Below are 72,089 nucleotides of genomic sequence, written 5' to 3'. Positions count from 1 at the left end.
GCATTATAATATAATTTCATCCCTTCTCATTTAGGGGATCATTAGGCTAAACTCATAACATCACATAAGAATTGTGAAGCTTGTGCAGATCGGAATTAATCTAAATAGGTGTAAATTTGTATTGTATAAATTAATGGACACCTATTGGTGATGAGGTAAACATAAACTGCCCACATTGCTGCCCACCATGTCTTTCTGATATAATACTGGAGATATCAGGAGTGCTGAGGTAAGAAGAGGCTGCTCACACTGCTGTCCTACTGGAAATACCAGAGATGCTGAGGTAAGAAGAGGCTGCTCACTCTGCTGTCCTACTGGAAATATCAGGGATGCTGAGGTAAGAAGAGGTTGCTTACACTGCTGTCCACCCTGTCAATCTGATCTAATACTAGAGATACTGGAAGTGCTGATGCAAGAAGAGGCTGCTCACACTGCTGTCCACCCTGACTGTCTGATCTAATACTGGAGCTATCAGGAGTTCTGAGGTAAGAAGTGGCTGCTCACACTGCTGTCTACCCTGTCTGTCTGATCTAATACAAGAGATACCAGGAGTGCTAATGTAAGAAGAGGCTGCTCACACTGCTGTACACCCTGTCTGTCTGATCTAATACTGGAGCTATCAGGAGTTCTGAGGTAAGAAGAGGCTGCTCATACCGCTACCCACCCTGTCTGTCTGATCAAATGTAGGAGCTATCAGGAGTTCTGAGGTAAGAAGAGGCTGCTCACACTGCTGCCCATCCTGTCTTCCTGTTCACTGAGCAGCTGCTGGGAACATATAAATTCCTTGCAGATGTTGTCCTTGGTGGGATTGAATCGCGCTGTAAGGCAACAGTGCTAACCACTGAGCCACTGTGCTGCCCAAGATTGTTCAATTTCCCTTGCATTATAATATAATTCCAAATTCTATTCGTCTAGGCTTTTTCATCGCTTCTCATTTGGGGGATCATTAGGCTAAACTCATAAACATTGCATAATTACAATACCTTTTGATTAAGAATTGTGAAGCTTGTGCAGATCAGAATTAATCTAAATAGGTGTAAATTTGTATTGTGTAAATTAATAGACACCTATTTTCTGATACTCTAAATTCCATTTAGAAAAAGTTTTGGGTAACTACAATTTATAAACTGGTAAATAAAACGGTTTCAGGTTATGCAGTTTCTCAAAATGCTGTGGTGAGCGCCATCTGCTGGTCACTTGTGATATTTAGAGAGAGAATTCTGTAAACTTTGTTCAGCTGTAAGAAACTAACAGTCCCAACGTAGAATTTTTTAATGCTATGGTTATATATTTTTGTACAAGGATCATGTAGGGCAATTCTACTGATTTTGGTTTACCTAGTATCAAAGTCAAAATTTTTCGTCAACAATGTATGGCAGAATACATTTTCACTACTAGATATGCAAAAAGAACATAAAAAAATATTAATTTAAAAAGCAATTTTAATTTAAAACTATGTTGATTTTCTTTCACACAACTCTTATAATCAGTGGTTTACATTGACATGAGAATGTAAAAGTTACATAGGAATTGAGCTGAACAGCAGTAACATCTTGCTCTCTGGCTCCCTCTTCTGACTATTTAACAAATCAGATGAAATACACTTTTTCAAGAAGTAATAAACAGAAAATGGTGTAAGAAAATGTAATAAAATCAAGAATTAAAATAGTTGTATTAGCCTATGGTTAATTGCTCTTAATTTCCCTCTCCCTCAATGCTGTCACTCTTGTTTTTTATCTGTTTCTTTCTCTGTTTGATTTCTTATCACTTTTTCCTTGTCCTTTGTTCTGTTTTTTTCACCCTATGGCTTGCTTGGATTCTTTTCAAATGGAAGATAACGGATGGCTAATTAACAGATCCGTTGTCCATAGACTTCAATGTTAAAGAAATGGATCCAGCTAAAATCTGTTTTTTTACTTTTTTTGCCAAAGAATTTCTGCTGGATCCATTCTAAGAGATGATTACTGGACATGTGAACATAGCCTTACCCTTTCTCATTCGCTTATCACCCTCCCTTTTATTTTTCTTGCCTCTCCGTTATTTATCTCTTTCCCTTTCTCTCTCTCTCTCTCTCTCTCTCGTTATTTTCTTGTTTTGTACTGTTCTCTTTTATTCACTCTCTATTGATCTTTTTTTCTTTCTATTGATCTTTCTTTCTTTCTATTGATCTTTCTTTCTTTCTGTTGATCTTTCTTTCTATTGATCGTTCTTTCTTTCTATTGATATTTCTTTCTTTCTATTGATCTTTCTTTCTAATGATCTTTCTTTCCGTTGATATTTCTTTCTATTGATCTTTTTTTATATTGATCTTTCTTTCTTCCTAATGATCTTTCTTTCTATTGATCTTTCTATCTTTCTATCGATTTTTCTTTCTGTTGATCTTTCTCTCTATTGATCTTTCTATCTTTCTATTGATTTTTCTTTCTATTGATCTTTCTTTCTTTTTATTGATCTTTCTTTCTTTCTATTGATCTTTCTTTCTATTTATCGCTCTTTCTTTCTATTGATCTTTCTTTCTATTGATCTTTCTTTCTTTCTAATGATCTTTCTTTCTTTCCGTTGATATTTCTTTCTATTGATCTTTTTTTCTATTGATCTTTCTTTCTTTCTATTGATCTTTCTTTCTATTGATCTTTATATCTTTCTATTGATTTTTCTTTCTATTGATCTTTCTTTCTTTCTATTGATCTTTCTTTCTATTGATCTTTATATCTTTCTATTGATTTTTCTTTCTATTGATCTTTCTTTCTTTCTATTGATCTTTCTTTCTATTGATCTTTCTATATTTCTGTTGATCTTTCTTTCTATTGATCTTTCTTTCTATTGATCTTTCTATCTTTTTGTTGATCTTTCTTTCTTTCTATTGATCTTTCTTCCTTTCTATTGATCTTTCTTTTGTTTTATTGATCTTTCTTTCTTTTTATTGATCTTTCTTTCTGTTGATCGTTCTTTCTTTCTATTGATCTTTCTTTCTATTGATCTTTCTTTCTTTCTATTGAGCTTTCTTTCTTTCTTTTCTGTGTTTTCTATAAGAGAGTTGCCTCAGACAGAGATTAAAAGGATCGTTCATTAGAAATCCTGTATCCCTTATTCTTCTGTTCCCTGACATTATTTGTCGGGTGGAGAGTTGGGAGACCTCCATACATATTAGACTGTCAACTCATCCCACCGTTATTGGCGGGTTCAGCTGACGTTGGTCTCATGTGTATAGGGTCTTTGAATTTAAATAGTTCCGCCCAATGGACTCTTGAGTATAAAGTAGAATTGTTTTAAATAATCTAAAGACTTACTTATACTTAATCTGTGCCCAAAAACTTATATATGAATTTGCTTGGTTTCTTCTGTGCTATAACGTGCTGCCTACAGATAAAACTCCTTGTACAATGTGACAGGTTCCCTTTATGTTCAGCATCACCATCGAATGTTTACTTATCCTAGAGGGAGATTTTCATCATCAGCATTTAATTGTTTGTTATAATACCTTTATACACAGGGCAGAGTTGTTTTTTTTAAATTCATACATTCCTTCCTACCCTTACCATGTTGTCCTAGGCAGATGCTTTCTCTAGTTTATCATTTTCTCTTATTTTCTATCACTCTCTTTCTCTATCCCTCATCCTCTGCTTTGTTGTCTCTGTTTCTTCCTCCATATTCCTCTTTCTTTTACTATTTAGTACATTACTCCCTAGCTCCATCTACCTCCTTCTCTCTTTCACTCTCTATCACTTTCTTTCCCCTATTCGTCTCCTTCAATTCCTCTTTCCATCTTTCTCGCTGTTTTTAATTGCTCTTCCGTTTCTCCCTCCTGTTCTTTATCTCTCACTTTTCACATCTTCTTCTCTTATTCTTTCTTCAGCTCTCAGTTTTTCTTTCTCTCTCTTTCTTATTTTCTATGTCACTATCTCTCTTCATTTATCTCTTTTGTTTGTTATTTCTTTTAAACTTAAAAGGGTTGTCCACTATTAGGGCAACCCCTTCTCATTTTCCATATTTGGCCCTGTTAACATAATAACATCTATACTCACCTTGTGTGACAGCGCCAATCCAGCTATGTCGGCACTCGCTGCTTCACTATCTCCACCTTTTGACAAATTGAGCATCAAGAGGAAGTCTGTGCTGCGGCTGCTCTCCGACTTCTTGTTCATGTTTGATTTGTCCGAAGGGGGGGTCAGTGAAGCCGGTGCTGATTGGACGCAGGGCTCGTGTGACGTAACAACCTCACGTGAACCCCGAGACCACGAACGCTGATACTGCTGGAACGGCCATCATGGGAGGTGAGTATAGGCGTTTTTATTTTAATGGAGAATTAGAAGGGGTTGCCTTAGTAGTGGACAACCCCTTTAAACAGAACCTGTCATGACCCCAATTACTATTAACCTGCATATACAGGGTTAATCTGCAGGTTAATACATGGCTGCCAGGAGGAAATGAACTTTATTCCTCTCTGCAGCCTCCGGCTTTCAGTTATAGAGGCACGGCCGGCGCGGCTTCAGTCACCACACAGTACCAGAGTTGCCAACCGTCCAGAAATTCCAGGATAATCCGTAAAAATAGAGCACTTTTTTGCCCTGTCCATAAAAAAAAATTAAGCCTTCTGTGATTTTTTTAAAGCTGAAGAAAGTTCTACAGATTATTTTGACAGTAATTATCATTTTACAATTTACAGTGAATGCCGCTGATGTCTACATATCAGAATTATTGGTTGTAGACATGGATCACTTATAATCATAATGATTTATTATGGTTTTCCAATATGTTTATAAAAAATATTGTCTGTCTGTGATTTTTTCATAAGCCGTCCAGAAAAAGTAAAAAGTCAAGTTGGCAACCCTGCTCTGTACATAGTGAGCGGCAGCTGTAAACCATGCTTGGACACTGACTGAAGCAGACTCTGCAGTGCATTAGTACAGAGCCAGCTTTCAGTCAGTGCCAAGGTGTCACTAAGTATTGAGCGGTGACGGAAGCCACGCCTCGTTGCTCGGGTTGAGCAAATTGGAATGCTCAAGTGCTCGACCCGAGCAAAAAGCCCAATATAAGTCTATGGGAAACTCGAGCATTTTTCATGCGGCTCCCCCCGGCAGTCTGCAGAGGGCCTAAAAATTGCCCAAATTGACGGGAACAGTGCTCAAATGACATGGGAACAGCATGGGTAAGACCCCTGGAAGCATTTCTGACTCCCAGGTCACTGCTATCAACAACGTTGTCAGAGGTATTACTCCACTTTTACGGATTCACAATAAAACATGCAAAAATGAAACCAAAATGGATTTTCCTGGGAAATATGTTAAAGAACATCCTTTCCAGGATAATGACTAGTATATAAGGCAAAAAAAAATAACAAAAAATAAAACTGCTCCTCCACTCCTTATGTTCACACGTAGCGTTTTTGATACGTTTTTGAACTTTTGCATTGCTTTCAGCAAAGACAAATGCATTCACAGTGGAAACGTAATTTTAACATTTTACAACCTTATCTGGTCATGTGGTGTGTGACACATCATCAGACACATGCATACAGTGCTGAAAAGACATGGGAATAGCATGGAGAAGACCTCTGGAAGCATCTCTGACTCCCAGGTCACTGCCTAAAAGTGTGTCCATCATAAGTGATAATTGGTGCATGCGAAGATGCCTCCTGCCATGCACCTGTCGTTGCAGACTTGCAACAGTCACCATCCACGTCCTTGTCCCAGCGCAGCATTCAGTTGTCCCTACCCCATTCCTTGGAATGCAAGCGCAAGTATGCAGCCAGCCACCCACAGACTGCAATACTATACTGCCAAATTTTTGACAGCTGCTTGCACTTGAAATGTGGCCTTTTAGGCACGTGGAGGCGGAAGCTGTCCACAACCTCATGGCGGCAGCGGCCGGGTGTCCATACTCGGTCCCCAACTGCCACTATTTCTCCCGGTGTCGTCTCCACCTTCCATAAGCACGTGTCCCACAGCGTTACCTGTGCCCTCCCCAGTGCATTTACTGAGAAGGACCGCCTAACCACAGACTTGTGGTCAAGTGAATGTGACCAGGGACGGTACGGAGCCAGTCCACAGCTTTTTATCTGAGAGTTGTATTTCACCACAGCAATATTCTTTAGCTTGGTGAAAGGACTTGGGAAATCGTATCTACTTCAGTTGTCATTTCTCTCCCAGGTCACTGCCTAAAAGTGTGCCCATCATAAGTGATCCTTGGCGCATGCGAATATGCCTCCTGCCATGCACCTGTCAGACTTGCAACAATCACCGTCCACGTCCTTGTCCTAGCGTTGCGTTCAGTTGTCCCTACCCCATTCCTTGGAATGCAAGCGCAAGTATGTAGCCATCCACCCACAGGCTGCAATACTATACTATACTAATACTATATCCCAACATCTGCAATGTAGAGTTCCAACGCGTGGGGACATCACACACCAGTCAGTGAGCCGGAAGCTGCAAACGCTGCAGAAGCACGGCACGAGAGGTGGAAGCTGTAGCTGACTTCTAAAATGGGCACACAGGCGGCGTACTTTGACAAGCAGATCCGACAGATCCGGGTAAGTTTTGAGAAACTGCTGAACCACAAAGTTAAACACATGGGCCAGACATGGTACGTGTGTGAGATCGTCTCGCCTCAGAGCCGCCACCAGGTTCTGGCCATTGTCACACATGAACATGCCTGGCTGTAGATTCAGCAGTGTCAGCCACAGATATGCCTGCTCTTTCAGAGCTGTCCACAACTCTTCAGCGTTGTGTGGTTTGTCACCTAAGAATATTAGCTTCAGCACAGCCTGTTGCCGCTTGGCCGAGGCAGTGCTGCAGTACTTTCAGCTTGCGACTCATGTGGTCATTTCAGAGATGGACGCTGAAAAGGAGGAGGAGGTGCAGGAGCTGTAGAATGTGGCAACCCTAATTGACCCCGGGCCCGCAATCCTCGGCGTCGGGAGGACGTGTTCCGCCCCAAGGTCCGACTGGCTCCCGGCTTCCACTATGTTAACCCAGCGAGATGTACCGTCCCTGTCCACAAGCACTTGTCCACGGGTCCGCGGTTAGGTGGACTTGCCCAGTAACTGCATTGTTGAGGGCACGGCTAATGTTGTGGGACACGTGCTTGTGTAATGTGGGGACGGCACACCGGGAGAAATAGTCGTGGCTGGGGACTGAGTACCGAGGGACAGCCGCCGCCATCGGGTTGCGGAAAGCTTCTGTCTCCATGAGCCTAAAAGGCAACATTTCGAGCGCAAACATTCATGAAATGTGTGAATTTAGTAGTGTGGCCTGTGGGGCATTAGCTGCATATTTCCGCTTGCGTTCCAAGGACTGGGGTAGGGACAACTGAACACTGCGCTGGGACAATGAGGTGGACATGCTTGCTGATGGTGCTAGTTAAGAGTGTTCAACGACAGATGTAGGGCGGGAGACATCTTGGCATGCGCCATGGACAGGGGATTGGCGTGCACGCACAACAGCGGAACAAGCAGTGGTGTCACCCGCAGACACTGTTGCTGGACCCTGGGATTCGGCCCACTTAGTCGGGTGCTTTGCTGCCATATGTCTGATCATGCTGGTGGTGGTCAGGCTGCTAGTTTTGCTACCCCTGCTGATGCTGGCCTGGCATGTGGTGCAAATGGCCTTTTTGGGGTTATCGGCAGAGTCTTTAAAAAACAACCAGACTCGGGAAGACCTAACAGTTGTACTGGAAACTTCCGTCGTGTTGGTGTTACGGGGAACGGTTGCCCGCCTTCTGTCTGCGGCCACCACACTGCTTGTTCTTGCCTGTTGTGGTGCTACGCCTCCCTCCCCCTGTGTGCTGCTGTCCTCGCTCTGCATGTCACCTTGCCAGATTGGGTCAGTGACTTCATCGTCCACCACCTCATCTTCCACTTCCGCACCCTGGTCCTCCCCCTGACTTTCTGGCAATTGTGTCTCATCATCATCCACCTCTTGTGACAGTTTCCCACCATCACCTTCGTGTGACCGTGGCTGCTCAAATATTTGGGCATCGCTACATGTGATCTTCTCTTGCCCCGCTTCAAGTGGACTGGCCGAGAGGCCCGAATCTATAAATGGAAAAGTGAACAGCTCTTTTGAGTGTCCAAGTGTGGGATCACTTGTCTCCAGGCACTCAGCATGGTGGGAGGAAGGAGGATCAGGGTGAGGAATATGTAGTGCAGACTCATGGCTACTGAGACTTGACTGTGTGGAAGACAGGGTGGTGGTCTTGGTGGCTAAGTGACTGGAAGCATTATCTGCTATCCAACCAATAACCTTTTCACACTGCTCTGTGTTCAATAGTGGTGTTCTGCGGTCCCCTATTAATTGGGACAGGAAGGTCGAGCGACAAGATGTAGGTGTTTGTTGTGGCACAATTTCAGCTTGCCCACGGCCTCGGCCTCGTCTTCTGCATGCACCATCATCACCCTCACATCCACCTCCCCGTCCCTTGCCACGCGCCTTACCGATTTTAAATGGAGGACAATATTTTCCACGTTCACTACAAATAGCTGGATTTGAACCACAGTGATAGGTGATACGTGGAGGCCAGAAATGGCTGAATATGGAGCAAACTTATATGTGATACGTGTGACGGAAAACCACAGTTTTAAATAGCTGGTCTATAGGTTACTATTTTTCACAGTGACCTGGTGTCAATAACTTCACTGACACACTGCAACAAAATTTAAATGGAGGCCAATATTTTCCACGTTCACTACAAATTTCTGGATTTTTATCGCTGTGATATGGAAAGAATCTGGCTGTATTCTGCTGTGGCAACAAGCAAATGGAGCAGAAAAACGGTGTTCTCTCAATTGTTTTTTAACCAAATAATCAGGATTAAGATAAAAAAAATAATTTTCCCTGGCCCCTGGCTATTTGTAGAAATATCTGCAACAGCAGCAGCAGACAGAACTGGAATGGAGCCCCTTGTGTTGTATTATACACTGCAGTCAGCCACATACACTGCCTGTCTAGCTCTGATATATATATATATACTAGCTATTGAACCCGTTTTACGCCCAGGTGGCGAGCATTTTTATTGGTTTATGGACCTCCATCCTGTTATGTGCTGCCCCCAGCCTGGTATTTGTGGCCCCCCATCCTGGTATTTGTGCTATCCAATCCTTTTCCCCCATTCCGTTATGTGCTGCCCCCATCCCTATCCTGGTATGCATGGCACCCCCCATCCCAATCCTGGTATGCATGGCACCCCATCCCTCATCCTGGTATGCATGGCTCCCTCATCCACAATCCTGGTATGTATGGCCCCCCAGCCTTATCCTGGTATGGATGGGCCCCTCACCCCCATCCAGGTATGCATGGCACTCCTCATCCCCCAATCCTGGTATGTATGGTATCCCTCATCCCTATCCTGGTATGCACGGTACCCCATCCCTCATCCCTATCTTGGTATGTATGGTACCCCTCATCCTGGTATGCATGGCACCCCATCCCTCATCCTGGTATGCATGGTACCCCTCATCCCTATCCCGGTATGCATGGTACCCAATCCCTCATCCCTATCTTGGTATGTATGGTACTCCTCATCCTGGTATGCATGGCACCCCATCCCACATCCTGGTATGCATGGTACCCCTCATCCCTATCCTGGTATGCACGGTACCCCATCCCCCATCCCTATCTTGGTATGTATGGTACCCCTCATCCTGGTATGCATGGCATCCAATCCCTCATCCTGGTATGCATGGTACCCCTCATCCCTATCCCGGTATGCACGGTACCCCATCCCTCATCCCTATCTTGGTATGTATGGTACCCCTCATCCTGGTATGCATGGCACCCCTTATCCCTATTCTGGTATGCATGGTACCCCATCACCCATCCTGGTATGCATGGTACCCCCTCATCCCCAATCCTGATATGCATGGTACCCCATCCCTCATCCTGGTATGCATGGTACCCCCTCATCCCCAATCCTGGTATGCATGGTACCCCATCCCTCATCCTGGTATGCATGGTACCCCCTCATCCCCAATCCTGGTATGCATGGAACCCCATCCCTCATCCTGGTATGCATGGTACCCCCTCATCCCTATCCTGGTATGCATGGTACCCCTTCCCTCATCCTGAAATGCATGGTTCCCCCTCGTCCCTATCCTAGTATGCATGGCACACCATCCCTCATCCTGGTATGCTATCCCGGTATGCATGATACCCCATCCCTCATCCCTATCTTGGTATGTATGGTACCCCCTCATCCCTATCCTGGTAGGCATGGTACCCCCTTATCCCTATCCTGGTATGCATGGCACCCCTCATCCCTATCTTGGTATGCATGGCCCTTCATCCTGGTATGCATGGCACCCCTTATCCCTATTCTGGTATGCATGGTACCCCATTACTCATCCTGGTATGCATGGCACCCCTCATCCCCCAATCCTGGTATGCATGGTACCCCATCCCTCATCCTGGTATGCATGGTACCCCCTCATCCCGAATCCTGGTATGCATGGTACCCCATCACTCATCCTGGTATGCATGTAACCCCCTCATCCCCAATCCTGGTATGCATGGTACCCCATCCCTCATCCTGGTATGCATGGTACCCCCTCATCCCTATCCTGGTATGCATGGTACCCTTCCCTCATCCTGAAATGCATGGTACCCCCTCATCCCTCATCCTGGTATGCATGGCCCCTCATCCCCAAACCTAGTAAGTATGGTACCCCCTCATCCCTATCCTGGAATGCAAGGTATCCCATCCCTCATCCTGGTATGCATGGCCCCTCATCCCCAATCCTGGTATGTATGGCACCCATCATCCCTATCACGCTGCACACACACACAAAAATAAACACTTATACTTTCTTCCCTGTGCTCCAGCGCTGCGTCCCATTCTGCCGGAGGCCGGGGGAGGAGTGCAGCGCCGGAGTACGCGCGTGCCCATACTGCGCTGTCCGGCGCCATTTTGCTTAAGACACACTGCAAATGTGTCTTCAGTAAAATGGCGCCGGATAGCGCGCTATGTGCATGCGCCGTTTCCGACGCCACACTCCTGCCCAGGTCTCCGGCCAGAACAGAGGCGCAGCGGCAACGCTCCTCCCGGTCAGGTAAGTATGTAAGTATGGCGCCAGAGTTCGTAGTATGCGTACAGTGCCTACGCATACCACGATCTCCGGCACCCCTCACCCCCAATCCTGGTATGTATGGTACCCCTCATCCCCCAATCCTGGTATGCATGGCCCCCTCATCCCCCAATCCTGGTATGTATGGTCCCCTCATCCCCCAATCCTGGTATGTGTGGCCCCCTCACCCCCCAATCCTGGTATGCATGGCCCCCTCATCCCCCAATCCTGGTATGTATGGCACTCATCATCCCTTTCACGCTGCACACATACAAAAAAATAAACACTTATACTCACCTTTCTTCCCAGCGCTGCTGTGTCCTGTTCTGCCGGAGGCCAGGGGAGGAGTGCGGCGCCGGAGTACGCGCGTGCCCATACCGCACTGTCCGGCGCCATTTTGCTGAAGACACACTGCAAATGTGTCTTTAGTAAGATGGCGCCGAATAGCGCTATGCGCATGAGTCGATTCCGACACCTCACTCCTGCCTCGGTCTCCGGCGAAGAGAGGCGCCGCGGTAACGCTCCTCCCGGTTAGGTAAGTATGTAAGTATGGCGCAGGAGACTGCGGTATGCGTTCAGTGTCTATGCATACCGCGATCTCCGGAGCTATACACTTATCTTACCTGTAACGGCTCCATACGTTCTTCTGTCTGGAGCCAGACTGCGCAGGTGCGTCGCACTTGCGTAGTCTATAAAGGCTTCAGACAGAGGGATGCATCTCCAGTTATATTATAGATATATATATATGTTGTGGAATACCTAGACTAACAGGACACTTGCACTATATGCACTGCAATCTGCCACATACACTGCCTGTCTGCCTAATTCCTGCTATCACCACTGATTATATGCAGCTGGATTAGTTCTCAGAAGGACTGATAGTTCAGAAGGATATTATAGATATATATTGTGGAATACCTATACTAACTCTAAACAAGCAAACCTCTCCCTACTCTGCCTGATTCCGGGGTAGACTGTGAAGAGCATGGCGGCGCCCGGTCTTATATACACCTGATGACGCTGTGCGGCCAGCCAATCACTTTAATGCCACAACCAACATGGCTACAGCATTACAGTGTGTAGCAGGCAATCCCTGCATGTTGATTGGCTCTCTAAAGAGCGCCAAACATACATGGAGGGGACCCGAACTCCCGCCCTAGCAACCAGGAAATACTCGCAGAGCGCCGAGCATCTCGAGCAGTGAGATGCTCGGTCGAGTACCGAGCAGTGGCGAGCACGTTCGCTCATCTCTAATAATAATACATTGTCTCTATATACATCATGGATGAAAAAGACCCATCCATTGCCGATACATACAGAGAAACCACTGCCAGAGTACAGCATAACAATAAAAAGCACTTGACAGGCCGGGCCAAGACTTCATGGTCCTTGTAGAGCAACACAATAAATTGAGCACCTATTCGGTATGCTGGACTCTGGCTAGCTGCTTCCCTGCAGGTCTCTACAATTAAATCTACCGCTATTCATATCCATTTATTGTCCCTTTCCCCCTGTTGGGGTGCGGTAGAGCTGCCTTTAATCGATTGTTCTTTCACCTGTGGGAGGAATTTAATTAGAATCACTACCCTGGTTTTCCAAGCTGCGCTGCCCTAACCCCTCCGGAACGCTGCCGGGGGTGTTGGTGAAGCTGGGCGTCCATCTCGGCGTTACATGCAACTAACCTGACCACGTGATCCACCACCGAGAGATCAGGATCTGTGAACGCCGCTGGAAATAGATGACAGCCACCAACAGAGCGGAGCTTGTGGAGCTTTACACTGGGGTTGTGCAGAGGTGCACAACTTCATAAGGTTAGTAGCCATCCTCACACCCCTCTAACAATTGCAATACTGAGTCACCCATTGCGCCTTGTTCTCTCCTCTCTTTACTTATCTACAATTAAATCTGGCTCCCTGCCCAGACACCAATATGCTCTTATTGCTCTCTCTAGTGAGAACAGGGACCTGTAAGTATCCAATGAGTATAAACAGCTCACAATACCGTGTATAAATCAAAAAAGGTATCTATCTGTCACGGGTGTGTCAGGTGTAATAGACTGTCGCTCTGGATCTCGCGGTAGAAGGTCACTGCGCTTGACATTGCAGACACCTTCTTAATCCTTCTTCCTTTAAGACCCAGCGGCGACCTCCCTCCTGCTGCTGATTGACACACCCTTGCTTGGGAGTTAAAAACCCTCAGTTTGCTCCAGGCAATCGCCGGTGATACTTCTATGTACAGGCTTGGAGCACTAGCAGTTGTCTAGCGTCTTCTCTGGTGCCCTTGGAGGACTGTTGGCGTTACTCCTCTGGTGTCTGCTCAAGCTAAGTTAATCCCCTTTGTTTGTCTACCTTGTTGTCTTTAATTTGTAGTGGGGCCTGACCAGTGTTCACCCCTCCCTCTCCCTATCTAGGGCCAAGCTCTAGGGTCATCCAGGGTTTAGGGTCCTGCTCGGCGAGAGGTGTGGAACCTATATAGGGACAGTAGGGTAGGCAGGGTGATATTAGATCTGCCTAGGGGTCTCCACTCCTCCTTTCCCTAGTGTTTGGGCTTTCTCCCCCTCTTCCATTCGTGTTGCACTTAGTCTTTCCCACACCTTGCGTAACACTATCTATCTCACATCTATATATCTCATACTTACCAACTTTAAAAAAGGGACAACAGCATCATCATCCTGAAAGGCGCTATCCAGGTTTGTGATGAAAGTCTAGTTGGAATGTGACCGGAAGTATTTGCACTCACATTACCACTGGCTTGCATTGCCTGCACCGGAGAATCCTGACAGTGCGTGGTGTGCACAAAGTGAGGATCCAGATGCCTGCAGTCATATATAGTGACTGCAGACTTTCTTTATAAAGCTAAACAATCCCTTGAAGAGAGAAACAAAAACCAGCATGTAAAATACACAATGCAAAAGTGCCAGAGATCTCGATCTGCACATGTGTCGACTCCAGTACCATTTTATTGAAGAACCGAAGACCAGATGTGGAATCTCACACTAAGTACACGTTGTCCACCCAATGATGGAGACGGCACAAAATTTCAAAACAGAGGCTGGTCATGGTCACTAAATTATCAGCGATCTGTAGAAACACAGAAGACAGGCGGAGGGGCCGCAGCAAAAGAAGACCTAACCACCCCCAAGCCAGCCCCGATGCACAGAAGTGGTCATCAAAAGAAAACTTTAAACCATGATTAAAAAAGAACCTCTGATCATCCTCCAACAAAGGTATCAATTTAATCAGTGTAATAATGCCATTATGGCCATATCTTTACTTTATAGTGATAAATCCTGCTGGCAGGTTCTCTTTAATTCCTTAGATGCCACGTCAACTGTGACAGTATAATTTAAGAGGTTGGAAAAGGGGCACCAATGGGTTGTCGTGGATGAAAGCCTCTATCAATGCTATCTTTGTGTTCCTGTGAAGCCCAGCTGCTGATTGAGCTTCATACGAGATTGTGATTTGTACTATATACCGCAAAATTAAAAATTTTACAGTACATAGTACAGGTGATCAAACAATCACAAGTCCAAGTCCACTACAATTTTAAAAATACTTATAAAAATACATTAAAAAAAAAACTAAAAATTAAAATCCCTCTTTTCCCAATGTAATAAGAAATAAAGTACTGCCGCATCTGCAAGTTTGATTAAAATATAAAATTAATTAACCTATAAGGTAAAAAAAAAGTGAGACTGTTTAAAAAATGTAATAAAATGCGATCAAAACATCTTATGTACGTCAATATGTTACCATTAAGAACTACATCTTAGGCACACACAAAAATAAATCCTAATCCAGCTCCAGCAATGAAAAAATATATAGTTTATTTTAAGCCAAAATTAAAATAAAAACTGTAAAAGTTTGGTATCACCGTATCTGTACTGATCTAGAGAATCTTTTTGCTAGGTCATTTTATTGCACAATAAAAACAAAACCCAAAAAACAATCAAAAGCAGTATTGCATTTTTGTCACCATTTAATCCCATTTGGAATATATTTCCTATTTTTCAGAACATTATATGGTGAAGTAAATGGTGTTATTCCAAACTACAACTTACTCAGCAAAAATAATTATATTATAACCAGCAATCATCATGATAACGTTTAAGGGACTCTCGTTTTATAGGGTGCAGAGGTTGCAGTCGCACTTGTGCCGCGGAGCGTAATAGAGTCCCAAATCCCCGATGCCAGCAGTACCAAGGTGGCGCCTGATGTATCCTCTGGTAGACATATTACTGGAGTCAGGAAGAAGATCCCATCTCCACTCAGGTATCAGTGGAAAAAAGCAGCAAGGGAAGATGGATTCTATTACAGCGAGTGCGTCAAATTATTTTAGACAGCACAGATGGAAATATAGTTCAACGCTTCAACATCATTTGCCTTCAAGATGTTAAATTATTGATAAATTCTGCAAAAGATAATCCCCAAATGAAATGTGGAGAAGCAACTAGAGCGTGAGGGTTGCTGAAGTGAGATGAAGTAAAACATTTAACAAGCATAGATTATCCATAGCACATCACATTTCTATAACATGTATCTAAAATGTATGATATGAATACAGCTACAACTGTGTCAGGACAGATATGAGGCTCTGTGGTGAACCCTTTCCTCCCCTTATATTGTCTCTGACCTAAAATAAAATAAAGGGGTTTGATGATCTAGATATTACCTAGTTGTATGTATACTAAGATATGTATGACTAAGAGACAATGGACCCCCGTAGGGCTTCCCTTTTTATTCATGAAAGACAAGAGCCCATCGAACCTAATGTTTGGGCGACCATAGGTGACAATTAAAAATAATGATACCAATTTTTTTAATTCATGATAAAATAATTACACCGAACAGAGGCAAAAGCAATAAAATCCGCTTCCCCACATACAGTAACACAAACATCTAAGATGGGGTTGTTTCAGTGCATTTCCTTTAAACTATAGATGAATCAACCCTTGTGGAAAGTTTATTGGGGGCGATTTTAATAAAAAATACCTGACAGCAGGCAATATATTAACATAATAAAGCAACCATTCCAGTGCAACAGCTTTCAGGGTTACGGAAGGTGCTGCAGGGATGGCATCACAGACAGGAGCGGAAATAACATTGGTGCAACAGAGGCCCAGGAGGTACCGTAATGGGGCCACTATCACCTCCTAAAAAGCAAAAATGAATGGTGTAATTCAAACTATAAACTCTTCTCATGGAGATATCGATAGAAAAATAAAGTTTTGAAACTTGGAAGAAGGAGGGGAAAAAAACAAAGAACAAAATAGCAGAAATGAAAAGTGGCCATGGCAGGAAGGGAGTAAAGTAGACTTATCATCAGATTTAAAGTAAAAACTGCATATATTATTAAATGCAGCTTTTGCTACAGTCACATTATCGAGCGGCAAAGGGCACCTACAGTGGGTACGGAAAGTATTCAGACTCCTTTAAATTTTTCACTCTTTGTGTCATTGCAGCCATTTGGTAAATTCTAAAAAGTTCATTTTTTTCCTCATTAAAGTACACTCTGCACCCCATCTTGACTGAAAAAAACCCCAGAAATATAGAAATTTTTGCAAATTTATTAAAAAAGAAAAACTGAAATATCACATGGTCATAAGTATTCAGCCCCTTTGCGCAGACACTCATATTTAAGTCACATGCTCTCCATTTCCTTGTGATCCTCCATGAGATGGTTCTACTCCTTCATTGAAGTCCAGCTGTGTTTAATTAAACTGATAGGACTTGATTTGGAAAGGCACACACCTGTCTATATAAGACCTCACAGCTCACAGTGCATGTCAGACCAAATGAGAATCATGAGCTCAAAGGAACTGCCCAAGGAGCTCAGAGACAGAATTGTGGCAAGGCACAGATCTGGCCAAGGTTACAAAAGAATTTCTGCAGTACTCAAGGTTCCTAAGAGCACAGTGGCCTCCATAATCCTTAAATGGAAGAAGTTTGGGACCACCAGAAGTCTTCCTAGACTTGGCCGTCCAGTCAAACTGAGCAATCGTGGGAGAAGAGCCTTGGTGAGAGAGGTAAAGAAGAACCTCAAGATCACTGTGGCTGAGCTCCAGAGATGCAGCAGGGAGATGGGAGAAAGTTCCACAAAGTCAACAATCAATGCAGCCCTCCACCAGTCGGGCCTTTAGGGCAGAGTGGGCCGACGGAAGCCTCTCCTCAGCGCAAGACATATGAAATCCCCCAGTTTGCTCAAAAACACATGAAGGACTCCCAGACTATGAGAAATAAGATTATCTGGTCTGATGAGACAAAGATAGAACGTTTTGGTGATAATTCTAAGCGGTATGTGTGGAGAAAACCAGGTACTGCTCATCACCTGCCCAATACAATCCCAACAGTGAAACATGGTGGTGGCAGCATCATGCTATGGGGGTGTTTCTGAGCTGCAGGGAAAGGATAACTGATTGCAATTGAAGGAAACATGAATGCGGCCAAGTACAGAGATATCCAGGATGAAAACCTCTTCCAGACTGCTCTGGACCTCAAACTCGGCCGAAGGTTCACCTTCCAACAAGACAATGACACTAAGCACACAGCTAAAATAACAAAGGAGTGGCTTCAGAACAAATCTGTGACCATTCTTGACTGGCCCAGCCAGAGCCCTGACCTAAACCCAATTGAGCATCTCTGGAGAGACCTGAAAATGGCTGTCCACCAATGTTCACCATCCAGCCTGACGGAACTGGAGAGGATCTGCAAGGAAGAATGGCAGATGATCCCCAAATCCAGGTGTGAAAAACTTGTTGCATCATTCCCAAGAAGACTCATGGCTGTACTAGCTCAAAATGGTGCTTCTACTCAATACTGAGCAAAGAGTCTGAATACTTGTGATAGTTCAGTTTTTCTTTTTTAATAAATTTGCAAAAATTTCTACATTTCTGTTTTTTTCAGTCAAGATGGGGTGCAGAGTGTACTTTAATGAGAAAAAGGGGTTTGAATACTTTCCGTACCCATTGTATATTGTTTTTGCACAGGGAGATCCCTTGATCACAAACATAGTTCATGTGAACCCTGCAGCCAATCACTAGCCTTAATGGTCAAGCTGGCATATAAAGCATAAGACTATAGCAATGAGTAGTCATGCTACAGCGCAAAACTACTGTGTGATGTTGCAGTGCTGGAAGAAGGCTGGCCATACACATGAAGAATCCTTCAGCCGAAAGCCATCTCAGCCGTCATTCCCATATATAGGATTGCTCGTTCAACATTAGTTTAATGTGTATGGAGACCTTTATGCACTCAGTGGCGTCACAGTACCAAGATAATAAACAGTGATGTCAGAGTACAGAGATAATAAACACAGTGATGTCACCGTACAGAGATAATAAACACAGTGATGTCACAGTAAAGAGACAATAAACACAGTGATGTCACAGTACAACAGTACAGAGATGATAAACATCGTGATGTCACTCTGCAGGGATAATAAACACAGCGATGACACCGTACAGAGATAATAAACTCAATGATGTCACAGTAGAGAAACAATAAAAACAGTGATGTCACAGTACAGAGATAATAAACAGTGATGTCACAGTACAGAGATAATAAACACTGTGATGTCATTCTGCAGGGATAATAAACACAGCGATGACACAGTACATAAATATAAACTCAATGTTGTCACAGTAGAGAGGTAATGACTATGGGTTCCACTTTTATGCCCAAATTCTTTACGCAAGGCTGAGCTAAAATTTTGCAATTTTTGGCATTCTCACACCATTTTCACCCAGGCCCAATAAAGTAAGCAAAACTGGGACATGACGGAGGTGTGGCAACCACCGCTCGTCAAATTCATGACAAATTGCGCTGCTTACTACAGCACATAAGTTACTCCAGTCCAAAATGGAGAAAGATCATGACGGGACATACACGAAGGCGCATGCCACTTTGCGACTCGCTTGATTTATTAAAAGACATGCACCTCTTAATGAATCAGGAGCCTCACACTTCAACCTGAACCCTTACCAAGACTGGTGTGAAAAAAATCCTGTTTTGATGAACTGGGGCCAATGTTTTTTGATCTAGCTAAAAAATGGATTATAGCTAGATTGCAGTGAAATGGAAAACGTTTGAGGACATTTCCATCCCTGTTCAAATGAATGGATCCTGTATTGGATCATTTTACTTCCATTTTTGTCATCCCAAAATGGATTCAAAAATGTAAATAATTTCTGGACATGTGAACATGGTCTTAAAAAATACAGTGATGTTACAGTACCCACACACACTCATGGTGGCTACAAACAGCAGGCAGAGCAAGCAGTTTAGTGCCAGTCCACCTCTCACTAAGAGCCCCATAATAGTTGTGTGCCTTTTCTTATATGAAAAATATAATGTAAGTACCTATTTTCCACCATCTTCAGAACATGTTATTTTGTGCTCCTCTCGATCACCCATATATAGTGGACAACAATTTTTCATGCGACATGGAAGATTCAAGATTCCTTATCAACACTCCTCAACACTGAAATTGCATCACCAAGAAGGAAAAGTTGTGGAATTATGGAAATTACAGGATGGATAGACATGTTTATAATATACAACGTCTCCAGACTTGTCTCCCAGCGAGCATATCTGGAACATCATTGCTCAGCAATTGCAATGGGAGCTGCCAGAAGCGGATCTTGATGATTTGCCCAAGTGCATTCAGCTTAGCAAAACAATCCTCAGACAACCATTAAAGGAGCTATCCAGTATTTTTTATTTTTTATTTCAGGCCTAAGAATCAACAAGTAGGTAGTTGCCAACTAACTGCCTGTTGTGCCCGATGCTGATCTTTGCCAGCACAGAGCGGTCATAGACTGCTCCTGCTGGCAATTCAGTGGCTTCTGCTGATGTAACACCCACAGAGCAGCAGCTTCTCTTCCACCCTGCTATGTTGACGGGGCGTGACTGCCGACATCATGTTGATTGACATCCGGCTTCCTGCTGCCTAACTGCAGGGAGCCGACTATCAAACAGCATGACTTTGGTACTCATGCCCCATAGAAGAGGAATAGCTGCTTTGTTGACATGGAGAAGCTGAATTTCCGATGCCAGTTAGAGAAAGAGCTGTTTTGTTGACGTGGAGCAGCTGAATTGCCGACTCCAGTTAGAAGAGTTGTTTTGTTGACGTGAAGAAGCTGAAATGCCGACGCCGGTTAGAAGAGCTGTTTTGTTGACGTGAAGAAGCTGAAATGCTGATGCCGGTTACAGGAAGAGCTGTTTTGTTGACGTGGAGCAACTGAATTGCTGACGCCGGTTATAGGAAGAGCTGTTTTGTTGACGTGGAGCAGCTAAATTGCCAATGCCGGTTACAGGAAGAGCTGTTTTGTTGACGTGGAGCAACTTAATTGCTGACGCCGGTTAGAGGAAGATCTGTTTTGTTGACGTGGAGAAGCTGAAATGCCGGTGCCGGTTAGAACAGGCAGGTAGTTGCATTTGTTAGCAATTACCTGCCTGTTAGCTTTTCAACCCAAAGTGAAAAAAAATTATAGCAACCGAGGCTGTAAGTGCGGAGATTTCTGCGTGTGGCGTCCATACTTGCTACTGAATAAATCAAGATGTTCTGAATATTTTGTTCCCATTTTTTCATCATGTTTATCCATCCTGTGACTTCCAGAATTCCGCGACTTTTCCTTTTAGTCTTGTAATGTGAATGTTGAGGAGTGTATATAAGTGTATTTCTGGGGCAGAGGATAAATGTAGATTCTTTATTAACATCTACGGGTTGTAGTAGAACAGAGCCATCATGTATTCAGGGCACAGTCCCACATATCCCATGGCTCTCATATAGATTTAGTGGAGTGCCTTGTGTAGAGGGATGAGAAACTCTCTCGCCCCACTGTGAGCCCTCTGGATGCATTCTTTCACTGGCTGGGTGTCAATTAGGGAGCATGATTCATATGTAAAGCAGCTTGTTTATCCTCCCGGTGGTCGGAGAGGTTTATTTTTGAAAGTCAACTGGAAAGTTAAAAAGTGTGGGAAGTATTTAGTGGTTATTGGGCAATTTTCCCAGCCAGGCTGATCTTTAAGTAGCCACCCTAATTGAGATGCAGCCATTTAGGGTAGTTGACATATGACATAGGGGGACTGCAGTCTGGTTAAGAACAGAGTGACTGGATGTCTAAAAAGCAAAAAAGTTATAATAAATATAATCATGGTAATGGTATAATAATAAAATACTACAGTAACCAAAGTAATAATAATAAGTGCCAAGGAAATGTCTCTAGCATCTATGTATATTAATATCTATGCAGGAGTAAAATGACATTATCTTGTCAGTGTAAATGGATAATGCGACTAGAAAGATTTAACAAAGCGTTAAATCGGATCAGCTGCCCGTAGAAAGCAGATTTTGCTTTCCTTTTTAGAGGCCTTGTTAAATTTCTTTGGTTGCTATGGACAACTTTAACACATTTTCCTAGCAACCAATTGGATTTCAGCTTTCATTTTTCAGAGGCCCTACTGGAGAATAAAAGGAGCATTCTGATTGGTTGCTCTAAGCAACTGCACCACATTTCCTTCACATAAATCTATTGCAATATTGAGGCCTCATTTAAAACTGAAAACCGTCTAAGGCCGCGTTCACACGTTAAGTATTTTGGTGAGTTTTTTACCTCAGTGTTAGTAAGCCAAAACCAGGAGTGGATGAAAAAACTGCAGAATTGGTGACGTGTTTCTATTATATGTTTCCTCTGTCCAACTCCTGGTTTTGGCTTATAAATACTGAGGTAAAAAAGTCAACTAATACTGAATGTGTGCACATGGCATAAGGGCTTATTCACACCTCAGTATTTGGTCAGTATTTTGGACAGTGTTTGTATGTCAAAAACTGGAGTGGAACTTACAGAGAAAAACTATACGAGAAGGATTGTCACTAGAGATGAGCGGACCCGTGGAAGTTCGGGTTCTGGTACCCGACCGATCTTTATTCCAAAGTTCGGTTCGGGTACCAGAATTGTACCCAAACTTGAACAAAAACCCGAACCCCATTGAAAACAATAAGGACCCGGACTTTTGAGCCAGAAAAGTTTGGGTTCGCTCATCTCTAATTGACACCTATTCTGTGTTTTGGAAACAGTCCTGGTTTTGACATAAAATTACTGATCAAATGCTGATTAAAAATACTGATGTGTGAATAAAGCCTAACTTCCTATGATAAGTATTTGTAGTGTTTTTAACGTTTCTTAATTTTGCTGTGCAAAAAACACAGCTCATTACAGTTCAAGCAAAGTGTAAAAACGTACATAATCCGCACATGAATTTACCAATAAACTTTTATCAAAGCTAAGTAACAGGAAGTAATATCCAAAATGAAGCAGTTTTATTTAAAGCATGGCCAACCAAAAAAAGACTAAAAAGACGCAGCTGAAACAAATGCAAAAAAAAAATACATGTAAAAAAAAAAAAATATGAAAAACACAAGTAATCTATTTTATGTAATTGGTTCAGAAAATCTGCAAAATCAAAAACTCACCAAATACTCATCATGGGAAATTAGCCTAAAAGAAAAACTGTCATAGCAATCAATCAGAGCTCAGCTTTCTTTTCTTAAAGGGGTTGTCCATTACTGAGACAAGTTGTGGATAATCCCTTTAAACTGCTCTGGTAAAATTAAAGTTGCGCTGTTATTTTGAAGGTATTAATAATTTTTCTCTATCTTTTTTTGCTCAGAAAACCCCTTTAAATCAAAATGTCGCTTTTATACATTGCCAATCCATGCTAATATTCTCCTTTATTTGTAGAGTTGATGATTGCTGAACAGAGACAGCAAGGATATTAAGTATAAAAAAAAAGTTTCCAACAAATGAGCAAGTCATTGAAAAACTATTAATGACATATTACGAATAGTCCGGCTAGTGCAATATCGGGGTAGCAGTTGCCCCAGCGATTTAGAAGGCGCAAAGGTCTGTGTACCACCTAAGAAGTCAACAGACAGGACAACCCTTAGTACTAGAGATGAACGCACTAAATGCTGAACATGGACTTCTCCCGGAAGTCAGTTGCAAAGTTCGGAGTTCTGGGAGAAGTCCGTTGGGGAGAGAGAGAGAATTTTTTTCCATATACAAAGTTCAGGTTCACATTGTTTTCAATGGGGTTCGGGTTCAATTTCAAGTACGGGTATAGTTCTGGTACCCGAACCGAACTTTAGACTAAAGTTCGGGTTGGGTACCAAAATCCGAATTTCCACAGGTCTGCTCATCCCTACTTACTACATTTCCTAAGGAAGGAACAGAGGTGAGCGAATTTCCCAGTTTTAATTTCTGGCAAATTCACAGTAATCGCCTTCAGACTGGATTGGGTCCAAATAAAAATCAGTCCAAAAGCGACTCGAAAAGGCATTTTTTTATGCTCTGCGGTCTTTCCAGACTCCAAAGCAGAGGGGAGAGAAGGGTATCTGTCCTAGGGTAACCCCTCGCCAGTCTTGCTGCCGCACCATCCCGCCCAGCTGCCGACAAACACTCGGTAACGTATGGCAAAAAAACAAGTCAATCAAATCCCCAATATTTAGGATTTTGGTAAATTCAAAAATTTTCTGAAAATTTGTAACAAATTCAATTAGTTGCTTTACCCGGCATGGAAATAGATAGTGTTTACTGTAAGGTAGACTATCCAGCAAGGTGTTGTGCCCACACCTAACACTAGATGGCAGTCTAAACACACCAAACATCTGTAATGTTTTAATAAATTAGCAACCATTTACTCATCTAAATGGCACATAATGCATGTAAAAACAGCTTATGGGCTTAATGTTTCAAAGTGGCAGAAATCTCCCTGGGCCAGGAATGGTTTCAAAGCCTTCATTATGGAAAATAAAGAGCAAATTGTTTTTTTTTGCTTTTAGTTCATCACTTTATTAGTTTTACTATCCAGGGCAGCTATACCTATAAGGTTTCTGTAAGAAATGAATAGCACTTAGTATATTAAAAGAGTGAAATGCTAACAAGAGGTGATCCGTATGGGTATTATACCACCGTATGCAGAGCGGAATGAGACAGCACAATGGTGGGGATTTATTAAAGCACCATTCAGATTGCAACACTTCTGACCTTCAGAGGCCTTTTGGAAAATGAGAGTTGCAATCCGATTGTTTGCTATGGGCACCTTGCTTAATTTTTTTGATAAATCTTACCCAATATGTCCTGTCTAGAGACACTTAGGGAAGCAGCGGTAACTGCTGTCCGACATTAGACCAGTTTAAAGGGAATCTGTCAGCTGATCTTTGATGCTCGAACCGTAGGCAGTAGGAATCGAAGCCTCGCTGCACGTTTGCAGCCAGGCATACTTGTCTCTGAAACTCTCTGAAACGCTCTGGCGTTTCAGAAAAAATAATCTGAAGATTTTCTCAGTGCCGCTAGAGGTGATTGAGAGGTCTTTTGCTAAGTACACACATGGGAGAGACCTGTCAATCAGCTAGTGAGAAGCCGGCCGGTTTCAGCAATGAACTTGTCTCGTCTCTCCTTATAGTATCCGGTGTGATCTGCAAATTATATTTTCTCTGACATGCCTGTACATTTCAGAATTTCAGAAGAAATAATACCTGGCTGATGTCGTGCAGTCAGGTTCTGATTCATGCTAGAGAGAGAGAAAAAAAGAGAATATCAACTCACCAAGTGTAAGAAAATGCCTTAACAGGGGTGCAGTGCACGGAGACTCCAGACCGGCTGCTGGGCAATGAATGCAGCAGCATGTCTGATTCATGCTGCATGTGGTTTGGGCAGCATGAAAAGTCTGACAGGTTCCCTTGAAGTGGTTTGTATTCAAACATTTGTTAATTTACACTGGAAACTCGGTCCATAATTCTTTACAGAGGCTCCTGCAGACCCACGTCATGTACGACCACATGGCTGCTCATTGGCTGCACCCTACACGTGACAACAAGTCACATCGCCTCTGGGAACGGTGCCACCGACATCACTGGAACAGCCCCGCTGTATGAGGTGAGGATACACTGTTTTAATTTTAATTTGGGTCCTGGATTAATTAAGCCGGGGTTTTTCCATCCCCTTTAACACTTATATTCCTTACTTTGCAGTGTTCTTTTCACACCTGCCTAAAACTTTTGCACAGTACTGTACATTTCAAGCATTTGTTTTATGCATTTTTGTGTCTTTTTTACTTTATTACATTTTGTACATGTGGCTTTTCATGGCATTTTTCATGTCCTGCAGAGAAAACTATGTGGAAACACAAGAATAACACCATATCCAAAGCATTCTGCATTATGAAAAAAAAGCCAATGACTGAAAAGACACCAAAGATACTGCAACTAGCAAAAAAATGTTGTATGTGGCACATTTTATATATTAAAATTGGCTTTACAGTACACCTGCCTTTAGCATATTTAACCCTGAAAGATCCTATCAAAGAGCGTGGCACCAGTGAGGCCAGTGATTGGTTGCAATAGTCACATGAGTATACTGCACGTGACCACTGCAATGAGGTAAACAGAAATGGTCAAGGACACCGGAACAGCAGCGTTGAGTGACAGGAGAGTTACTAAGTATGTATTGGTTATTTTATACCATTTACTCCCTTTAGTCAAATTTTTATAAGTTCGAGGAAACTCAGCTTAAGTAGCAAAGTATGGGGAGCCCACACTAAGGTAAGTATTGTGCCCACTAACCCAGTGCTAATGTACCCTGAGTGCCCCATAAAACAAATAATGCCCTCTGAGTGCCCCTTTGGAAATTATTAATGCCCCCTTAATTCCCTCTTAAAAAGTAATGTTGCCCCTTGAGTGCCCACTCGAACAGTAATAAGTAATGATGAGCGCAAGTGCTTGCTACTTGAGTTTGCCTAGGGTGCTCGGCCATGCACTGAGTATCGCTGGTGCTCGAGAGACATGTTCCAGTCCCCGCGCCCGCATCCTTGGCGGCTGTTAGACAGCCATAAACATGCAGGGAATACCTGACAAACACGGGCAATCCCCGCATGTTTTGTGGCTGTCTAACAGTCGCCAAGCATGCAGGCATGGGGACTCGAACATTTCACTCGAGCACCCACGATACTCAGTGCATACCCAAGCAAGCGAAGCAAACTCGAGTAACGAGCACATGTGCTCATCACTACTAATAACGCCACCTTAGAGCCACCCCTCACGAAAAAATAAAGTTTATACTCACATTACCCAAGCAACTTAGTCTTCTTCTCCCCCGTTCACCAAGCAGGCTGTCAAAGTCTTTTAGGCTCTAGTCCTACAGCAACAAGTTATTTACAGGATAGAGAGTTGTGGGGCAGGGAGCTCATAGCTCCTTGCTCCGCTACAGGATCTAATTGATGATTGTTGATGCCAATACTGTTCAAAGTTGTACTTGCCTTGAGATACAGAGCACCTGGCTACTAGATCAAGGCATGCGCATTGGCCCAGTTCTGGCATTTTAGTGTTTAGAAATTTTGAGCCCTTGAAAATGTTGCACCCAGGACAATCACTCCTTTGGTCCGCCCCCCCTCTTAGTATAAGATTGTCCAATCAGTGCAGACTGTATAGAGGCACAACATTTCCACAAGGGATTTGGAACAACAAGCTGTCAATTTGTTCACAAATAGAAAAATATTTAGATTTGAGAGTCCTCAGTGGTTGATACCTTTTAATGGCTAACTGAAAAGATGGTAACAAATTGCAAGCTTTCGAGACTACTCAGGTTTCTTCATCAGGCATAGTATACCACAATATCTGAATTGTGTAGTATACCACAAAAGTATACCACATAGTGTACCACAAAATCTATATTGTGTATAAATATGTGACTCTTCAGATTTTGTGGTACACTATGCCTGATGAAGAGACCTGAGTAGTCTCGAAAGCTTGCAATTTGTTACCATCTTTTCAGTTAGCCATTAAAAGGTATCAACCACTGAGGACTCTCAAATCGAAATATTTTTCTATCTACTGGCTAACACGGTACAATAATATATATTTTCCCTATTCACAAATAGAGGAACTGCACAATGTAAAGTTTTATTAAAAAATGATGCAGAATTTATATTTTATTAGGAATGTAAGTATTTTCTAAAAGCAGACATGCTAGGAGAACTCACAGTTTCTCAATTATGACATTTGATCAGAACTCCTTTAAATACAGTTGCATGAATATTCATCAATGCCTTATACGTGGTAATATGACATACTGCACTATTAGAAGAATCTTATATAATTTGCTATGCAATAAAATATTATGGATTGTAATATCTTCATTCTTCATTTTCCTAATCTATGTAATTGCCATCTCTACACAGAGACAAGATTACCTGAAAGAAATTGTATCATGATTTTCTGCATGTTTTAATCTGAATTTACTAATTGCAGTACTGTCAAAGCCCACATACTATGTCATATCATATGTAGCGCGGCTACGCTACTTCTAAGTGCAAGGAAGAAAGTAGGAGGAGATACGGCTCAGATGATAACAAGCTATTTTCTCATTTAGTTAATTTCTGCAATGATTTGACAATGGAAGACTTACAACGTGCACGAGATGTAAATGGCTGCTTTGTTTCACTGACTATAGCTAGCGAGGAATTAGTAGATATGTATTATATAAGACGTTTAAAAAAAATCAGCCGTGGAGATGTTTTGACACTGGAGAATTATTATATCTTCATATTGTGAAAATAAAATAATTAAACTGGCAATTTCATCAAAAAGACAAAGAATTCAATAAATTTTCAGAGAACTTGCAGGGTTTTCTCTATTTAGTTGCTTTTTCTTTTTTTTTGGGGGATGTTTTCAGTGTCATCCGTTATAATAAACAAGTGAGGATTTCATTTTATATCTGTATTGTTAAAGGGACAATAAACCTAAAGTTAGGGGGATATAGCAGGGCAGTCGTGGTTGGGTTCAGAGCCGGCTCCAGGTTTTTGTGGGCCCCGGGCGAAAAAGACTCAACACATACCATGATTCATGCTGCACAGATATGGCATCCATGTAGTAGTATGGCCACCATGTAATCACTGAATTAAAAATAAATACATAAATACTCATCTCCCATCCGCTACCCCCCGCACGATGCCCTCTTCTGAAGCCAGCAGTGTGTATTGCTGCTCACGGACCGCTGCAATACACTTCAGCTGAGTGTGCGGCTGATGATGCACATCCCGCTGAAGTATTTGTTGGCATCAGTGGGCCCCTCACCCGCCGGTCCCGGGAGGTCACAGGAGCGACCGCGGTAGTTACTCCCCTGCTGATGGCGAGTGGGGCCCCCCTATTTGTCCAGGGCCCCGGCACTTGCTCGGGTGCACCATGTGGTGACGCCGGCCGTGATTGGGCTTGTAAAAAGGGGTGGTGCAACTTTGGTTACACTCCAGCCACTAACCTCCCCAGGCTCAGTGGTCATGCTGCCCATACTGTCTTTAAGGATGGTGGGGGCAGCACTGATCCCAGATGTTGGAGTGCCATTGCAGGCAGTGGTGTAACTTGAAACTCATGGGCCCCGATGGAAAAGCTCCAACATGGCCACCAATTATTGTAAGTCTTTAGTAGTATTGGTCTTTTTTTATAGATTAAGGGGACTTTTTGGTCCCTTTAGGCTCTCGGGCCTGGGTGCGATTGCAATCGCTTCACCTATTGTAGTTACACTCCTGATCAAAGGTGCTTCAATGGTGAAAACACTGTTGACCAGGGATTACTTTTGTCTACCAATGTACACGCAGGACGGATCATCATTAAAGTCTAATAGTCTAATAGGTAATTAGTAATCATCCCATAAGAAATAGACAAGTGCTTTGCTCCAAAATCACCTCCAGATGGACCTCTGGGGGCCAATTGCTATGTCAAAACCTTGACCCACCAAAGGATCGTATTATATGTTTCAGGGCCAGTCACACCCCAGAGAGCAAATTGAAAAGTGTGGCAATGTAGTTTATAGCTGCTAAAATGCTGCCCACTGTACTGAGTAAAGACTAGTGCTGTTGGAGTAAGCAACAGATGCAGCTATGCTGGAGGAACAGCAGATAACGAAGGGTGAACTGATACAGTTTGTCCATACTGTATTGTATTCTCTTGATTATTTGTGCATGTTCTCTTCCTGTAATCGTCCATGTTATGATGAAGAAGATAATGGTTGTTGTATGTCCCAAGTACAACACTTCATTCTCCCACATTGAGTGCTGAGAGATTCGGCTGTAAGCGGAAATTTGCAACAGTAGTCTCATAGATAGTGCATCTCTGAGTACAACCCTATACTTTTGCACCAAGAAAGGGGTTTATTTGTATTTTTTATTTTTTTCAATTATCTCTTTTTCATCTTGCCCATCTTATCTCAATTTCCAATCCATTTTAATAGAAGTAGTTGTTCCCTGTTATCAGCCACAAAAAATGGTACCTACAACTGACTCTGCTTAAGTAAAAAAAATCTTCCCCCATGATCTCACTTTTATGTACCCAGTTCTTAGAATTAAAAAAAAACTCTTAAATAAAAAAACAAGTCAATAATATTTTTTTTACTTATAAATTACATTCACAAGTTGGAACTGTAAGTTGTAAGCTGTAATGCATGTGCGTATCTCAATAATTGCACTATTTCTGGTTATTTTACAACTTTTATCCTGCATATTTAGCAGTTTTGCCCCTCTACAGACTTCAGACCTAATTGCCAATTTTTCCAACACTAAGGTGGGTAAGAAACAGGCTGCTATGATGCATCCCATACACAACACACATAAAGTAGACATCCAGGTTTCCTATCTCTCTTGGACATACACAAACGCTGCACCATGTAGAACAAGATACACCAGTACTGAGCAGTGTTGCTGTAAATCCAGCACTGGGGTGGGATAAATCACTTAATGAAAGCTGCAGTTGTATTATTATTATTTGTCTATATCTGACTCGCTTCCACAAGGTTCTACCTCCCACTACCTCCCACGTGTTCAAGGGCCAAGGCATCCACTTATCAATAGTAGTAAGCAACTACAATAATTTTAGGAATGATGCCGTAGACTATGAGAGAAAAGGACATAGTATTCTTTCTTTTAGGGATCATGCATAAAAGTGCCATACATAGGAAGATATTTCCCCCTGGCGGCAAAAATTCAGTAGCGGCCTCATGTATAGACAGAGTATTATGGCCATACAAATATCTATTGATACTCACACAGGACATTTCGTGACATTATTGCAAACCAATGACCATTTATGCGATGTTAGCGAATAGGGAGGTATATATGAAATTCTGAATTACACATCTTTTTCCCTTGCAGTTCCACATTATTTTCAAGGCATGCTCTTTAATTTTTTTCTAATTCTATTTTTTTTTATTTATAACTTACATTTTATTAAAAACTCCTCCATTTTTAAAAAATGTAAAAACATTTTTTTTTTCATGACGTGTGTTGGACCCAAAGCCAGATCTTTGGTGGAATTTATAAAGTAGCTCCATAAGTGGCTATTCCTTAAATTATATACTATCAGGAATTGCTCTTCTTACAAGCGATAATATTCTAGTTATACAAATTATTTTTGGATACACTAAAATGCCAGCGCTCATAGCAATCTATATATCGGGACTCATGGGAGACTTGGTCCCATTATAAGTTGGATTGACGGATAGTGACGCCATTAGTTTTGTTTTGGCACTCACTTGAGTAAAATAGAGGATTAAGCTGGATGCCTGACTAATTAAATGGACTCCAGTGTCTGTATACTGAGCCCTCACCAAATACAACACTGATCACTGAAGCTCAACCTTTCCATAGTAGCATGGCGGTGTTAAAATCTCGCCTAAAAATGTTAACATGGGTTGTGAAAACTTCATCCCTGTCCAGTCTACTCACCATGACCAAATATACACATACTAAATATAACACATTAACAGCCCCCACCCCCCACCCCCACCCCGCTTGTGTTGGCAGCCACCAGTGACAAGTCAAACGTCACACTTTCACTGACTACTTCTGACGTAGAAGAGGTGACATTCTAATACCAGCTGTAAATGATGGGTGTGCCCACTTTCACATCTCATTAACTACTAAAGTAAATCTATGGGTTCCCCTTCAACATGCTGTTTCATGCCCAGATAATAAGGTTCCAGGGCGAGTCATTTCTGTCTTCTCTTCCTAAACACACTTTCCAGATCTCCAGAAAAAATGCATGGTTGTCTGCTGTTCTCTCAATGGTCCAAAAGGAGATGTTCTCCAGCACCAAAATAAAGTAGTTAAAACTTAGCCTTTAATCATATAGGAAAAAAATGGCAGAATGTCCACATATTAAAAATAATTCATAATGCTTATGTGTTTCAGGTAGAAAAACCCTTAATAATAGCTATGATCCCCTTTTGGACCATTGAGACCTATTTGACTTGGAGGCCAGACCAGTGCATATTCCGTACACCACATCCAGACCACCGACTGTCTATCTTTGAAGTCTCCTGGGACACTTCTCTCTAACACATAAGTGGTGACACTTTTTCTATTTTTTCAAATATGTCTGCTTTTCTCACTACTTCTTTAGGTCTTATATGTGATACCCAAAAATAATGAAGATGTTCCTGCTTGACTTCAAGGGTCATCCTCTTGAGAACCAATCGACCCTACCTGCAAAGAAGTGGAGCCCTGCACTTGTTCACATTAAGGAAGGGCAAAATGGATGGAGATAACCTCAACTTGCCTTCTCTAGAGGTCTTAGGACTCCTCTTTGTGGGATGGATGTACACCCCTCATTTGTACAATTCACTTTGATCAGGTTTACATGGTGCAGTTTTCAATGTCTTTTTCATGCCGAACACAGGAATGGATAAAAAAAAAAGAAAAGTGGAGGTACGGTAATATAATTTTTGTCTTTCACTTAAAATTACTTGAAAAATTCCACCAAACTCCATTGTGTGAAGTATACTAAAAAAAAAAAGAGAAATGAGAAGTGTAAACTCTAAGTGTCATTTTTGTATTAGAACCTGAGTTTGCTGGCAGATTCTCTGATGTTCTAGTGGGCAATTCAATCTCTAATTAAAACTACTGAACGTTATGTAGATGATTCCAAATAATTAAAAGCCTCTGTATGTTATCATTGTAAGGGCGCAGTCAGACAGCCGTATAAATTGGACCGAGATCACATCACAATGATGCGAATGGCAGGCGGCTGTCTTGACCCGAGTGAGACAGCTTCATGTATTTCAATGCAACTATCACACTCGGATGGGGAGAGCCGCGGCTTCTCCGAGCATTGCGGTCCGATCTTGGTCCACTTTGCCCAAACACTAAATATTTAATAACACTCCTTTCCCTACACTAATGAGTACCATTGGGTATGGATGGAATTGGGCAGCACGATAGCTCAATGGTTAGCACTGTTGCTTTGCAGCTTTGGGGTCCTGGGTTTAAATCCCACCAATGACAACATCTGCAAGAAGTTTGTATGTCCTCCCCGTGTTTGCGTGGGTTTCCTCCAGGGTCTCTGGTTTCCTCCCACACTCCAAAGACATACTGATAGGGAATCTAGATTGTGAGCCCCAATGGAGATAGTGATGATGTTTGCAAAGCGCTGCAGAATTAATGGAGCTACAGTATATAGGCAAGTAAAATCCAAAACTATATTGGCTTTCTATAAGCACGATTACATGTTAAAGTGGCCACACACTTTAATGGTTGGCTGAACAGTTATATCTTCCTACTCCCACATACACATGCATGTTCTGTTCAGCCAAGAGCGCATGTGTTTCCAATTGGGAGCCACTGACATACACTTCTAGATAGATTGCCAAAAAATACAAATGATGGGGCATTGGAACTCAACATGCTTGATCCTTTGCTCTTTCGAGTTCATCTGTCTGGAGACATTCTGGAAGCCCCTCATACACATTGGATTATTTTCCCTTGACACCAAAATGGGTGGATTTGGATTACATTAACATACTTACGAACATCTTGATCAAGTCTTGCCCCCAGGAGCGTCTCTAGGAATATTCAAAAACTAACAGAAACACCCACTTTTTGGCAAGGTTCATATAAATTCTGACCCTTTTTGAACCAAAATGTGCCTGGATTTGCCTGGATTATTATTGAAAATTTGGCATAGTTCTGGTGAATTTTGGACCCCACCTATGCTTTAATCCAATATGTACAGAGGCCTTAGTTCTAACCATTACCATATGATGAGTACCCCCCTCCAAAAGCTGCAGGGCACTTGTAAGGCCAAGTTTACACTTTCCGTATTTGGTCAGTTTTTTACATCAGTACTTGTAAGCCAAAACCAGGAGTGGGTGATAAATACAGAAGTGGTGATATGTTTCTATTAGGCCACATTCACACGTTCAGTATTTGGTCAGTATTTTACATCAGTATTTGTAAGCCAAAATCAGGAGTGGAACAATCTGAGGAAAAGTATAATAGAAACACGTCACCACTTCTGTATTTATCACCCACTCCTGGTTTTGCCTTACAAATACTGATGTAAAATACTGGACAAATATTCAATGTGTAAACATGGCCTTGTTACATGAATTTTCGCCCTCTGGGGATCACTCAGGTCATGAGGTTGTAATATGACGTGGGGCAGGAACTCGAGTCTTCCCTGCTCTTCTTCACTCTTCCAGTTGCAAGACTCGATCCTGTCGACTACACCATGTGTAATGTGGCGTGAGGCGGTAGCCATTGGCGAAGAACTCTACATGAAAATGCGTGTCCTTGCTGGGTGTGTGGACTTTTGATATGGTGGCGATACGCCCTTGCAGATTGCATGGTGTTGTTGTAATTTACTAGCCAGGATTAGGTGTTGCAGAGTTCAATGAGGGAGGCCATAGTTCATAAATAAACTTATTTTTACTGAACAGTGACTTTTGAGGAACTATGTACAGCAGATAGTAGGTATTCATCTTCATGGACGTTTCTGTTATGACATGCAGAGGCATATCTAAGGGGGTCATGCGGGGCATGTGCCCTGGGCACAGCCAGCAGGGGGGCGCAGTCAGGCATGCGGCGGTCCAAATTGTTTCCCCAAAGTGCATTCTGCTGCCTCCCAGACTGAGAGTCGTCAGTTCTCTGAGCCGGCTGTCAAACTGACAGCCAAACCAGAAAAGGTTCAGAGCGCCGGCTCCCAGTGTTCAATTGTACTCCCAGTTGTCCAAGTTTGTGATGAGTCTGCAGTTATTCTATGAGGCTTCTGAATTTTAACAGTGCGCATTGCACGCTATCAGGATTCTCTGGTGCCAGCGATTTGCATACTTGAGGTCACGTGCCAACTAGACATACGTGGCCCAACTCAATGAAAATGAATTGAGTGAGGCTGGACACATCTAGTCGGAATGTGGCCAGAAGTATACAAATCGCATACTTGTGCTGACATGACCATCTACTCTTGTCACCGGCAAGGTAGAATCCTAAAAGTGTGCAGTGCATGCGCTGTGAGAATTCAGAAGCCTGCAGCCACATAGAGTGACTGAAGACTTTCATCTCAAACCTGGAAGATATCTTTAATTATAAAATAAAACCCTGTAGCAGCCAATCCTAAAACCATGTAATATACTCACTGTCAGTATTCAGCTCTGTTTGCAGGTTCCAGCAGTCATCACATGGCCACTTCACTCATATGCGAAGTTCATAATTGGTCTCAAGTGACAAAGAGCTTCTCTTCTTCTTTCTCTCAGTTTTTCACTGAATATTGAGAGAATTAGGGAGAGCAGCTCACTGGCACATTACTAAGTGTGCAAATCGCATGTGTGGTTTGGGGGGGGGGGCATCAAACTGAATTCTTGCCCTGGGTGCCAGAAAACCAAGATACACCTCTAATGACATGGAACATTGCCACCCACTTCTTCCTGTCTTTCCTGGGGTCACTTTCGCCCTCTACTTTGTCTAACTCTTTTGCGTCAACACAGCCCAGCACACTTTACTCAGGGAGCCTCCTCGGCCCTAATAACGTCACTACAGCCCAGAAAGCAAGAGTTCTATACTTCCACCCGAGGTTCCATGTCCTTCTCCCCTTAGGGGAGTTCTCTATGCCAATATGGCTGCTACTTAGCTTTCCACATTATTGACTCCTCTGGACTACCTCACTGGGCATTTCCTCCTCATCTTGATTAACTTTCCTTCTCTGTCCCGTTACGCGACTGACAGACAACTCCTTACCGTCCCACTAGGCTTTCTGCACCAGGCCCGGATACTTCTTACTTTTCTCAATTTCCCTCTGGAGCGACTCTGGACACTACTTTCTTCTCGTTGCCGCTCCTCTCATAGGAGCTTACTACATGCCCCAGTCATCTCCCTCTTGCCACAAATGCATCCATTGCATGTGGTTCTGCTACTCAGCCAGATCTGAGATCTGCTACTACTGCAGACTTGTCCCTATCCTGGCAGGAATCTCTCTGCTGTCCCTTCACTTTATCCCCTCCCACTCTGGGCTAGTCCCAACCATTAACTCTAAATGTCCATGTCACCTACCTGTGCTTGGGCAGAACACAACTTCCTTATTAACAATACAAATTATTAGGCATACAACACATTATAATACTTTATATCACTTTACAGATCTTCAAGGGGGACTGTGGGCAACACCTCCACTTCTTTGCAAGGTCACTGTAATCTGTGACTGTTCTGCAACCAGATCCTGCTATATAGCCCTACCCTAATGGCTGTATAAAGCATGTCATTCAATTCTTTATTTGCTGATCACATGATCTGCGGAGTGATTGTTATAGATACTTCAGCTCAACCTTCATGGCAATAATAATTCAGTTTAACGGGTTTTACTTCCCAGGTCAGTCATTATTCTGCAGTCAGGCAGATTCTTTTGACTCCACTAATCTCAGAGTCATTTTACTAGCTTTCTGCATTGTTCATTGTCGTAACGGTTATTAATGCCAAGGGGACTGAGATGAAAACTGTTTGTTGTTTTACTGCTTTTTTGTAATTTATTATGTAAACCACATATGCAGCATATTAACAGTATAAAATGTTTACAACGTGAGCATGTGTATTGGGGGCGGTCAAAATGTATAGTTGTTGGCAAGATGAGATTTTCCCCACAGTTAACTAAGGTTAATAGCCACAGAGCATATACTGTATACAGTAAGTATCACGTCTTTTATGCAAGCTTTATAAATTCATGTGCAGTGAGCTCCCCCTAGAGGTGTCATTTGAAATGGTAGAATATTATAACTTAGAGGGGTATTCTAGTCCTTTAAAGGGAACATCTTCTTTCCCTTTTTTACCTTTTAGGTGATCTCCAATGGCAGTCCAAGTAACTTTCCAAATACTTTCTATAAGAAGAGATGTCGTTGATTCTGCTTTGCACCCTGCGGCGGTAACATGATTCTGCCAGCCTTGCTTGTGTAGCGCACTGCTGAAGAAACATGGAATACTGCCCTGTCGATGGAACATCAGTGCAGCCTGACATCCCCCTTGCCTTTGATTGACCCTCCTTTCCTTGTCTTTAATTGAGCCTAGTGGATTCTGTCCTTGCTATTGCAGCTCTGTCGCATTCACTTGAATGAGAGTCAGACTCCCATCGATATAATATTGATAGCCTGTCCTATCGATAGGTTTCCAATTTTTAAGAACCAGAAAACCCTTTTAAATCTATAGCAATACAGAGAAAAAGAGGATTTGGAAAAGCTACACTGTCACTGTTGATTATATGTGTTATATTGCTTTGAAAGAGAACCTGTCAGCACGATTTTGTAGTGTAAAGTAAGGTTATGGCTGTAATGGCGCTGTAACACAGATTAAATTGATACCTTTGGTGAAGAAATCCGCTTTGTGGTTCTTTTTTACTCACCAGTTGAAGTTTTCTGCTAATTAGATTTCGGTGCACGAGGGCCGGACTGTGCACTGGTTCTTCTCCTCCCTGTCTGTGAGTCCCCAGTCCCTCCGCCTGCCTCTGGTCTTTATATGACTTTTCTCTTCTCTTTAAAATCTCAGCAGTGACCTGTCATTCAAAGAACGGAGGCAGCGGAGGGGATGGGGAGTCACAAACAGAGAGGAGAAGACCCAGTGCACAGTCCGGCCCCTGTGCACCGAAATCTAATTAGCAGAAAACTTCAAATGCCAATTACAGAACAATCACAAAGCGCATTTCTTCACCAAAGATATCAATGTAATCAGTATGACAGCACCATTATAGCCATATATTTACTTTACATTACAAAATCATACTTACAGGCTCTCTTTTAGGGGCACTATAAGACAGTATATCATATGCATTGTATGTTGACACTAATTATGTGTTCAGTATGGCGGCATCGTAATTGTAATTGTACACTGGATTGTGACACTATTTATTGACTTTACAACGAGGGCATTGATTTTGTTTCTTAAATGTATGGCTATCTGTATGTGTGTGTAGCATATACATTACCATGCGCATTAACACCCCCCCCACCCCAATGTCATAAAATAATGCACATGTCACTCTGATAATAGATATTAAATGGAAGTAGAGGTTGTCGTCTCCTGTAATTACTATACAAGGTTGTCATTATGGCCATATTGATTGACACCTAACAGTAATAATTCTTGGATGTAACCAAATATAACAACAGATATAACTAAAAAGCATAGCTGCAATGTCAAAAAGCCTGAGTAAAGGCCCCGTCACACTAAGCGATGCAGCAGCAATCCCGACAACGATATGACCTGTCAGGGATCGTTGCTGCGTCACTAATACATCGCTGGTGAGCTGTCAAACAGGCAGGCTGACCAACGATCAGGGGAGCAGCGATATCGTTCCATGATGTCCTGCTCCCGGTTACCAGCCTGCTGCTGAAGCAGGAGCAGGCTCGTAACCATGATAAACATCGGGTTACTAAGTGCGCGTGTGCCCCTAGTAACCCGCTGTTTACCAAGGATACCACTCTGCTACCGTGGCGGGAGGTTACCGTTCACCTTAGCAGAGTCGTATCCATGATAAACATCGGGTTACTAGGGGCATACGCGCACTTAGTAACCCGATGTTTATCATGGATACGACTCTGCTAAGGTGAGCGGTAACCTCCCGCGCACCGTAGCAGAGTGGTATCCATGGTAAACAGCGGGTTACTAAGTGCGCGTGTGCCCCTAGTAACCCGATGTTTACCATAGTTACCAGCCTGATCGCTGCTCCCGCTGGTCACACACAGCGATGTGTGCTGACCAGCGGGAGGGCAAAGACCAAAAAATGGTCCAGGACACTTTGCAGCGATCAGCGACCTCACAGCAGGGGCCTGATCGCTGCAAAGTGTCTCACATAGCGACATCGCTGGTGAGGTCGCTGTTGCGTCACCAAAACCTTGACTCAGCAGCGATCTCGCTAGCGAGATCGCTATGTGAGACAGGTTGCTTAAGTCCTCCGAATCTCTTGGAGCCAGGATATAAGACATGGAAGATCACCATGAAGACATATATGTAGACAATGACCCCACTATTTGACATGAAGGACAATGAATGCACTGAATCTTGCACGATGTGGTGATAATTTCCTGCATTTGATCTGCTTTGTAAACTAATGCGGAGGGGTAAGAACAAATTGGACAGTGTTTGTTTCCTTTGTTTTGCTTTGTATTTAGGCAGTAATCTATTATTTGTCGGCTTTGTTTTGGTTGCTGTTTATGCCAAGTCAATGCATCTTATCCCTCTGTTCATACAAGGTTAAACTGTGTGCATGGAAAATGAGCGGCCTCTTACTATAAGGAACACTGCATAAATACAGATTAACTGCTAAATATAAGCTGCGCAATCTTTTGTTTTTGCAATGTTGGCTTTTGTAGACACATTGGGGTTAGAGTCAGTTTTGGCACTGGGCGAATCATTGTCACAGACTGGAAGCGAAATGGCGAAAATTTAAAGCCAATCTCTTGGACCACCTATTAATGATTTAACTTAATCAGTCACCTAATTATCTTCACTTCCTCACTACTAGTTAGTGACTGGTTCATTTTCTTAACATCTTAAATAATCATCATGAAATAAAGACCCATTTAGACAACTCGTTCCCAATTATCAGCTTGTGTAAACACGCAAGCGATTATTAATTGGGTTATTTGCTTAAATGGGTCAGTCTAAATGGGCCTTAAGCAATGTGACATTCTGGTTAAATAGTGCTTATTGACAGCATCCAATCTGAGTAAGCAGTGCTGCAGTGTAAAGCATGGGGAGTGACAAAGCAGATCCCTGTCTGATCAGACAGTAGGTGGTTTTCAGGCAATCTTAAACTCCCATTAGGCAATACAACTAAAGCCAGTTGTATTAAACCTTTTACTAAAAATAAGCTCTGCAGGCAGATTCTCGAGGAAATCTATGTCCGGCCCATAGATCTTAACAGCTCATTTACATATAAGAAAAACATGGAATTTTCTGGAATAAAAAATTGGATCACAAATATCAAGGTGTCATTTTATTCAGCTTCCTGTGACCTATATAGATGGCTCAGGAGGGTTGATCTTACTGACAGATTCCCTTTAACCTCTTCACGCTGTGGCCCTTTTCTGTTTTTTGCTCCTCTTCTTCCCAGAACCATAACTTTTTTATCTTTCAGTCAATATGGCCATGTAAGAGCTTGTTTTTTGCTGGACCAGTTGCACTTTTGAACGACTCCATTGGTTTTACCATATTGTGTACTGGAAAAAGGGAAAAAAATTCCAAGTGAGGTGAAATTGCAAAAAAGTGCAATTCCACAGTTGTTGTTTTTTTTTGTTTTTTTTTACCATATTCGCTAAATGCTAAAACTGACTTTTCATTATGATTCTCCAGGTCATTACGAGTTTGTAGAAGCCAAACATGTATAGGTTCTTTTTTATTTAAGTTATGAAAAAAAATCTGAAGTTTGTTAAAAAAAAAAAAAAAAAAATTGTCGCTATTTTCTGAGACCCGCAGCGTCTCCATTTTCCAGGATCTGGGGCCAGGTGAGGGCTTATTTTTGCATGCCTATCTGATATTTTTATTGATACCATTTTGGGGTAGATCCGATGTTTTGATCGCCTGTTATTGCATTTTATTGCAATGTTGCAGCAACCAAAAAACCTTAATTCTGGCGTTTTGATTTTTTTTTCTCATTCCGCCGTTTATCGATCGGATTAATTCTTTTTATATATTGATAGATCAGGCGATTCTGAAAGTGGCAATAATTGCTCTGCTTATTCTTTGTACATGAGGGGCTCTTACGATGAGAGTTAATGCTGTTGTATGGTTATTTTTTAGGGCTTTTTTAGATGCACAGTATGTTCTTTTGTTCACATTAAAAAATATGTGCCCCATTATGTTACTTGCAAATAATGACATCCATATTTCATCAGTATTTTACACAATTCCTATATTCAGAAATAGAAATAAGGATTTGTATGAAGCACCCCTGTCATTCCATGGTATCTGGGGAAGAAGTTAAAGTCCATTTATCCTGAGCACCGACACTTTTCTGACCTAGAAGAAAGAAGAAGAAATTAGTTTTCTGGATTTTCTGCATGATCCTGAAATAGTTAGTCTTGTAGAAATCCTTCTGATCGGTACCATCTTTGATGGGTTGTTGCTTCATGGCCCAGGAAGCAGGGTTTTTTATTTTTTTGTCCTAACAGGGCAGCCAATAACTTACAGCCACAAACAGGACAGTGAGGTGCATGAGTAGAGATGAGCGGAACCATGGAAGTCTGGGTTCTGGTACCTGATCCGAACTTTATTCCAAAGTTTATTCCAGAACTGTACCCAATGAATCCCATTGAAAAGAATGGAGACCCAGACTTTTGAGCTGGAAAATATTCTCTCTCTTCTTTCCCCAGAACAACGGACTTCGAGGAGAAGTCAGTGTTCGGCGTTTAGCACTGGACATTAACTGTCCGGTACGAACCCTGAACGTTTAAGTTCGGGTTCACTCATCTCTAAGCATGAGTACAGTGAAGATGATGAGGCCGAGCTCCTGAGACACTTTTTCTCAGTTTTAATTGGAATGTGAGACAAAATAGATTTAAAGTTAGTTTTAGGGTATGTGCCCACGATGCGTATTTCAAGCGTTTTTGCTGCGGAATTTTCCGCAGCGTAAACGCTTGGGAAACGCATGTTAAGTCTTCTGCCATGGTCCCCTATGTAATTCCGCAATTGTAATGCCCATGCTGAAGAATTTTCCGCAGCGTTTTTGATGTGCGGAAAATTCCGCAGCATGTCCATTATTTGTGCGTTTACGCATGCGCAATTGCCATCTACAATGCACTAGAAAACGCAAGGCAATTCCGCATGTGCAAAACGCACGAATTACGCGTGAAAAACGCATGTCAAATTCCGCATGCGTTTTTCCGGGCAAGGACATGCAGAAATGAAGCGGAAATTTTCCGCTTCATTTCTGCATCGTGGGCACATACCCTTAGTAAAAAATTTTAGCCAATGTTTGTATTGTCCATAAAACGACAATTCCGGATATTTTATTTTTAGTTTTTGTGCTATTTCTCAGTTATTCCTCCTGAAGTTTTACAAACAAATTAACAACTCTTACCATTTCCCTTGTTACAGGAGGTATCCTACATGACCTGATCTGTCAGCCCTGAATGGACAGAGTACGTTTATTTATAGATTTTTTTTGTAGGAATAACAGAGGACCGGCTCAACATGGGGTTATGCTGAGCTCATGACTATGGAGGACTCTATGGCAGCAGCAGGTTTACTAGTCCTTTAGTGATAATCTCCTGCTGTTAAAATAGTGATTTTATCAAAATTACAGCAAGCAGCCCAGTAAGTGACACATCCCCAGAATCAGGATCTCTGACCCTACATCATGCAGCAAATACCTGGTGACTGATTCCCTTTCACTTGCAGCTGTGATAAAGCACACCCTCCCTGCTGCCCCATACATACAGTATACTCAGGGAAGTTTCTATAACATGATTTCTCTAGTACGTAATTAAGTTGAAATAATGGAATCAAAATCAGATTCATTTTTTGTTTCTTTTAAATAATACAAGGCATCAATGTGATAAACATGTGTCCCAATATCTAGATCTAGAGTTCAGCCTATTTTAGATCTCTCTGATCTGAGCAGTGAAAGTGCCAGGATCATTGTCTGAACGCCCCCATACACTTTAGACCAAAGTTGTGCTAAACAGAACATTTCAACCAAATCATTCGTTAGTTATATAGTTTTTAGGTGGCAAGCGATCGACTTTTGGGCGATCATAATTGTCTAAAAGATCGATCAGGCTTGTCTGATATTTTCGTATGGCTATTGAGTTATTGTGTGTGTGCCGATCATTCGGAAAACTTTATTTCAATAATTCCAGCCAACTGATTATCGAACGTTTTTATTTGCTATTCATCGTATGGCTTCATCTAAAAGATATTGGGCATGTGTATGGTGCTGTTGTGCAAACGGAGATTCATGCAAATCACCTTCCATCGTTTGATTGTCATCTCATGTGTATGGCCAGGTGCAGACGACCATGTATTCTCTCATTCGAGAGAATCGGACCGATTATCCAAATCACACTCTGATCAGAGTATGATCAGAGTGTGATCACAATATGATCCGATTCTCTTGGATGAGAAGATGGAGAAAAAAAGTGATCCATCTTCCTCAGTCAGTGGAAATAGAACTGCACTCAAATGTCTCATGAGTGCAGTCCGATGGTTTCCACTGACTCATTGATTTGCATGGCCGAGTGCGATCCAAAAATTGGACCATACTTGGATGTGTAGTGATTTTTTTCTAAGACCAGCTCGGTCAAAGGAAAAAATCGGACATGTGCACGTCCCATAGACTAACATTGGTTCGGGTGCAATCCGATGTTTTTCTGGACCACACTCAGACCGAAAATTCGGTGGTCTGCACCTGCCCTTCATAGGAGGAAACTTTCCTTACTTGATGAACGCTTCTTGGTGAGGTCTCTTGTAAAGACGCCTGGTAAGGGGATTGTCTTGTGTCCATCATTCTGTTCACTGCAGACAATGGAGAGAAGTGTTTACGGACTGGTAGAAGACAATTAGTTATTCAGTGGGAAAGACGTGTCACCAAAATGTCAAAGGAAAGGTTACAAGACATCTGTTTCATTGGCTCCTTCCTAATGAACTCCTCTGTGTGAAGATGTAAGAGATTATTTGCAGATTTAGTCCGATTTCCGATATCGGTCCTTGGCTTGGCTTCTATAGGTGTTGGGGAATAGGATCTTCAGAAGAAACAGGTTTTTATATACAGTGAAATCCGCGTGTTACTGAGCAACTTCCAATTTATTCACTGACTAGTCACAAAATTGAAACAATACACAAACCAAATTTCCGATGCAGGACGTCTAAACATTGACTGTATTGTATGGAAAGGAGTTATAGCCGTCACTGTCTACACAAAGGTACATGTTCAAATACACTACTAGTAAATTCATGTTCTTAATTGATCAGTCAGCAAGAACAGGACCCCGCACATCCATGCATTACACAGACTGCCAATTGATTTTTAACAAAACTATTTGCAATACACCATTTCACCTGTGGTGGCACTGCAGAGAAATTGAACATTGCTGCTAATTTTACTCACATTGTACGGTTGGGCTCACATTGTATTTTAGCCTGTGGTCAGTGGCTCTGTCAGGGCTTACGTCTGAAGCCCTGGAAAATGCGACTTGGTCGTTTGCTCTGAGGGGGTCATTGACCATAAGGATGCAGTGTGCTCCGTCGGACATTATTATCAACAGTATCTGCCTATTTGAGGCGGACCTCTTGACATAGTTGCAAATTGCCTCAAATAGACAATACGGCCAAAAATGATGTCCGGTAGAGCCCATAGTGACTACCTCTGCATCATTACAGTTAATGGGTCTGGTCAATGCAAACACCCAGATCCTGTTTTTCAGGGTTTCAGACATAAGCCCCGTCTGAGCCACTGGCCGTTGGCTAATATGAACCCGGCCTAAGGCTTGTTTCACATTTATACAGTGTATTCCACTGGACATAAACACCTGACTTGCAAAAAACTGTTTTCAGATGTATATGGCAGCGTATCCATAGACTAAAATGGGCAAGACGTAAAAAAAAATGTTCTTTTCACAATGCTTTGTCAGGTCTACGTTGCATTACGGTTTTCTTTAATGGAGAAAAAGTAGTAATAGTTGACCACGTTTTTTTATTTTGTCCCCCAAAAAAAGAACAGATGAAAGACGTGTACATTTTACTTCTCCGTTATTCTCCATGAAAGACATATTGACACATACAGCAGTACGTTTCCATACATCTAAAATGTATACGATTTCCTGTCTGCGACATTAAAAGCAAGTTTAGAAAAGAATAAAATAGCATGGATATAGACATAAATGGACGGAGATATAAATATACAGACAGACGTGGTTCAGCGAATAGCACACGCTTGCATATGTTTTTCACATATATGCTTACGTCAGACGTCTGCAGAAGTACAAATGCGAACCTACCCTAAAACTGATCACTGGAGATCCCAGCAGCAAGACACGGACCTATTGTCAAGGACCCATAGATTTGTATAGGTAATTTTAACCTGTAAATTGGATCAAAAACGGACGTGTCTCCGTGATTTTTTTGCAGATATGTAGGGGTGTGGACTGTCTTACCCTGTTCCTGCCCCTGAAGACAACAACCGCGCTGTGTGTATAGTGTCATGCGGTTTCATATGTAATAGTGATGTGCGTCTTATGTAATGTATTATGGTAATATACAGCATGTAAAGTGTTAATGTGTAATGTGAGTAGTGCAGGATAAGCATAGGATTAGCTTAAGATAGCATAAGTACGGGTTATATAGTAAGTGGTTTAGCAGCAGTTTAGTCTATAGGATAGGAAATAGTTAATGATAGAACTAGCCCAGTGGGGAACTAGTGTTAAGAAAAGTGGCGCACTTCCTGGTAGTGGTGGTTAGAGAAGTGCAGTGTCAAGGTCAACTTCAGGTGCGGTGGGCTGCTAGGGGCAGCATGGGCCAACCGTTCGAGGCAGTGGGAGGCCATATGCAGTTCCCTTATGGACATTCCTGCAACATCTGGAGCCTAGGGCTTAGGCCAGGTAGCAAGGAGCGGGTCTGGTCTTCTGACATCTCGAAGTCGGTGGACATGGTATTATGTGGGGGGGGGCATTCCAGGTGCACTGCCGAAATGGAGAAGAAATCCCTGAGGCTAATGGAGTCAGCGGGTTTGGGGGTAGTCCAGGATGAATGGTTGGCAGGGCTAAAGAGGTACCATACTGAAGAGGAAGGAAACGTGAATTGCCATGCCCTATCCCACCTGTTCCCACCTGATGAACTTGAACTGACTAGTAAACGTTTGTCTGTTGTAAAGAACCTGGTGTCCCATATATTGTGTGCGGCGGCTCCTGAGGACAGAGGCCTGGTGGCCGCGGAGGCCTGCGTCCTACAAGTGAGTGTGATGCACCCCACACCCTACAGCACACTGGGACTGGGACACCCCTTGTCTGTAAAGTGCCAGAGCGCAACCGGACAGCAGCTCAGTCATGACTACCGCTCTGCAGCACTTTACCGATACATGGTTGGCAAAAACACATGGACATGTGGACAGCTGTGTAGATTATGAAGGGTGCACGATCTATCCGGGAAAGCCACAGATAGAACACTTATGTGAAAAATGAACGTCTGCAAGACGCCTAAGTGTGTGCGAGATCGGTAACTTAACTATGAACCACAGGGACTGATGGAAGTAGTGACAACCTCTGTACGGCACGGAAGAATATGTTGAATAAGTAAAGTGAAAAATACACATGAATGGGCCTACAGCTTGTCTTACCATCGCAGATAATCATTACTAGTGACATCCGCTAGTGTCTTTCACACTAGACCCATGTTGCTTTGAACTTGAGACTTAACCTGCAATAAAGTCTCCATCCAATGTGCCCTTTGTCTCTGGAGCTGCTGACCCGGCCTCTCATTGCCCCAGTATTCTTGACTAAATAGTCTCTGCCTCAAATTTAAGCCAACTTGACCTGTCCTCTAATCCTGACCAACCTCATCCTGTCAATGACCACACGAGGACCTTAGTCTCTAGTGGAAAACATGGGTAATGGATTATTTTCTCTTTTTTTTTTTTCAAAGGACAACAGAACATAAATGTACATTCTGTATTCAATAAAAAATCCTAAAAGCTTCAAACAATGAAAACTCAACTGCAATAAAGGGAAGAAGATGCCGCGTTTATCCCGGGTGACTCCTGCAGACACCGTGCAAAGAGTAAAATCAAGGCTGCAACCATTTTACCACGAGTCACAGTCTGATCGGTGTGTGCCATCCATTTTCTGTATTTCAAATATTTTAGAAATTGAAGTTAAAAGAAATAAACTTAAAATAAAGTATGTTTCTGTAGTCTAAATAAAGTGTCAGGTTTTGTAACAGCCGATACAAGAGAAAAAGAAAAATGTAAATAAGGATAATAAAGAATGAGTGCCACCATTGCAGCTAGCAACGGCCGAGTGTAATCATCTGCTGACTCTGGGGACTAATAGGATGTCACTTTGCTTAGTTTCTATTTTAGAATAATAAAATTAAAACTAATGTAATAGCCTTTATATTTATAGCCTTGCTCAATTCGTCTGAAAAATCTGTCTTTTCATTTTCTTGTTTTCTTTTTTCCTTTCTTTTTAATTTTTTCTTTCTTATTTTTTGCTATCCTTTTTTTCTTTCTTTAATTTTCTCGTGCTTCCTTCCTTCCTCTCTGTTAAAGGCTCTACTGCTAAGACTATGTTCACACATTGCGTTTTTGCAGCGTTTTTTTTTTATGCAAATTTTAAGCTGCTTACAAAAACTAAGTTTTGCTTTGTTTTTGCTGCGTTTTTTGCTTCATTTTTGCTGCGTTTTTGGTGCATTTTTTTCCTGTGCTTTTGTCACGGTACATTTGACTCTTGCTGATAAAGTTTAGTGCATAAAAAAATAATCTGATTCAACTTCATCAGGTTTTGGCACCAAAACCGCAGCACAACCCGATACTTGCGTTTTTGCACTTACCCATTTCTTTCAATGGGTGAAAAACGCTGCAAAACCGCTGAAAAAAAACACTGAAAGAAGTGACATGCTGCATTTTGCAGGTGTGTACATGAGATTTCTGAAATCTCATAGACTTTGCTGATACTGTAAAATGCAGCTGAAAATTTGCACAAAAGAACGCTGGAAACAAAAAACGCTGAAAAAGCGCAATATGTGGACAATTGCCTAATAAGCCAAAATGATACCACTCAGCGCATGGATAATAAATCACTGTTTTTCTATATTTCATTTGGACCTTGGTCAGCTGCCTATTTTTTGGTTCCTCTATTATGAGTTGTTTTAGTGGCAACTGATGGGCGTGCACCAATTACTATATTGGGTTAGTGCTGCTTTTTCTTCTTTTTCTCTATTTATCAATCTATCTATCATCTTTCTATTGGTCTATATTTCTCTTCATTATCTCTTCTCCATCCTTTCTTCCTTTATCTGTTCCTTATGGTTATTTTTCCTAAAAATATTTTTCCTGGACTTGTTATTTTAAAAATCCAAACATTTTGGGAGAGATTTACCAAATAAAATGCGCCAGAATTCTGGCACACATGCCATGTACAACATTTGTTACAGACAGTTCTAAAATTTAGAAATGTATCTATTCATAGAACTGAAAAACCGAGTTAAAGAATTTTCTGCAACAACAAAAAAAATCTGCATTGTGGGAATTCACCCTAAGGGCTCGTTCACATGACCGTATTTTCGGCCCGAGTGCTGTCCGTGGAAAAAATAGACAGCACTTGGACCAATGTTATTCAATGAGGCAGTGCAGATGAGTGATTTTTTGACTGACCGAATCTGTGGGTAAAAAATGGCAGCCTGCGCTCGTTTCTTCCGTAAATTAGATAAAACTCGCCCATTCAAGTCTATGGGTGCGTAAAAAAAAATTGGATTCCAAACGGAGCCACAGTATAACATCCATTTTTTACGGATACTTTGCAATTCTGTAACATAAGAAGCTGTAAATGGTCTTGTAAGTGATTAATAGCTGCTGCTGTAAAAAAAAAAAAAAAAAAAAAAAAAAAGATTGTATACAGATGACTTGTCCAATTTTTCTTGATGAAACCCTGACTGATTTTTTATACGCTCATGTGAACCTACCCTAAGGCTTACTTCACACATACTGATATTTCCTGTACTGGAAAATCCAGTACTGATGTTATCCATGTATGCGTGCCTCATTCGTGTGCCATCCGTGTGCCATCCGTGTGTATGGGTGTGTCGTCCGTGTGCCGTCCGTGTGCACCATCCGGGTCACACATACCGGAATAGAATGCAGAATAGAAATGACAGATGTTTAGGTGTTAAAGATGTGCAAAGATAGAGATAAATAGCCAGCTAGACAGATATCCGTGAGATATAAATCAGTGCCTTGAGCGTGTAGCTTACTGTACATGTATTAAACTAATGAATAAATGATTAACAATAAATACAATCAGCAGAAGTTAGCTGTGCAAGCACATGACCATAATCCCCTACAATTAGAATGCACAACAGCCAATAATGAAAATCAAAAAACTTTATTGAATAAAATTAGACATACAAATTCATGATACTACAGAATCCAACAGGTGATGTATATGGGGTATGGTGCCAATAATAAATAGATTAAATAATGGGAACATGTATATTAATGTACAGTTGGCAAGTTTATATATTAAAACATGCAATACCCATATAAATAAATTTTAGTTTCCACATGGTGGGTAGATACAGGCACAAAATGTATGTTCATCAATACAAAAAGCACTGGTGTCATTTCCGTATCACGTGACGCGACCCGTGAGGTCGCGGCGCAGGAGCGGAAATGACATCAGATTGCGTTCCACAGTGGGACGCATAGTCAGTGTGACAGGACGGAAATGGTCAAAGCAGGAAAACGGAAGTATTGGCAAGTTGCGTGTCATCGTGGAACACATCAGAAAATGTATCTTAGCCGGAACTGGTAAGAAATATCCATAGTATAATACCGATAAGAACACGGCATAAAGATAGAGAGTAATTAACAAATAATACAAATAAAAATAAAATAAAATAAAAATTAAAAAATAATAGTGAAAAATATAATAAGTAAAAAGAGAAAGAAAGAATCAAACGAAAAGACAGAAACATATAAATATGGATAAATAATGAATAATAAACAATGATTAATAAATAATGAAATAAAAAATAAAAATAATAATGAGAAATGGTGAGAAGTGATATGAAAAATAATAAATAACATTACGCCAATAAATAGAAATATTGGAATAAGACCCGGAAGAGGGGGAGTGAATGTGACAAGATATTATAAGTGACATAAAAGACTTTTGATCATTATCTTTTTTTCATTTTTTCATTTTTTCTATTTTTCTTTTTTTCTTTCTTTCTCACAAAAAATTCTTAAAGAAATAAATATAGAAATGAATAAATAAAGTGCGAAAAAACGTGTGTAACATTATTCAATGAAATAAGGGAAAAAAAAAAAAAAAAGGGGGATGACCATCCGTCCAGACAAATAACAATTCCGGCCAAAGGAATAATGGAATCTCTCGTAGGCGAAAGAACTACAAAACAAACAAAGAATTAAAATCTAATATATTAAAAGAGATAAAACAAATAGATAAAAAAGAATGAGAACAGGGACCATATTACGTGTACCAAAAAGCTCATAGAAAAGGCACAAAACTCACCGTTTCATTTAAACCCCTCGGGGTGAGAGTATCCAGAAAAGTAATCCATTTTCTTCCAATTCCCACCCCTTGGGTCTAAATAGACTCGATGGCCCTGACTATCAATTTCGAACTGTCACAGTTGTGATGGTATTTGAAGTGATGTGGTAACGTCTTTAGTTCAGAGGAGTCAGTACTTCCTTTGGCCGCCTCTATGTCCAACACATGTTCTCTAACACGCCTTCTACGTTCACGTGTAGTTAGACCCACATAGTATTTGTTACAAGAACAGTTGGCTAGATAAATAATGCCAATAGTTTTACAAGAAATGACATGAGTAATTTTGTAATTCTTTGTCATGGATGAGTCTGTAAAAGAATCAGTTTTGACAATATTCGGACAGGCGACGCAAGATTCGCAAGGTTTGCAACCCCCACTTGGGCTTTCCAGCATTGAAGATTGTTTTTTGATCGTCCCTTTTGACATAGCTATGTACTAATAGGTCCTTCAAATTCTGTGATCGACGGTAGGTGATTGCTGGACATTTTGTAACATAGTTAACAAGAATGGGATCCATGGTAAGATACCGTCAGTTGCACGAACCGTATCTACTTGTTCAATTTCCATTGGCCAATGGATTCTATATAATGACCCTACACCTATGCTCTCATTATCCCTCGTTAAAGCCACCAGAGGCGAAACGCGCGTCGGGATATGTGGTGTTTGGTGCCAACAAATTGGTGGTAAGCATGCTCATCGTACTCCGCTCTTCATCAGCTTCCCTTTCAATTATGTAAGGGGAGCATTGCTCTAATAGTGGTCTTCTTATTTTATGAACTCTTCATCTATTTATATTTGCATATTTTCACTTAACTTGCAATGTCACTTTACTTTTTCACCACTAGGTGAAATAATTACGATTGTCTATGTCATTACTCCACCACTTTGTGGATCATACATACCTTGAAGAGTGTTTCTCTTTTTTATCTAATCTCCACCTCTTGAGCCCTTGACTACATTAACATTTTTTTGTATTGATGAACATACATTTTGTGCCTGTATCTACCCACCATGTGGAAACTAAAATTTATTTATATGGGTATTGCATGTTTTAATATATAAACTTGCCAACTGTACATTAATATACATGTTCCCATTATTTAATCTATTTATTATTGGCACCATACCCCATATACATCACCTGTTGGATTCTGTAGTATCATGAATTTGTATGTCTAATTTTATTCAATAAAGTTTTTTGATTTTCATTATTGGCTGTTGTGCATTCTAATTGTAGGGGATTAATAAATAAATGAATGAAAAACAAAAATTTTGGTAACCAGCAAAGGTAAAGCAGACAGCTCTGAGCTGACTGATATTATCAGGCTGGGAAGGTCCCTGGTTATTGGGCCCTTACCAGCCTAAAAATACCAGCCCGCAGCTGCTTCAGAAATGGCGCATCACATTAGATGAGCCACTTCTGGTGCTTTGCCCCACTCTTTCCGATTGCCCTGGTGCAGTGGCAATCGGGGTAATGGGACTTGGGGTTGATATCAGCTGTGATTTCTCAAAAATCACATCTCGCATCAAGCCCTAGGGTTAATAATGGAGAGGGGTTTAACCCAGTATTAAAAAAAACACACACAAAAAATGAAATGAGTTGTCAGAAAATGACCTAGTCTTTAAATCAGGTTTTTGTGTTACATATATTTTTTGCATTTTTATCAATGTTTTTTTTTCCTATCACAATCTTTATTACATACCAAATTAGTAACCTTGCAGTTTTCACACTAGCCACTGGGACTTTTTTAGACTCCTACTTCTTGTCTTTTCAGGAAGAGTTTACAGCAGTCTCATTATCATCTGAGGCAGGATTACAATGACATTTAACACCTCCATACACACCTGGCAATAGAGGATTTACCAATCACAATAAACAATGTCACAGATCACCTGCTCCCCCTCCCTTCACAATAACCTTTGCACACGCTCATTAGATGCCTCAATACAAAAGATAATGTCAGAGTCTGTTTATTGCGCCAAATGTACATGTGTTGTTTCCTGAAACTATAGCATGTTAGAGTCTAAAAAATTCCTTGTGGCCTATGTGAAAATTAAAACATTTCCATTTTTAGTTTTTAATGAAGATTGTGATATGGAAAAAAAGAAATTGACAAAAAATACATTTAACACAAAAACCTGATTTAAACAATAAGACATTTTTGAATGACACATTCCCGTTAAGTTTAAGCTGTCTACTACATAGGATTAATACATCTGTCCCTTTGTCTTCAATAAATGACACAGAAAATTTGATTAATCAGTCCCTAATCATGACATTTTATTATGAATCTGCCAAAATTAGAGATACATGAACAATGACAGACACAATCCTATAAAATAAATCCAGTAATATACCTGCTACCTCATATATTTGGAAGATGTAATATATTTGAGTGTTACATTGTACATTGTAGCTCACATTTCATTGCCCACCTTTGCTCTACAAGGTTGAGATTCTGCATCTTCCATCGGCTTCTTCAGGCTGGAGGAGATGGTGCATTCAGCTGCTTCAGTGCAGATGCAGAATATCCATTTTATGTTATTTTCCTTACACCTGGGTAAAGTATTTGTTAAAAGCAATTGCTAAAAGCGGCAGCCTAACCCAAACCAATGATAGTCAGCTGAGAGAAGTAGAGGGTTCTGGCTTGTCCCCAGCTCTGAGGTCTGATTGAAAGTGGAGACACCATGCTCCATACCTACCAGTGTCCTTATTCCTTGGGATGTCTTAGATTTTATCTAAAAATTACTATTGATCCATAATCTGAGCTGTCGCTTACAAAGTTCAGGATTCCAGCAGGGTAAAAAGTGTATTACAATTTTACGCTAGCAGCTGGGTTCCCTTCTTGGAGCTTTATCATCAACTGATAGTTGAAATGGGTTATGAAACATTTTAGAGGAGGGCGAAGGGGGGGTTATTCTTTATATCTTTGCTGAATAAAGGCAGTCACTGGTATTAACAAGATATATAAAGGCAGCAGCGGAGGGATGAGAGGCCATTGCAATAACAGATACCATTCCATAGAAATTAATGAGGCATTACTTGTACTGTCGTGAAGCTGTAATTCTCTATTTGATGGGTTCTGAACTGCAGGGACAGGGACAACAGCCTGGAAGTTGTCTGTAGTTCTGTAGTTTCAAGGCATGAGTGTACAAATGGAAGAGAGAAGGAATGAAGAGTAGGACTCGCATGCTTGCACTTCCCTTTCGTCCTGGCCCCTTCCTGTAATAATGTCCCCTGTCCTGGCCCCTTCCTGTAATAATGTCCCCCATCCTGACCCCTTTCTGTAATAATGTCCCTCATCCTGGACTCTTGCTGTAACAATGTCCCCTGTGCTGACCCCCATCCTGTAATAATGTCTCTCATCCTAAGCCTCTTCCAGTTATAATATCCACTGTCCTGGGCCTTTTCCTGTCATAATGTCCCCCATCATGGGCCACTTCCTGGTATAATGTCCGCCTTTCTAGTATATTGTCCCCTATCATGGGTCATTTTCTTGAATAATGTCCCCCATTCTGGCCCCTTCCTGTAACAATTTCCCCATCCTAGTATAATGTCCCACATCATGTGCAACTTCCTGGTATAATGTCCCCCAAACTATAACAATGTCCTCCATCCTGGGCCCCTTCCTGGTATAATGTTCCTCATCCTATAAAAGTGGCCCCCATCCTGGTATGCTGTCCCTCATCCTGGTCCCCTTCCTGGTATAATGTCCTCCATCCTGGGCCCCTTCTTGGTATAATGACCCCCATCCTAGTATAAAGCCCCCCATCCTGGGCCTCTCCCTTGTTTAATGCCCCCCATCCTGGGCCCTTTTCTGGTATGATGTCCATTCTGTTTTACAAAACATTTTAAAGAAAACCTTCTTACCTTCCTCCATTTCCACAACGTACAGCGTCCTCTTCTGTAGCCGGAAGCTGCTTTCAGTGTGCCAAACTTGGAGGTGAAGTGGATGTAAACCCGCACGTTCTTTGTGTTCTGTCCTGATGAAGAGGCAAGATTACCTCGAAATGCAGAAGTACGGAGGTGAGGGGAGAGGGGGAGGTTGGAGCTGATCACGCTGAAGACATGTGTAGATCCATTGCAGTGAATGGAAACCAGTGGGTGCCGTACCTGCTGGTGATTTAAGCTAACATGGAGAAGACGAAAGGGTAGTTTCCAGCACAGTCATCATAGAAAAAATTATTTTTATGTCGTCAATTAAAAAATGTTTACCTCGAAACGCGTTGTCAAATAAAACGGCATCTGGCCTCTTATCATGTATTGGATTCTCGGTAGAGCAGGTTCACATCTACTTCACCTCCAAGTTGGCACTGTATAATTTGGTAAATCTGCAGCAGTTGTTTTTCATACAAGCTAACTAAGGGGTTGTAACTGTCACAACCTTCCCAGGTGAGCAAATCCCTTTTTCCTTTCTTCTTTGTAATCCGGATAAGACCCTATTGCACTTATTGTCATTCCAGTTTTTACTGTATATATTCAGTGTGCCGGTACGAGCAGCACATGATGTCACTACCATGCGCCGCTCATGACTGGCATGCTGATATCAGCCGTTGGCCTCTGACTGGCAGACGGCATGTACTGCAGTGCAGGGAGTCGGTAGGTCCCTGCACAGCAATACACTTTAGCTGAATATGCATCCTCAGAGACACATCCAGCTGAAGCAGGCACTGGCATTGGCAGGCCCGCCTCCCACACGGGCCCGGTCGCACCCTCTGCGACCACAGTCATTGCTCCCTTGTTTCCTGCTACCATTGCACTCTGTTGAGCAAGGAGCACAATGCTTACAAGGCCTTTGCTGTAGAGCTTGCAAACTGATGATATTGCCAAAGTGTCAGGATACTCAATACACATTACTAGGTGGTTTGATCCTGCCAATACTGTCAGTTTTGGACAACACAAAGATGCACAAGTGCACAGCCATTAAAAAGACCTGAAGAAATGAACTGGAATGTAAATTGGTGTGCATGCACCATGTAAGAGCATGTTCACACATGGCCATTAAACAGAAAAAAACAAAGACAGAAACACAACACAAAAATACCCTGCAATAAATAAACCGCAATAGTGCATGAAAATAAAATAGGGTACTTAGTTAATATAATTTTGATCAAAATAATGCAAAAGCCATCCTACCACGTCACGGTGACCCTATTTGGGACAGTCCTAACTCTAATATTTAAAACCTTACCGTTTGTCAAGTGACATGCATGTGGATAAGTGCTGAGAAACAAGTGCACAAACATTGTAGAATTACATTGTAGAAGATTACAAAGGATGAGTTAAGAATGACTGGGTGTTGTAGTGCATTACAAGACAAGTAGAGTTGTAGATGCGCAATGCAGAGGAATAGGAGGAAGGAGAGGATCGTCCATTACTTGCAGTCTATGCTTATACTTGTTGTGCCATATGATGAGGGGATCTACTAGGACCTGTATAATATTCCAAGGTATGCTTAGTCTTTCATAGTATTTAAAAGTGAGAAATATTTTGGAACAGGGAGTAACAAGCATGCTTGTTCATGTAGTCCAGCCTGTCAGGATAAGTGACTGTATAATGTTCACATAGTCTTAGTATGCAGAAAGCCGCAGCCCGTTCTATCCCTGAAGACCGCTATGCCAAAACAGAGGGCAAGCTGCAATTAATTGAACGTGCCTCGTCATTAAAGAGCCATGCTGAGAATTTCTGTTTAATAATAGTCTTAATTTAGTTATGATGGTAAATACTCATGTGAAAAATGTCAGCCTGTAAAACCATCTACAACCTGGATGTGCTCCAGTCCCTGTGTAATCTCATGTAATACACAAATTGCTATCACACAGCACCATCTCATCATAGAGGATTCGGGGGCTGTTTTGTTTAAGAGCTCAGAGATGTGTTAATTAAAAATTAGCCCATAATTTGTTTGCATTTGGCATATTCATAACAAATAATTAGGATGTTACACAGCGCAAAGATGGAGTTCTATTATCAGCCCAATGTTTATTAGCTACCAGCCTCGGATCTGGATACATTGTGCACAAAGCCAACAGGAGATGCATAATTATTATTTCTAGCACTACAGCAGCTTTTATTTACATCAAGATAAATACATTGTATCTAGATGCCCGGGATCTTTCAGTGCTGAAACATACCAGAGGGTTAACCTGAGGACGGTGGACTCCAGTGCAAATTCTGTATCAGGTTCCCCCAACCTTGCAATTAATAGTTCTGATCTCTATATATGGGGCAGGGGATCATTTTGGGCTCCCTCAATTCAAGACCGCAACTTGTCAGGATGATTTTATTATTGAAATAAAGTGGTATGACTGCATAGGTCCAAGTACAACAATAAAAATGACACCTGTTTTGCAATAATCTGATGTGCCAGCCGGGAGAAATCAAGCTTTGAAGCCACATGCAAATTTGTCTGGAAGTGCATGGAGAGCACGTCGATACACTTGGAGTACATCATACATGATATATTTTATAAATGAGCTTTCATTACATTTAAGCCTAAATATTCTGTTTGTCTTTGCTATAGCGACTTGATGTATTTTTCAATGGACTATTCACCTTATGTCAGTGGAATTCAGATGTATAATGCTTGGAGCACACGGAGTCCGTGCACCTAGCCAACAGTGTGCTTTTTCGGCTTCCGTCGAGCCGCTATGCGACTGCATACCGTTTGTTAGCTGTATAGGAAAGCACAGCAGACTGCACTTTCCACTGCAAAGAAACATATAACATGCAGTATGCAGTTCTTCACATTGGGTCCCTATGATGGACACTATCAGGTGTATATTACCTGGACATATGCACCCTACAGTGTCCACAGATGCAATGTGGACCTAGCCTAAGATTTAGAGCTGAGAAAAACGGTCCAGCTGCCACGTTGATGCTCCATGGCCAACAGACCAGAGACCTGTACACTCCTCCTACATACAAGCATCCCGAGGCTTCTCTTCTGGTAAATAGGCCAGGCAAGATGTCATGCATGCGATACACTGCAATGATGACATTGCGTCAAGCCTACTAATCAGAAGAGAAGCCAGGGATGTCAGGATAAGGAGGTTCACAGGACTTGCCAGCCATGGACTATCAACATAACCACTGGACTAGAATGCGGCAATTCTTTTTGCCCAACTCTAATAAGATTGGATTAAAATATGGCATTGGGATATACAGTGCCTACAAGTAGTATTCAACCCCCTGTAGATTTAGCTGGTTGACACATGCGGAATTAACTTGGCATTGTGACATTTGTACTGTAGATCAGCCTGGAAGTGGGAAATGCACTGCAGCAATTTTTTTTTTTTTTTTTTTTTTTTTAAAACGTTAAAAGTTAATTCAGAGTGTCATTTATTATTCAACCCCTCAAACCACAAGAATTCTGTTTGGTCCCCCAAAAGTATTAAGAAGTAGTTCAGGCACCAAGAATAATGAGCTTCACATGTGTGGATTAAAGATCTCTTTTGCCAGCCTTTTCTGACTATTTAAGACCCTCCCCAAACTTGTGAACAGCACTCAGACATGGTCAACATGGGAAAGACAAAGGAGCATTCCAAGGCCATCAGAGACAAGATCGTGGAGGGTCACAAGTCTGGCAAGGGGTACAAAACCCTTTCCAAGGAGTTGGGCCTACCTGTCTCCACTGTTGGGAGCATCATCTGTAAGTGGAAGGCTTATGGAACTACTGTTAGCCTTCCACGGCCAGGACAGCCTTTGAAAGTGTCCTCCCGTGCCGAGGCCAGGCTTGTCCGAAGAGTCAAGGCTAACCCAAGGACAACAAGGAAGGAGCTCCGGGAAGATCTCATGGCAGTGGGGACATTGGTTTCAGTCAATACCATAAGTAACGTACTCCACCGCAATGGTCTCCGTTCCAGACGAGCCCGTAAGGTACCTTTACTTTCAAAGCGTCATGTCAAGGCTCGTCTACAGTTTGCTCATGATCACTTGGAGGACTCTGAGACAGACTGGTTCAAGGTTCTATGGTCTGATGAGACCAATATCGAGATCTTTGGTGCCAACCACACACGTGACGTTTGGAGACTGGATGGCACTGCATACGACCCCAAGAATACCATCCCTACAGTCAAGCATGGTGGTGGCAGCATCATGCTGTGGGGCTGTTTCTCTGCCAAGGGGCCTGGCCATCTGGTCCGCATCCATGGGAAGATGGATAGCACGGCCTACCTGGAGATTTTGGCCAAGAACCTCCGCTCCTCCATCAAGGATCTTAAGATGGGTCGTAATTTCATCTTCCAACAAGACAACGACCCAAAGCACACAGCCAAGAAAACCAAGGCCTGGTTCAAGAGGGAAAAAGTCAAGGTGTTGGAGTGGCCTAGTCAGTCTCCTGACCTTAACCCAACTGAAAACTTGTGGAAGGAGCTCAAGAATAAAGTCCACATGAGACACCCAAAGAACCTAGATAACTTGGAGAAGATCTGCATGGAGGAGTGGGCCAAGATAACTCCACAGACCTGTGCCGGCCTGATCAGGTCTTATAAAAGACGATTATTAGCTGTAATTGCAAACAAGGGTTATTCCACAAAATATTAAACATAGGGGTTGTATAATAATTGACCCACACTTTTATGTTTAAAATTTAATAAAATTCAACTGAGCAACATAACTTTTTGGTTTGTAAGATTTATGCTTCTGTTCATAAAACCTACTCTCGTTTGCAGTTTGAAGGCTCTAACTTATTTGCATCTTATCAAACCAGCTAAATCTGTAGGGGGTTGAATACTACTTGTAGGCACTGTATGCATCTACATGCACTACCTTATACTACACCACTCTTGCATACAATAAGGTCATCTCTTTTAGAGAAGTATTAGCAAAACTGGACTAATCACCAACAATCTTAAATTCGCAGAGGATACAACATTGATAGCAACAAGAGTAGATGGAAGGAAAGACTTATTATGGAGTGTTAAAATGGAAAGCTCTAACATGGGACTGCTACTCAAGACAAAGAAGACAAAGATATTGACTATTGACAAGTATGACCAGGACACATTTGAGAAGGACGGTGACAAACTGGAAGTTGTAAAGGATTCAACTTACTTGGATCAATGATCACTCAAGATGCAGCGATGACACCGGAAGTCAATGGGAGGATAGCTATATGGGAAATCAGCAATGAAGTCACTGGACAAGGTCTTCAAATCGAGAAACATTTCACTGTTAACGAAGTCACGGCTCGTACATAGTCTGGTCTTCTCTGTGGTATCAAACGGATGCGAAACCTGGACGATAAAGAAACAAGACAGAAGAATCGACGCCTTCGAAATGTGGTGCTGGAGAATGATGTTATTAATACCATGGATGGCAAGAAGACCAAACAAATCAATTTTGGAACAAATCAAGCCAGACATGTGACTAGAAGCAAGGATCACCAAGCTACAACTTGACTACTTTGCACACATCATACGAAGACAGCAATCATGGTCGGAAGAATAGAAGGAACAAGACGAAGAGGAAGACCAGCAACCCGATGGCTTGATACTATCAAGATAACAGTGGAGAAGATCCTGGTGGACCTATCTAGACTTGAACAAGATCGATCTTCCTACAGATCGTTCATCCATCAAGTCGCCATGACTCAAGATTGAGCCGAAGGCCGTTAAGAAGAAAAATAGTAACACTCCATGCCTTTGATGTTCTAGTGCATGCTCTTGTATGCCAGTATGTATTCAAAGAATATATTTGCATTTTGTTTTCTACTGGTAGATGTCATGGTCTACATGCATAGGTTGGGTTGGGTTGATTCACTTATCAGGGTAATCTGCCTGGATATTCTTTAAGATGCACTTAGAGTTCGTTTTAAGTGTTTTACTGCTGTTTAATCCTTATCTAATGTCTTTTTCATATCCAATAAAAATGCACTCTTGGATTTACATTTGCCTCTTTATATAGCTTCTTCCTATTTTAGGGTAATATGTACATAGGAGTACATCAACACACCCTCAATGCACTTCTAGGCTCATTTGCATATGGTTTCAAAACATGATTTCTGACACATTGGATTACTAATATATTATATGGACATAAGTTGTTGAGATGGGACAACGACTTTCCAATTGCTATTCCCCATTATACATTGTGATTGATGGGGGTCAGTCCCCTGTGACCCCCAATGGTTCCTAAGATAAAGGCACAGAGGTCCCTTCAGCATTTCTCCTGTACAGAGGTGCTCCCTACCAGTGCCATTGAGGCGTATGGCAATGAATTATACTTCAATGCACTAGGATGCTCAGCAACTTTGCTACATAGGGAACCTTGCATCAGAGCCATAACTCTTAGCCAATGTTGTGTTTCCTTATTTCTGAGGACTATGAACGTCTCTGTAATTGGGTCTCTGATGATCAGAAAATAATGGCATGGCCTAAGAATATATCTCCACTTACTAAAGTGGAAAAACACTGTCAATGGCAGGGAACTGAATTTAACAGCACAATATATATCACACATGTCAAACTCTGACCCATGGGCCAAATCTGACCCTCAGGGTGAGTATATTTGGCCCGCTCCCTCCACCATCATTCTCCCTCTGCGTCTGATGTCTCAGTGCAGCAGGCGCGATAACGTAATTACAACACGCCCACTGTGCCAAGCAGTGCAGAGGATCAGAAGATGCAGTGCAGAGACTGGAGCAGCAGGGGAAAAGTATAAATTAATATTTATTTTTTATGTGGGGCCCATTATAGTGTATGGAGCACTATGTGGGGCCATTATTCCTTATGGAGGACTATGTGGGGCCCATTATTCTGTATGGAGGACTAAGTGGGGCCATTATTCTTTATGGAGGACTACGTGGGGCCCGTTATTCTGTATGGAGGACTATGTGGGGACATTATACTGTATGGAGGACTATGTGGGGCCCATTATACTGTATGGATGACTATGTGGGGCCATTATTCTATATGGAGGACTAAGTGGGGCCATTATACTGCATGGAGGACTATGTGGGGCCATTATTCTGTATGGAGGACTATGTGGGGCCCATTATTCTGTATGGAGGACTATGTGGGGCCCATTATTCTATATGGAGGACTATGTGGGGGCCCATTATACTGTATGGAGGACTATGTGGGGCCACTATACTCTATAGAAAACTATACGGGGACATTATACTGTATGGAGGACTATGTGGGGCCCATTATACTGTATGAAGGACTATGTGAGGCTATTGTAATGTATGAAGGACTATGTGGGGACATTATTTTGTATAAAGGACTATGTCGGGTCATTATACTGTATGGAGGACTAGACTATGTGGGGCCATTACACTGTATGGAGAGCTATGTGGGGACATTAAACTGTATGGAGGTCTATGAGGTGCCAATTATACTTCTTGGAGGACTGTGTGGGGCCCATTATTCTGTATGGAGGACTATGTGAGGCCCATTATTCTGTATGGATGTCTATGTGGTGCCCATTATACTGTATGGAGCAGTATGTGGGGGCCATGATACTGTATGGATGACTATGTGGGGACATTATACTGTATGGAGGACTAGGTCGGGCCATTATACTGTATGGAGGACTATATGGGGCTATTATACTGTATGGAGGACTATGTGGGGCCATTATACTGTATGGAGGATTATGTGGGGACATTATACTGTATGGAGGACTATGTTGGGCCATTATACTGTATAGAGGACTATGTGGGTCCCATTATACTGTATGGAGCACTATCTGGGGCTATTATACTGTATGGAGGACTATGTGGGGACATTATATTGTATGGAGGACTATGTCGTGCCATTATACTGTATGGAGGATTATGTGAGGACATTATACTGTATGGAGGATTATGTCGGGCCATTATTCTGTGAGGAGGACTATGTGGGGACATTATACTGTATGGAGTACTATGTGGGGCCCATTATACTGTATAAAGGACTATGTTGGGCCATTATACTGTATGGATAACTATGTGGGGCCCATTATACTCTATGGAGAACAATGTGGGGCCATTATACTATATGGATGACTACGTGGGGCCATTATACTCTATGGAGAACTATGTGGGGACATTATACTGTATGGAGGACTATGTGGTGCCCATTATACTGTATGGAGGACTATGTGAGCCCCATTATACTGCATGGAGCACTATGTGGGGGCCATTATACTGTATGGAGGACTATGTGGGGACATTATACTGTATGGAGGACTATGTCGGACCATTATACTGTATGGAGCACTATGTGGGGCCCATTATACTGTATGGAGGACTATGTGGGGCCATTATTCTATATGGAGGACTATGTGGGGCCATTATACTGTATGGAGGACTATGTGGGGCCATTATTCTGCATGGAGGACTATGTGGGGCCCATTATTCTGTATGGAGGACTATGTGGGGCCCATTATTCTATATGCAGGACTATGTGGGGCCATTATACTGTATGGAGGACTATGTGGGGCCACTATACTCTATAGAGAACTATATGGGGACAATATACTGTATGGAGGACTATGTGGGGGCTATTATACTGTATGAAGGACTATGTGAGGCTATTATACTTTATGGAGGACTATGTGGGGACATTATACTATATGAAGGACTATGTCGGGTCATTATACTGTATGGAGGACTATGTGGGGCCATTATTCTGTATGGAAGAATATGCGGGGCAATTACACTGTATGGAGGTCTATGTGAGGCCCATTATTCTGTATAGAGAACTATGTGGGGCCAGGCCTTTATACTCTATGGAGAACTATGTGGGGACATTAAACTGTATGGAGGTCTATGTGGTGCCCATTATACTGTATGGAGGACTATGTGGGGCCCATTATTCTGTATGGAGAACTATGTGGGGCCCATTATTCTTTATGGAGGACTATGTGAGGCCCATTATTCTGTATGGAGATCAATGTGGTGCCCATTATACTGTATGGAGGACTACATGGGGCCCATTATACTGTATTGAGCACTATGTGGGGGCCATGATACTGTATGGAGGACTATGTGGGGACATTATACTGTATGAACGACTAGGTTGGGCCATTATACTGTATGGAGGACTATGTGGGGCCATTATACTGTATGGAGGACTATGTGGTGCCCATTATACTGTATGGAGGATTATGTGGGGACATTATACTGTATTGAGGATCATGTTGGGCCATTATTCTGTATGGAGGACTATGTGGGGACATTATACTGTATGGAGTACTATGTGGGGCCCATTATACTGTATGAAGGACTATGTCGGGCCATTATACTGTATGGAGAACTATGTGGGGCCCATTATACTCTATGGAGGACTATGTTGGGCCATTATACTGTATAGATGACTATGTGGGGCCATTATACTCTATGGAGAACTATGTGGGGACAATATACTGTATGGAGGACTATGTGGTGCCCATTATACTGTATGGAGGAATATGTGGTTCCCATTATACTGTATGGAGCACTATGTGGGGGCCATTATACTGTATGGAGGACTATGTGGGGACATTTTACTGTATGGAGGACTATGTGGGCCCATTATACTGTATGAAGGACTATGTGAGGCTATTGTACTGTATGAAGGACTATGTGGGGACATTATTTTGTATGAAGGACTATGTCAGGTCATTATACTGTATGGAGGACTAGACTATGTGGGGCCATTACACTGTATGGAGAGCTATGTGGGGACATTAAACTGTATGGAGGTCTATGAGGTGCCAATTATACTGCATGGAGGACTGTGTGGGGCCCATTATTCTGTATGGAGGACTATGTGAGGCCCATTATTCTGTATGGATGTCTATGTGGTGCCCATTATACTGTATGGAGCACTATGTGGGGGCCATGATACTGTATGGATGACTATGTGGGGACATTATACTGTATGGAGGACTAGGTCGGTCCATTATACTGTATGGAGGACTATATGGGGCCATTATACTGTATGGAGGACTATGTGGGGCCATTATACTGTATGGAGGATTATGTGGGGACATTATACTGTATGGAGGACTATGTTGGGCCATTATACTGTATAGAGGACTATGTGGGTCCCATTATACTGTATGGAGCACTATCTGGGGGCTATTATACTGTATGGAGGACTATGTGGGGACATTATATTGTATGGAGGACTATGTCGTGCCATTATACTGTATGGAGGATTATGTGAGGACATTATACTGTATGGAGGATTATGTCGGGCCATTATTCTGTGTGGAGGGCTATGTGGGGACATTATACTGTATGGAGTACTATGTGGGGCCCATTATACTGTATAAAGGACTATGTTGGGCCATTATACTGTATGGATAACTATGTGGGGCCCATTATACTCTATGGAGGACAATGTGGGGCCATTATACTATATGGATGACTACGTGGGGCCATTATACTCTATGGAGAACTATGTGGGGACATTATACGGTGTGGAGGACTATGTGGTGCCCATTATACTGTATGGAGGACTATGTGAGCCCCATTATACTGCATGGAGCACTATGTGGGAGCCATTATACTGTATGGAGGACTATGTGGGGACATTATACTGTATGGAGGACTATGTCGGACCATTATACTGTATGGAGCACTATGTGGGGCCCATTATACTGTATGGAGGACTATGTGGGGCCATTATTCTATATGGAGGACTATGTGGGGCCATTATACTGTATGGAGGACTATGTGGGGCCATTATTCTATATGGAGGACTATGTGGGGCCATTATACTGTATGGAGGACTATGTGGGGCCATTATTCTGCATGGAGGACTATGTGGGGCCCATTATACTGTATGGAGGACTATGTGGGGCCCATTATTCTATATGCAGGACTATATGGGGCCATTATACTGTATGGAGGACTATGTGGGGCCACTATACTCTATAGAGAACTATATGGGGACAATATACTGTATGGAGGACTATGTGGGGCCCATTATACTGTATGAAGGACTATGTGAGGCTATTATACTTTATGGAGGACTATGTGGGGACATTATACTATATGAAGGACTATGTTGGGTCATTATACTGTATGGAGGACTATGTGGGGCCATTATTCTGTATGGAAGAATATGTGGGGCAATTACACTGTATGGAGGTCTATGTGAGGCCCATTATTCTGTATGGAGGACTATGTGGGGCCAGGCCTTTATACTCTATGGAGAACTACGTGGGGACATTAAACTGTATGGAGGTCTATGTGGTGCCCATTATACTGTATGGAGGACTATGTGGGGCCCATTATTCTGTATGGAGAACTATGTGGGGCCCATTATTCTTTATGGAGGACTATGTGAGGCCCATTATTCTGTATGGAGATCAATGTGGTGCCCATTATACTGTATGGAGGACTACATGGGGCCCATTATACTGTATTGAGCACTATGTGGGGGCCATGATACTGTATGGAGGACTATGTGGGGACATTATACTGTATGAACGACTAGGTCGGGCCATTATACTGTATGGAGGACTATGTGGGGCCATTATACTGTATGGAGGACTATGTGGTGCCCATTATACTGTATGGAGGACTATGTGGGGCCATTATACTGTATGGAGGACTATGTCGGACCATTATACTGTATGGAGCACTATGTGGGGCCCATTATACTGTATGGAGGACTATGTGGGGCCATTATTCTATATGGAGGACTATGTGGGGCCATTATACTGTATGGAGGACTATGTGGGGCCATTATTCTGCATGGAGGACTATGTGGGGCCCATTATTCTGTATGGAGGACTATGTGGGGCCCATTATTCTATATGCAGGACTATGTGGGGCCATTATACTGTATGGAGGACTATGTGGGGCCACTATACTCTATAGAGAACTATATGGGGACAATATACTGTATGGAGGACTATGTGGGGGCTATTATACTGTATGAAGGACTATGTGAGGCTATTATACTTTATGGAGGACTATGTGGGGACATTATACTATATGAAGGACTATGTCGGGTCATTATACTGTATGGAGGACTATGTGGGGCCATTATTCTGTATGGAAGAATATGCGGGGCAATTACACTGTATGGAGGTCTATGTGAGGCCCATTATTCTGTATAGAGAACTATGTGGGGCCAGGCCTTTATACTCTATGGAGAACTATGTGGGGACAATAAACTGTATGGAGGTCTATGTGGTGCCCATTATACTGTATGGAGGACTATGTGGGGCCCATTATTCTGTATGGAGAACTATGTGGGGCCCATTATTCTTTATGGAGGACTATGTGAGGCCCATTATTCTGTATGGAGATCAATGTGGTGCCCATTATACTGTATGGAGGACTACATGGGGCCCATTATACTGTATTGAGCACTATGTGGGGGCCATGATACTGTATGGAGGACTATGTGGGGACATTATACTGTATGAACGACTAGGTCGGGCCATTATACTGTATGGAGGACTATGTGGGGCCATTATACTGTATGGAGGACTATGTGGTGCCCATTATACTGTATGGAGGATTATGTGGGGACATTATACTGTATTGAGGATTATGTTGGGCCATTATTCTGTATGGAGGACTATGTGGGGACATTATACTGTATGGAGTACTATGTGGGGCCCATTATACTGTATGAAGGACTATGTCGGGCCATTATACTGTATGGAGAACTATGTGGGGCCCATTATACTCTATGGAGGACTATGTTGGGCCATTATACTGTATAGATGACTATGTGGGGCCATTATACTCTATGGAGAACTATGTGGGGACAATATACTGTATGGAGGACTATGTGGTGCCCATTATACTGTATGGAGGAATATGTGGTTCCCATTATACTGTATGGAGCACTATGTGGGGGCCATTATACTGTATGGAGGACTATGTGGGGACATTTTACTGTATGGAGGACTATGTGGGCCCATTATACTGTATGAAGGACTATGTGAGGCTATTGTACTGTATGAAGGACTATGTGGGGACATTATTTTGTATGAAGGACTATGTCGGGTCATTATACTGTATGGAGGACTAGACTATGTGGGGCCATTACACTGTATGGAGAGCTATGTGGGGACATTAAACTGTATGGAGGTCTATGAGGTGCCAATTATACTGCATGGAGGACTGTGTGGGGCCCATTATTCTGTATGGAGGACTATGTGAGGCCCATTATTCTGTATGGATGTCTATGTGGTGCCCATTATACTGTATGGAGCACTATGTGGGGGCCATGATACTGTATGGATGACTATGTGGGGACATTATACTGTATGGAGGACTAGGTCGGTCCATTATACTGTATGGAGGACTATATGGGGCCATTATACTGTATGGAGGACTATGTGGGGCCATTATACTGTATGGAGGATTATGTGGGGACATTATACTGTATGGAGGACTATGTTGGGCCATTATACTGTATAGAGGACTATGTGGGTCCCATTATACTGTATGGAGCACTATCTGGGGGCTATTATACTGTATGGAGGACTATGTGGGGACATTATATTGTATGGAGGACTATGTCGTGCCATTATACTGTATGGAGGATTATGTGAGGACATTATACTGTATGGAGGATTATGTCGGGCCATTATTCTGTGTGGAGGGCTATGTGGGGACATTATACTGTATGGAGTACTATGTGGGGCCCATTATACTGTATAAAGGACTATGTTGGGCCATTATACTGTATGGATAACTATGTGGGGCCCATTATACTCTATGGAGGACAATGTGGGGCCATTATACTATATGGATGACTACGTGGGGCCATTATACTCTATGGAGAACTATGTGGGGACATTATACGGTGTGGAGGACTATGTGGTGCCCATTATACTGTATGGAGGACTATGTGAGCCCCATTATACTGCATGGAGCACTATGTGGGGGCCATTATACTGTATGGAGGACTATGTGGGGACATTATACTGTATGGAGGACTATGTCGGACCATTATACTGTATGGAGCACTATGTGGGGCCCATTATACTGTATGGAGGACTATGTGGGGCCATTATTCTATATGGAGGACTATGTGGGGCCATTATACTGTATGGAGGACTATGTGGGGACATTTTACTGTATGGAGGACTATGTCGGGCCATTATACTGTATGGAGGACTATGTGGGGACATTATACTGTATGGAGTACTATGTGGGGACATTATACTGTATGGAGAACTATGTCGGGCCATTATACTGTATGGAGGACTATGTGGTGCCCATTTTACTGTATGGAGGACTATGTGGGGCCATTATACTATATGGAGGACTATGTGTGGCCTATTATACTGTATGGAGGATTATGTGGGGCCATTATTTTGCCAGGTGGGGTTGAGGGGGGGTACCGTAAGGTCAACATACTGTGCATGTGGAGGGTTGTTTGTGGGACAACCCTTTTAAGTTTGTTTCCATATGAAAAAGTTCATCGTTATATTTGATAAGGAAAAACTTCCTCAGTTGTAGACATTTTTTAAGAAATATCAAGGTTGGTGCGCAAGTTTGTCCAAGCTTTTAATTTTGGCCCTCTGTGTATTTCAGTTTGACATTCCTGATAAATGTGAACAGTCTCTAAGTTTCTTTTTGTGTGCAGACCGGCTTGGACAACTTTTCCTACATTTTTTCTAACATCTGTATAATCGCTTCACTATTGGATTTCATATAAAAAAATATATATATAACAAAAACAAAAAAATTATTATTTTGGGGCCATAAGTGTATATTGATCATAATTATATTTCCCATGATTTTAGATGCTACTCCCCTTCTTTTACATTGAGGTCAACTCAGTATAGTTTGTATAGTTGATGGATATAAAATCCTTCTGCACATGAAAGGTTGCTTCCAATTGTGTACCTTGAATTGGGGGAAACATATGCAACAGATCTTGGCTATAAATTATTTCATTTTCTGACACACATAACTGGGTATAGGGTAAGATCTTTAAAAAAAAAAAAGAGAGAGATAGAGGAGTCTGATTTGTCTGGAATCTGGTGCAATTGCTTTGTGGTGCATGATTGATATCTGACTGTCAATATGAGCAATCACAGGTAAACAATGGTCTGCTCCCAAACTGAAATGTATCATCAGTTTTCATGTGCAGTGAAATAATATGAACTGCGGAGGAGCTCACATGTAAGTGCTGTTCAGTATGATAAGAGAGTTGAGTAAGAGAAAGAGATGAGTTTGTCATATGGCACCGCACACTATGTTATTATCTGAGGCCTCAGCTAAATACTCTGCAATTGTGACCAATATGAGCAATCCTAGATAACTACAGACCTGATACTAAATCAGAATCACCACCTAAATACCGTCAGATAGATAGATAGATAGATAGATAGATAGATAGAAGAATATATAGATAGATGATAGATGGATAAATATGTAGATAGATTAATAGTTAGATAAATAGATAGAAGAATATATAGATAGATGATTAATAGATAGATAGAATATATAGATAGATAGATGATAATAGATAGATAAATATTTAGATAGATAGATTAATAGATAGATTAATAGATAGATAATAGATAGATAGATAGATAAATTAATAGACAAATAGGTAGAAGAATATATAGATAGATGATAGATAGTTTAATAGATTGATGGATAAATAGATTGAAGGATATATAGATAGATGATAGATAGATAGATAGATAAATACATAGAAGAATATAGATAGTTTAATAGATAGATAAATAGAAGAATAGATAGATAGATAGATAGATATGTAGATACATAGCTAGATTAATAGATAGATAAATAGATAGAAGAATATATAGATAGATGATTAATATATAGATAGATAAATAGAAGAATATATAGATGATTGATATATAGATAGATAAATAGAAGAATATATAGATAGAAGAATATATAGATAGGAGAATATATAGATAGATGATAGACAGATGAGGCAACAAACACTCCAAAAAAAAATAGATGATAGGTGTCAGCCCCCCTTGTCACAGCCCTGCATGTAGATATCAACAGTGCATGCAACCTTTTAATCAAGCTGGACAAAGGCTCTGTGAAGCCAAAATGTTGCCCTTGCACATATGGGCTAATACATAGAGTGTGCTGCTTGTTTTTTTTTTTCAGATAGATAGATAGATAGATAGATAGATAGATAGATAGATAGATAGATAGATAGATAGATAGATAGATAGATAGATCGATCTATATTGGTCAGGTAAAATAAAAAGTTTAGAGTCCTATCAAAGAAAAGAATGCATTGTTGTGGCTGGTGGACACACATGAATTGGCCAATATGAGAGCTAATGCTTTAATTTTATAAGTAATGTCTATTTGGCATTAATGGCATTAAAAAATTCATATCTTCAATTCCTGCATATATATTGGAGTACACGCCTTGGTTTACAGATAGAGTGTTAGATGGATGGATGGATAGATAGAAAGATAGATAGATAGATAGATAGATAGATAGATAGATAGATAGATAGATAGATAGATAGATAATGGATAGAATTAATTGTAGGTATGCTATTAGCATGTGTTTAGATATATTACTAAGTAATTATATAAATGACAAGATGGATCAATAGATGAATGAATAATATAGATGATAGATAGAAAGATAGATAGATAGATAGATAGATAGATAGATAGATAGATAGATAGATAGATAATGGATAGAATTAATTGTAGGTATGCTATTAGCATGTGTTTAGATATATTACTAAGTAATTATATAAATGACAAGATGGATCAATAGATGAATGAATAATATAGATGATAGATAGAAAGATAGATAGATAGATAGATAGATAGATAGATAGATAGATAGATAGATAGATAATGGATAGAATTAATTGTAGGTATGCTATTAGCATGTGTTTAGATATATTACTAAGTAATTATATAAATGACAAGATGGATCAATAGATGAATGAATAATATAGATGATAGATAGAAAGATAGATAGATAGATAGATAGATAGATAGATAGATAGATAGATAGATAGATAGATAGATAGATAGATAGATAGATAGATAAGATGTACATAAAAGAAACAAAGAGAAAAAGTTCTACAAGCCTACATCACCATGCAAACAGTGTCAGGAAGCTTTGGTAAAAGCAGATATATTTGTTGAGTAATTCAGCTCTAGTAGTTCATGGCACATAAAGAATGTCATTTTTGGAAATGCCCATTTAGGTGCCAGGCTTCTATGTGTGCTCAATAGATATAAATGGACATAAAGTGCAGATTGTATCTGTCAGAGCTCCAATAAAGCTGCCTCTATCCTACAGAGTGTATGATCTCATCAGCCTATGATTATAGAAATTAAAGTTCACACACACAGCTTATGGGGCTGCTGATCCGGTATCATAGGCCTCTCATGACCCTTCAATTACTATTTAATAGAATTACACTTGAAATCCCAGGGAATGGCTGCTTCTCTTCTAACAAAATATAAAATTAAAATAATATACGAAATCCATATGTAAAGTAAATACCTAACATTCCCAATAATAGAAAGTGACATGGTATATCTGGGGCACAGTGTTTACACATACATGTACATATATACCAAGTTGTAATAAACATATTGTATATATATTTAGATAGATAGATAGATAGATAGATAGATAGATAGATAGATAGATAGATAGATAGATAGATTAAAAAAAAATGAAAATAAATTAAAAAAATTATTCCATGCCAAAGGTACGCAACGTTTCGGCTCAAGTTGTGAGGCTCTCTCAAGTGATGTAGTCTGTCTTGGTTTATATATGTCAGTGTGTGTCTGTATGCGTGTGTATATATATATATATATATATATATATATATATATATATATATATATATATATATATTTATACGCGGCGATATGTGAGATATATATTTATTGATATATATATTGGCCTTGTGTGTGTGCATGTATATGTGTGTGTGACTATATAATATATATTTGTATATATATGCATATATATACATTTACGTACACACATATGCATTATGTCTGTGTGTGTGTGTCTATGTGTGTGTGTGTGTGTTGTGTATTGTGTGTGAGCATCCAGGGCTTTGTAAAACACTCACCAGCATCCAGGCCAGTGTGTTGTGCAGCTGAATGAGAGTTGCATGAATACACACGAATAGAACTGTGTGCTTAGCTAACCGGCTAATGTGAGCACTAGGAGGGCACCAACGTCCCAGACTTCTCCTCATCACTGCCCTGTAATGCTAACCTTAGCCGGGCACACTGCAGCACAATGCACACAAGGAGGGTCCTAAACTAGACCCCACTAGTCCTACACTGTCACCAGTGCAGCTTGCTGCATGTAAATATGTGTATGAGCTAACATTGGCTTGTACTGCTAGAATTCCCTGATTCAGAGGTCCACTATTGGGTAGATTGCCACAATATAACATTACTGTATAACATAATATATTATTAAAATAGCAATAACATTATGGTAGGATTATTTTAATATTGTAGCACAACGTATTAAACAATTAAATATTGAAATACTACGTTGTGTAAC

The sequence above is a fragment of the Phyllobates terribilis genome, unplaced genomic scaffold (genome assembly GCF_046119375.1).
Source record: "Phyllobates terribilis strain yellow unplaced genomic scaffold, ASM4611937v1 Scaffold_3__8_contigs__length_932513732, whole genome shotgun sequence".
Lineage (NCBI taxonomy): Eukaryota > Metazoa > Chordata > Amphibia > Anura > Dendrobatidae > Phyllobates > Phyllobates terribilis.
This window is presented reverse-complemented; position numbering follows the sequence as displayed.